General features: G+C 33.5%; 4 protein-coding genes and 1 long non-coding RNA gene across 6 annotated transcripts; 2 read left to right on the top strand and 3 right to left on the bottom strand.

The window, feature by feature from the left end:
- The first annotated feature begins 1,872 nt into the window (after nucleotides 1–1,872).
- Nucleotides 1,873–8,850, top strand: LOC139495639 (uncharacterized). Its single transcript, XM_071283933.1, has 2 exons — nucleotides 1,873–1,930; nucleotides 6,466–8,850. Exon 2 carries the CDS (start codon nucleotides 6,970–6,972, stop codon nucleotides 8,308–8,310), a length of 1,341 nt encoding a protein of 446 aa, XP_071140034.1. The 5' UTR covers nucleotides 1,873–1,930; nucleotides 6,466–6,969; the 3' UTR covers nucleotides 8,311–8,850.
- Nucleotides 8,851–14,579: 5,729 nt separating this feature from the next.
- Nucleotides 14,580–17,004, top strand: LOC139495642 (uncharacterized). Its single transcript, XR_011657421.1, has 2 exons — nucleotides 14,580–14,882; nucleotides 15,609–17,004. It is a non-coding gene; the product is annotated as an uncharacterized lncRNA (long non-coding RNA).
- Nucleotides 14,777–16,645, bottom strand: LOC139495641 (uncharacterized). Its single transcript, XM_071283934.1, has 2 exons — nucleotides 15,609–16,645; nucleotides 14,777–14,882 (listed from the first exon to the last, which is right to left on the bottom strand). The coding sequence occupies exon 1, from the start codon at nucleotides 16,643–16,645 to the stop codon at nucleotides 15,722–15,724; it is 924 nt and encodes a 307-aa protein (XP_071140035.1). The 3' UTR covers nucleotides 14,777–14,882; nucleotides 15,609–15,721.
- Nucleotides 17,005–31,185: 14,181 nt separating the features above from the next.
- On the bottom strand, nucleotides 31,186–48,503 carry LOC139495662 (zinc finger protein 271-like). Its single transcript, XM_071283967.1, has 2 exons — nucleotides 48,406–48,503; nucleotides 31,186–34,319 (listed from the first exon to the last, which is right to left on the bottom strand). Exon 2 carries the CDS (start codon nucleotides 34,214–34,216, stop codon nucleotides 32,621–32,623), a length of 1,596 nt encoding a protein of 531 aa, XP_071140068.1. The 5' UTR covers nucleotides 34,217–34,319; nucleotides 48,406–48,503; the 3' UTR covers nucleotides 31,186–32,620.
- Nucleotides 48,504–51,908: 3,405 nt separating this feature from the next.
- On the bottom strand, nucleotides 51,909–59,809 carry LOC139495660 (toll-like receptor 6). Of its 2 annotated transcripts, none has more exons than XM_071283964.1 (2): nucleotides 59,569–59,809; nucleotides 51,909–55,648 (listed from the first exon to the last, which is right to left on the bottom strand). In XM_071283964.1, exon 2 carries the CDS (start codon nucleotides 55,646–55,648, stop codon nucleotides 51,986–51,988), a length of 3,663 nt encoding a protein of 1,220 aa, XP_071140065.1. In that variant the 5' UTR covers nucleotides 59,569–59,809; the 3' UTR covers nucleotides 51,909–51,985. The 2 variants fall into 2 exon arrangements, with proteins under 2 accessions (XP_071140065.1, XP_071140064.1); XM_071283963.1 differs by lacking the exon at nucleotides 59,569–59,809 and adding an exon at nucleotides 56,465–57,514 and having other exon boundaries at nucleotides 51,909–56,313.
- Between the last annotated feature and the right edge of the window lie 12,280 nt (nucleotides 59,810–72,089).

Here is a 72,089-nt window from a genome sequence, read left to right on the forward strand (position 1 = left end):
CGTCACTCTGCTAAACCCGGAAAATACACCTCAATGGTAGAATTTCGTTGAAAAACATAATAAAGTGGGGTACAAAACAAAGATAAGGAAACAGGAAAATATATTTTGTAAACGCAAATAAAAATGATACAATATTTGCTTTTTTCAAAGTTTTAAGATCAGTTCAGTGTTACTTCTGCAATGTCTCTCATGAGTGTTGACCTCCCCAAATAGTGCTCACTATGTTTTATTGATTTTTGTTTATCGTCAATATAAACATTTATCATATACATCATAAAAATAATGGTAGAACTGTATCCCTTGATAAAACTTATTTGTTCATATATTTATTCATTTAATCTTTAATTTAGTAAAAATTGTCTTAGTCGTGTGACTTTCGTTATCAACTGATGCCGGTATAAACAACTGCTTCCGGTTTATATCAATTGCTTCCGGTTAACATCAACAGCTTCCAGTTATTATCGCATGTTTCTTGTTAACCATATCGCAAAACATTTCAAAATCATTCTGCAAATTCTAGAAAATCAATCTCAGTTGCAAATTTTAGGGGAAAATATAACCAAGAAGAACAAAAAAGAAATTTGGAAACAGGGAAACATCTTATGAAGAAATGAAAAACAAATAATACAATAAATGAATTTTATTTTATAAAATTCAAATAAAGTTCTTGTCGATATGTCTTCTGCCCAAGTATATGATAGAAAGAACATAACATGTATTTTTTCATATCATACAGACTCAGCCTATGGTCAAAATCATCCCTCGAGTCTGTCACCTCTCGGGCTGATATCATGAAAAATGCCATGTTATAATCTATATTTATACATATAATTTTTACGGTATGATAATTGCATTTAATTTTCGTTAAATTCTACATTTTTTCCGAAATTTGTGTTTAACGGGTTGATATAAGAAGTTTATTACATGCTTCGTTTATCATAACATGCCTTTTTGTAACGTTTTCGCATGGAATTCCGGCAATACTCGGCAAAATTCAGAAAAATCCACCGCAATGGTACGTTTTCAGTGAAAAACATTACATTTTAAGTAGGGTAGAAAAAAATTATTACGATACGATACAGTAATTATATTATGTAAATGAAAAGAAACACATAAAAAAATGTATAATAAAATCATTTTTTAAAAGTTGTCAGCATAATTTAGAAAGTCTTTTAACAAATGTTTTTATAAAAAATGTCCAAACAGTGTTCATTATGTTTTGTTGATTTTTTTTTACTGTCAATAAAAAATATACCATGCTGTTGTTTTTTCCTTCTGTTGAGGCAAATGTAAGAAAGATTTCATATCGGATGACTACATTTGGCGTCCGACGTCCGTAAACTTTTCACTTTTTGAACTTCTAAGCGAGAACCACTTAAAAGGATCAATATATTAAAGTGTTATTTTTCTCGATTGTTGAAGCATATGATAAAAAGATCATAACATGTCATTTTTCATATCAGATGTATTATCAGCCCTCGGTCAATATCAGCCTTCGAGCCTTCGGCTCTTGGGCTGATAATACATCTGATATAAAAAAAATTCCATGTAATAATCTGATAACATCATACTATCGTTTTTCTCCTGTGTTGAAGTAGCGTCAGTCGACCGTAAACTTTTCACTTCTACTTGAAAACCACTTCAAAGGATCAATATATATTAAAATATTATTTTTGTCTCCATATTATAAAAAGATAATAGCATGTAATTTTTCATAACGAATGTATTATCAGCCTCGGGCAATATCAGCTCTTGGGTTGTTACAAGGGTGATACAATTTCAATTGATTTTTTTAAAACATTTTGATATGACCCACTTTATTCATTTGGTAATTTAATCATTGTGTATTTACAATTCTGCCACATGAATTGTGTAATTACCTTTAAGTCAGTGTGTAAAGGGAGCACACATACAAAATACTTTGTTGCCGGTAAGTTATTTTTTCAGTTTGTTATAATTTTGTTTGAGTTACTTGTACTTTTATTTACACTATTTTGACAATCAAGGTGATTGGTATCATAGACAAAAGTCAAATAGATTCTCAAATGGATCAAAATAGTTTTGCGTAGCTGGATTTCAAATTGTATCTCAATTGTTTTGACCTTGATACTTTGATTTTTTTAAAGTATCGCAAATAAGAGTTTCATGAATCTATCAACATGAAGACTTTCTATTCACATTTCTCATATTACTCTGCATTACAATTATTAAGGATACAACATTGTATAACGTGAGCTTCGTCTGTTATAAATCGCCCTTATGCAAGTCTATATTGCTTGTTTCTGAATCCTAATTGTAATTAAAGATTATCGTTGATCATCTCAACGAGATTGATTTTCTCGCTTGAGCTGGTACAGCGAAAGTGAGAAAAGCAATCGAGTTGAGATGACCAATGATAATCTATTTATCGCCATTTTACCTATGACGACGTTGTCAATTTCATGTCAATTTCGTTAGCAACGCCACGTGGCCTCCTTAGTTTCTAGTGATAATTTTTCCAACTCAAGCGAGAAGCATGATATGAAAATTATCACAAAAAAAAGATCAAAAGAAAAATGCACAAAATGGCGATAAATGTGTTTATAAATCGTACTTGTATAATTCATAGTATAATATTGTTTACACCAACTCAATATTCAAACAGTTACAGACTTTGTTTAGATATTGTTTTTAACCACAAATAAGTTAACAGATGTTATGCTTTCAAAAATATATACCAGCAAGATCCGAGTGAAATTGTCAATAACAAGAATGTTCGCTTTAAGATTAAGTTTCAAACTCTTCTGTCACATGTACCTCTTAAGAGCTCGAGGGTATAAAAAATTCAGCCAAAATTTAAAAAAAACATTTCATTACAAGTTTTATGTTTTACATTATTGGTTGTTACTTTATGATATGGTATAGAAATCAACCCCAAAAATGCATTCGTTTTGGCCCCAGATGACTATAAAAATGTTAATGTTCCAGACCATATGAGTATTTTTTTGTAAAGTTGCTAAATATTCTAAAACAATTGTCCTCCAACATAATGTTTCCTTCGGATATTTTCAATTTCAGTGAGCATAATTCAATTAATGTATAACACAGTTAAAATATAAAGTTTTTATTTCAATTATAATTAAACTTTTTTATATAATTTGAGAGTTAAGTCATTTTGATCTGTTATATGCATTTGTATGTAATAAACTTGACCAACTTCTAAATATTAGTGAGACCGTACGCGTACGGGCCGACCGTATGAGTATCTTTAAAAAGTAAAGATACGGTCCAGACCGTACGCATATGGTCCAAATACTTATACGGTCTTGAACATTTATATCATTGAAAAGCTCCAAATTATCTCCCTTTGGTAAAAAAAAAGTTTCATTTTGCAATAAAATTGAAATATCTTTTATAACTCATCGGTGACCTATATTTCTTATTAATTATTTTTTTTCAAATAAGCTGTACTTAAACTAAGCTATTGTAAAATTTAAGCGATTTCTGTAATTTAGTTGTTTTTTATTTCGATATTACCTTTTTATCTCCCATTCGTTCACCAGGAAAAATGTACCTTAACAAAAATGCATGCTTCTTTCGAAGGCAGATTGTCAGCTTAAATGAACGGTGACCCAATATTTTTATTTTATTTTTCTATTAATTAAGTATAGGATAAAGTGTATTTATAGAAGAAAAAATGAAATCCTATATTTAAAAAAATATATATATACTCGCGAGCCCCCTTAAAACATGTTTCCGCCCGTACCATTCACTCTACTAATCGTAACACAGACATTTTATTTTCCAAATGTTCATACTTGCTATAATTTATCCTTCTCTCTTGGCCAAATACTCTCCTGTCTTTCAATTCTTGGAGGAGTTTTGGGACGATTTTCGGATTGCAGTCTTGTTATATTAATACTATTTAATATTTTTCCTCATTGATGACACTTAAAGTACATAAAAAGAACAGGTTGACTAGTGCTTTCAGTCTAACACAAATGTATGTTTGTATTTACTTCAATGACATTTTGGTCTCTGGCAGAGAGTCATCTCATTTGCAATCAAACCACATCTTCTATTTTTGTAATTGACCTTTGTAAATGGGATTGATCTGGTCATCCACCTGTAATACTTTTAAAATGACAGCATTTCATAGCATATGAATGCCCGAGAAAAAGGTAGACGAAGAGAAAAAATATAAACACAAGCATTATACAGTTATATTTTTCATTTATTTGTATATGTTAGCGGCAATTAGTGATATTAGGCATTCAGCTTAAATCCTAGGCAATAAGGCATTAAGTTTTTGCCTGAAATATTCAGGCATTAAGCTTATTACCTGAAATCTGATGATGATTATTCATCCTATTGCCGAACATGATTTTAGGCAATAACTGAAATCTGGAATTTATGTATATTTAGTGATTTTTTTTCTTGAAATAAAGTAGTTTCTTAATTATATTTCTAATATTAATATAAATTTATCTGACAAGTCTTCAAATTTTAGTAATTTTTTTATTCAAAACAGAATTAACTCATACTTTTTTGTGTAAGTATACAAACAATAACAAAAAAATTAAAAAAAAGTGTTTGTATCCAATAAAAAATGGAGAGACTCTTTATAATATTTATAATATTTATTTGAAAATGTTTACACTTCACTGGTCAAGCTGGTTTGAGCTGGTAAAAAAGTAGACAAAAATTCAGATATATTATTATGATTTTTTGCGCACACCATTTTATTGGATAAGTAAATATTCTTTGTTAAAATTTGTGTCAAATACCCCCAGACCATCTGGTCTTTTTCACTTCTTTAACTGGATTATTCGCATTAAGTGACACCATGTCTATAGAGGAAAACATTTCTTGAATCTTTGAGGTCTAAATTCGATTAGGGAAAACAAGGAGCATATACCCTAGAGTAAATTACCATGATCTTTTAGCAAAGATTTAACTTTTGGAATCATCAGAACAGAAAGTGACAAAAGATTATTACAATTTAAGAAGGTATGAAATTTTTAACTTTGGTGGTTTTGAGAGGTTGATAACTAAAGTCAGCGAAAATGACAAAGGAAATTTCAAAATTTATGTATTCCTAGAGGAACTCTATGGTATTTTTGAAAAGGCACATAAAGAAACAGGTCATGGCGGCAGAGATCGCATGATAAAATTTCAGTGGAGATCACTTCTAACCTCTCATTAGAACTGTCAGAATAATCTGTCATAGAACTGTTCTAACCTGTCCTAGAGCAGTTCTAGAACTGTTAGAATCAGTTCTAGGTAGAACTGACTAAATCAGATATGGTCAGTTTTGGTTGATGCTGTCACATATGGTCAGTATTCGTTGATGCTGTCACATATGGTCAGTTTTGGTTGATGCTGACAAATAATTTTGTTATATGAGTCAGTCTGAGATATCAAAACTACTAAAATTAGTTTACGATTCAAAATTTTGAATAAAAAGAGAACATGCTGGCACTATAAACTGATGCAAGCATAATTGTGTGGTCATTGTTTTTCAATATTGCTTTTATTTATATTAAACAATCCATCCTGATATAAAAATATAAGTGATTTACTTTGCGGCTATTAAGATTTACATCATGTACATAATAAAGTGCAAATATGGTCAGTTTGTGTTCGTGAGACAGCAACCCAATAGTCATTATCCGGAAGTTAAGGATTTTTCAAATGTTCATGTAAATCTAAATGTTTATGTAACCGGTGCAAATGCAAGAAAAACGGGAGACAGTGCAATAGTCGGTGTCACAGTTCAACAACTTGTGATAACAAATGATTTTAACAAAATTTCTATCAATTTTCATATTTTAATATAAAAACATATTTTATCTGTGATTTTATTTCCAGTAGATGACATTTTAAACTTTAGTTCTCGTAATGCTATTATGTAACAAATGTATAATTTATTATTTAATTGAATAAATATTTTTTTTTTTACTCGCATTTAATTTTTAGGCAATAAGCTTAATGCCCGGACACATTTTTCAGGATTTAAGCTTAAATCCTAGGATTTAAGACTAATGCCTAACATCATTTAGGCATTAGACTTAATGCCTATGCGTTAGCTTATTGCCTGGGATTTAAGCTTAATGCATAATTTCACTTATTGCCGCTAACATATATATTGTGCAAAGGACGTCGGCAATTGTTATATTTGAGAAACAACACTATAATAAAATAAAATAGGAAATTCATGTGCATTTGAACTATTTTTGTGACGGATTTTAGATTACAATGGACTCAATGGCCATTTTCCGTTAGAGATATCAAACTCTATTTCGTTATATGTGACAACAACATATTTGCTTGGAGGCTTTGAGTTTAGAATTTTCGCAGGAGTTCGGTATTTTTTTTATTTTACTTTTTTTTATATTAAAATTATTTACGTCAATTTTTTTATGACTCAAAAAAAGTATTCATTTCTATTTTAGAAAATGTTTTATTATTTCAACTTTCTTTCAGGAATGGACGACGTGAAGGTAGTTGTAGCAGTGAATATTGGAGAAATATATTCAGCATACACGTTTTCCACTTTATCGGATTTTAAAGATGACCCAATGAAAATTATGTGTTACTCCGATTGGAAATCGCTATATGTTGGATTAAATCAACAAATCCCAACATCCATTCTTTTGAATTCAGAAAAAGAATTTAAGGGTTTTGGTTTTGAGGCAGAAGATAAGTTTATATCTTCCTGTGAAAATAAGGAAGAGTCAAGTCTGTATTTCTTTCAAACTTTTTTCTGTCAATCAAATTGGAATAAGGGTAAAAACGGTAAAATTTTCGTTAAATCTTCGAACCGTGTTGATGCCGTTCCGTTAACACTTATTTTAGGTCAATCAATATCTTACCTAAAATCACATTTTTTAAAAGTGTTGCATAAAACAGTGTTCTGGGGTGATTCAGGATGATGAAGTTTTATGGGTAGTTCTTCATCCAGATGAAACTAAGTTTGATGTTAGATTTATGTTGTTTGAGGCATTTCTAAATACTGGTATAAGTAAAGAAAGGCTCGTACTTGTTCACGAGAGCCACGCAATCAAGACTTTTACTCGGCACATTGCAGAAATGCAGGACGTGTCGAAAGAAGGGGTGATCATACTGAATTGTTCTTTAATACAAATATATCCCAATACTTCTTTTCAAAAGTATCCAATAGTTCCAACAAATGTTATTTGTTGTTCCTCAATTATCGACGATGTAGACTCCATCTTAAACAAGCGACTAGGGTGTTCTCTGTTCAGTGATACGACTGATATTCATACAAGATGCCTTATTATGAGACAATTGGACATTATTTTAAGAGCTAATAATTCAAAACAATTTTATAGATTTAGACTCCCTGTAGATTGTTTCAGAAATATAAACAAACATATCACAAACTCATGGAAGAAGGGTTTCCGGGTAACTCAAGATAAACTGGAGATCGACAAGACTATAATCCATGAAGTATTTCAAAAATTATTGAAGCCTTTGATTGATCATTGGAGAAAGGAAATTGACTTTTTGAATAGAGAAACCAAACAAAGAGTCATTCTTGTTGGGGAATTCTCAAGATTTGTTATGACGAAAACTGTTATTAAGGAAAGCTTTCCACAATACGAATTCATAGTACCGTCAAATTCAGAAATGGCAGCCACAATAGGAGGGACAATAGCTGGACATGAAATAGGATCTGGAAAATGTGATTATTGTATACTATATGTTCCCAAAATGCCAATTGATGGGACTTCGCATAGTAAATCTGAACTACTGAGTAAACCACCAGGCTTAAACAATTTATTCAGTGAGAAACCTGCTGTCAAACCAAACATAGATTCCACTGCTGTTACGGAAAATATTTCAAATGTATCATTCTTACCAGATCCAATTCGCCCTTCAAAAATTGCAGCAAAGCTTCAAGATCTCTATGACAGAGAGTATACCGAAAGTTTGTCGGCCATTGTAGAAAATGGGTGTGACGATGCTAAATCTGAAGAATGTTTGCAACAAATCCTTTACGAGGCTTATGATGAATGCAGAAAACAAGTCCATATTCAAATGAATACAATCACACAGGTATTTCATCCCACCGTCGGGATAGATGGTATTAACACGTCATTGCCGTTGGATGTTGTTAAACCATTGATAGAGTATAGAAGAAAGAATGCTTTGAAGTATCTGCCAAGATTAGTCAAATCATTCGTAGAAACATTACCAAATAAGATCAACATTTCTAACACTCAGTTGTCATTCTGCACTTCCTTTATCGAGAAAAGTATGGAGTGCTGCTGGCTCATGTGTGTTACGGAGCCACCGATGTTTTGAAATTCGAATGGAACAAGAGTGAACAAATAGATTTGGATGAGTTAGAGGTTGAAGGAGCTCGAGGCAAAGGAAAGTATGTTGACAGCATGCGATGGCCTCCGCTGTATCTTTATGAAAATGGACCTCTAATGAACAAGGGCGTTGTGAATGCCAAATGACAAAACCTTTTTTTTTTGTATTTGTATAAATGAAGTTCATATTCAGCATTTTCAAGAAAATAATGATTCAAAGTCTGTCTAAAACATTATAGTAATGTATTTATACTTAGAAGAGAATTTCAATAAAACCACTAGTGAATAGGTTTTGGCTGGTAGTTCCCTTAGTCAGGATAAAGAATAAAATTTAAATATATGGAAAAAGATATCAGTGAACAATGTGTAGGCTGGCTGTAAACAGGATAACAATGGCTAATGCAACCATGAAAAGTTGTACCGCGTCTGCGTTTAATTATTTTATGAAAAAATTACTTTTGATATCAAAAGTTTGAAAATAGCATGAAGATTAAAAAGAAAAAGCTGGCAGCTTTTTATTGTCATTTTTAATGTATGTTCCTTCTAAGGGAAACAACTCATATAAATGAATCGCTAATTTGTCATGTGTGCTGTTATTTGTTTGTCTTTTTCGTTTTTAGGTATAAACTACAAAAAGCAACATTTAATTTTTTTTAATTTTTTTTTAACCATTTCAATAATTATGTTGGTACACAAAAAAAAATTATATAGAAGACTACTTATCATATACTAAATGTCACATTTTAAGTGTTCAGAAACATTTACTTTGATTTTAGTGTATAATTACTCATCAATGGAGGTGCTCCTGAATTGGAGGAAGATTCTAAAAACAGAACTTTACAGAAACAATGAAAACTGTCGTTTCTCTCCCCAATCTCAGGTATCCCCATTGACATTGTTTACCGCGAAAGTTGACCTACAAATTATCTGATTATAGCCTCAGATTAAAGCATTGCATGTTGGTGTGTGAATGATCTACACTACAGCAAACATCATTAACATTTAACAAATACGGATTTTAAATTAGTATACAAATACTGTGACTGGTTTTTATAATGAATAAAGGATATCTCTGTGTGGCATTCCAACAATGACGTCACTAGGTTAGATATATTTAGAATATTTCGTTATACTGATTTTTCCGGACTGTAAAAGAAACGTATATAGTTATACTTATTGCGGACCTGTTTTTGTATTGTTATGAGTTACAATTTATGAAAAAAATAAGCAAAGACCCATCGAAACAACATCTGATAAACAAATTTAATAATACTTTTAGATATTTGGATGATATTTTGGCCCTCAATAATGACGACTTCAGTATTTATATTAATGAAATTTATCCTGTTGAACTTACTTTAAATAAAGCTAATACTAACAATGACCACTGCCCTTTTCTCGATCTTGATATCCGCCTATATCACTAATGGAAAGCTGAATACTAAAATTTATGATAAAAGGGATGATTTTTCATTTCCTATCGTTAATTATCCGTTTTTAGATGGTGACGTTCCCTTGTCACCATCTTACGGTGTTTATATATCTCAACTTGTACGATTCGCTCGTGTATGTAACAATGTTTTAGATTTTAACGAGAGAAATTTATGTATTACTGAAAAATTATTACACCAGGGTTTTCGATATCACAAACTAGTCAAAACATTTACTAAATTTTATCATCGGTATAAAGACATCATTCGTAAATATAGCTTAACATGCAGACTTCTAATACGTTCAGGTATTTCACATCCAATTTTTTATGGAAATATTCTTTATAAAGCACAAAGGTGTCAGTATTCACCTCAGAAACTTACAAAACCTTTGAATAGACTTATTAAGAAGGGATATAATTACGATACTGTTGTCAAGTCATTAAAGATTGCATATTTTGGCGTTAATATTGAGTCACTGATAAGGTCTTTGCATCGGAACTAAACACATTTATGCTAAAAACAGTTGTTGGCATGACACGGGTTATGTTCTTCTCATATATGTTATGATGGTATGATACTAAACCCCTAACGGGAAGGATTGTGCCTGATGTTCATATGATGAAATCATAATCTTTCAGTCAGTTTAATTGAAGTCTGGAACTGACATGTCAGTTAACTGCTAGTAGTCTGTTGTTATTTATGTATTATTGTCATTTTGTTTATTTTCTTTGGTTACATCTTCTGACATCAGACTCGGACTTCTCTTGAACTGAATTTTAATGTGCGTATTGTTATGCGTTTACTTTTCTACATTGGTTAGAGGTATAGGGGGAGGGTTGAGATCTCACAAACATGTTTAACCCCGCCGCATTTTTGCGCCTGTCCCAAGTCAGGAGCCTCTGGCCTTTGTTAGTGTTGTATTATTTTAATTTTAGTTTCTTGTGTACAATTTGGAAATTAGTATGGCGTTCATTATCACTGGACTAGTATATATTTGTTTAGGGGTCAGCTGAAGGACGCCTCTGGGTGCGGGAATTTCTCGCTACATTGAAGACCTGTTTGTGACCCTCTGCTGTTGTTTTTTAGTTGGTCGGGTTGTTGTCTCTTTGACACATTCCCCATTTCCATTCTCAATTTTATAGTGTAAGAGAAAGCTCAATATACGATAATTTCACGAGAAACAGAAGAGAAATGTGTAAAAAATGTATTTAAAGTCAATCTGTTCTCCTTGTCATCAATTTCAGTATGACATTTTGAGGGGGTTTCCAAACTATCAAAACAAAATGATTGACGTGAGGGAATGATACTCTGGCCAACCCCATTAGGGAATTGACGGCTTGAAGCCGTCTTTCCCCAAAAAAATAAAAGTAAATACTGAACCCCGAGGAATATTCAAATCGAAAGGCAAAATCAAATAATAAAACACATCAAACGAATGGACAACTGTCACATTCCCGACCTGGCATTTTCAAATGTAGAAAATGGCGGATCAAATTTAAAGTTCATAGTCTCCTTGTCTATTTTGTATAAATTGTTATACACCATGCATAACAGAAATATGTACCATTCAGAATGGATACGTTGTGTTGAAAATACTCTAAATGAATGTGGTTGTTCTGAATATTGGTTAACTCAAAATGTGTCTAAATCTGTCAACCTAGCTAAGATTGTAAAGCAAAGGTTATGTGACCAATTTAAGCAGAAATGGTGTGCTACTGTGTATGAATCACCTAAATGTCTCAATTATAGAATTTTTAAAAGAAAGCATTGTTTTGAAAAATATTTAATAGAACTTCCTACAGATTTAAGGAAATCTTTATGTAATTTTAGATGTGTTAATAATAAACTGCCAGTTGAAAAGGGCAGGTTTTGGGGAATAGCAAGAGATGATAGAATTTGTGATATTTGTGACTGTAACTCATTAGGTGATGAATTTCATTATTTATTCCAATGTTCTTATTTCAAAAACGAGAGGAAAATGTTATTGCCAAAAGAATTCACTACAAATCCAAATGTTGATAAATTTCATGCTTTGTTTAACTCAGACAATTATAATGTAATATTCAAAGCTGCAAAATTTTGTAAAATCATACTTTCTTTAGTAAAATGATTGAAGTTACTGTTTATATAATATGTTCGTCTTCCATATATTTGGAAATGTATATCATGTATATATGTTAACTTGTTCATTTAATCAACCTATTTTGTTATATTGTGTTAAATTGTATTCAATTGTATTTGTTCACATACCCTGGTTAAGGGTCTTGAGAAATAAAAACTTGAAACTTGAAACTTGAAACTTGAATCAATGTTAAATTTAATTAAATCATTTATTTCCAGTTTAATCTTTAATTGTTTACTCTGGTGTTATCCTTTTATTTCTTATAATGCTGCCTAAATAGATTCATTGAGGATCAAATGAGTCTGTGTCGCCTACCTAGGTTTACGAGTATCTTCAACAATGGACTCTCTCATACATCGTGGACAAGAATAAAAGATATAACAAACAAAACACTTGCTGATAATTTTTCTTTTTACAGTTTTTCTCAATTTTCTTTAGTTTATGCCCAAAACACAAAAAAAAAACGAATATATGAAATTATATTTCTATCAAGGCAAGCACTTCTCTTTGGAGAAAAGCATCAAGTTCGGCAAAAGTTTAATCATTCGTAGATCTTGTCTTGCTGATCATTTTTGTTATTTGAAATGTCTAACAAAACAGAAAATGTAAAAATCATTATCAAAGGGCAATAACTCCACTGAAAGGAGTCGTCTGATGATGTCGACCATTGGATCCTGTTTTGTTGATCATTCTTCGTAAACAGAAAATCCCTATAAAAAAAAAATTCAGATATAGAGCCAATTATTTTGTAAATCGCTCAAATTCGTTTTTCAAGGACAATAACTCAAAAATAAGTTGTCTTACCGTTTCGAAGCAAAACAAAATATATAGGTCTCATCATCCTGAACATGCTTCTCCATGTCAATTTTCTCTATTAATAACGTTTTCAAGATAACAAACTAAACTTGCTTTTTATCCCTATGTTCTATTACTATCCGTGTCGTTCATATTGGTTGGCAGGAGGGGTCATCGTTATCGTTTTATGAACTATATACCCAAATGATGATTGTGGCCAAGTTTTGTTAAGTTTTAACCAGTAGTTTCAGAGGAAAAGATTTTTGTAAATGTTAACGGTGACGGACGACGTACGACGGACAATGGATGCCATGTGATATGAAAGCTTCATTGGCCATTTCGGCTAGTTGTGAAGCTAGTAAGAAGAAAAAGACCAAAACATAAACAACTGTACATAAAACCCTATGTATAGAAAACTAAAGACTGAACAATATGAACCCAACCAAAATCTCATGGCCAAGGACATTACAAGATGTTAAAAGTAAATTAGAAACAACGTTTCAAAAACATTGTAAATTACGACAGAGAAAACACAGAGATTTGTGTCTTCTAATTTGTTAAGTACTATATATACCATGGTTTTTACGAGTTAACATATTTAAACAAACGAATCCGAAGGATGAGTTTGTTTAAATATGTTAATGAGTAAGACACATGGTATATAAAATTTGTAATATAAATAAAATGATTGACAGCTTCAAGACCTTCAACTAATATTGGAAATTGATCACGTTACAGTTTTATCCAATGAAATGGAAGCTCGCTCAAGTCACTTTTGCGCTTCGTGTATGATCGTCTGTATATTTCGTGTAATAGAACCCCTGAATTTGCAGAAAGTAAAGAAAATGTCGGATTTTAGTTTTGCGCCCCGTGTATGATTGTAGGCGCAGGTAATTTCATAATGTCATCAGACTGAGGTAAACAAAAATGTCGAATTCCAGCGACAAGGATTAAATAATTATTCTAATGACGGTAAGAGTTGTTTTTTTTTCTCAATGTATCATACAAATTAATCATATTTTACAGAATTTTCATCTAATTGAAAAATGCTTTTCTTCCGTTATTTTATTAGATTATTTATTAAAACACAATTTTAATGATAAAACAATATTTTAACAGTGTCGGATCCAGGGGGGTAGATAGTGTACGTCCCCTAATCATGTTTTTTCACAGATATTTGTAGCCGATATTTATTCCTTTTTGTATAGATACCCCCCTTTTTAAATCGAAATTTAATTGAATTTTCGCAAAGGAAATGATAGTTTTACATTTTATTTTTTTCAAAACGAAAGAAGAAACATTTGGTAATTGTTTCCAAAATTAAGGGAATTCGTAACAATCCTATATAGTTTGAAAAAGGGTTTCTTGAAATGTGGTACACATAATTTATTGCTTTTTCTTAAAAAAAAATGAAGATCTTGACCTTTTAGTATGTTTTACAGTTTCCTAAATATTTTAGAGGCGGATACATATATAAAAAAAAAGGTGGAGCTTCAGCCATGGAATAACATGAAAATGAATATGTTATACCATGGCTGAAGCTCCGCCTTTTTTCCTTTGGATTCTAGTCGAGTTGCATATTTAATTAGCAAAGTATGGTACAACATAAATTTGCATATAATATACCATGGTTTTCCCTCACCACACTTTTTAAGCAAATTATTTCATAAAAACATCAAAGGAAAAAATCCAATTTATGTTACAACCCGATATAGACCCTCATATCGTTGTCTGTGAAAAATGTTTGTGTGAATCGATTTTGACCGAAAATGAAAGTAGATAGGAAAGAACGTGCATAAAACCTTGAAATTCAGTTTGTTTGGTCCTTTTAAATGTTACAAATAGAAGATAAAATGTATGACGTAATGTGAGCTTTAAACATTACAGTGATCAAACAATAAATCAAACTTCCAAGTACAAAGCAATTTAATAATAAATAATAAATAATGAAAATAAACAGGGGTGATCACATAATTTATCAGTTGGTTGGTTCGTCAGAGAAAGCTTCCTCATGCATATATAACTAGACAACACCTATACTAGCAATAATAAAATATGCATGCAAAGTTAAAAAGAATCATACAATAGTGCAAATATAAATTAAAAAACAATATGACAATAAACGCATCAAATATAAAAAAAAAATAACCACCCATTCCTCTTAAGTAGAACTTAACTCAACCTCCACCTCTTCGATTTATTCGATTTAAGGTAGCACAATACAAAGATTTTTTACTTCCAATCACTAACCTTTAAAATGCTGTAACTTTCTTATGAATGCATAGAAAATAATAAAAGAGGTATATATAGATAGATAAAAGATTTATCTTTTAAATGAATGCAATATTTTTATTATGCAATCATTATGTAATCAATTATTATGTAATTAGTGGCAAAATCTGGGTAAGTTCACTTGAATGAATTTAGCTCTATCATCTCTTTAACTATACAGTAAATTTTAACGGAATCTCAATCAACACATCATGGGCTTCAAAAGGGTGTCTCAGATTGTCTCTATTGTATTCCATTCTCTCATAAATCTCTAATTAATGTAAACATCCTTACCACATAAAAGAAGATAATGTTTAATTAGGTGTACAATTTGTTCTATACATTCTATCTGAAATCTGAGACACCCTTTTGTAAATAATGGCCATAGGAACAACATATAATAAAATCAACCCTCTAGGGATACCTATGCAGAAGCTAATTTCATTTGAAAGTGGAAATTTGGTGAACAGTATTTTAGAAACAGTTAACATTATAATTGCTTACATAATTGTTGCATAATATTAACATTGCATTTATTTGAAAGAGTAATCTGTAAGCTATCCAAAACTACCACTTTTATAAATTTTCAAGCATTATTAAGAAAGTTACAGCATTTTAAAACTTGGGAGTAGGAGTTATAAAATCTCTGTATTGTGCTACCTTAAGAGTAAACTTATCTTATATGTATATAAATTAAATTGCACGCGAGATCAATTTTCGATTCCCTGAGTAAAACAGTACTGAATGAGACATGTACAGATTAAATAAGCTAAATATGTTTACGATGTGGTGTTACAAGTATGAGAATTGTCCTTGGTAATGTCAGTTTCGTGGTTAAATTGCAAAACTAATGTTCCATTTGGATGAAATGTACATGATGTACTTTTCGCGTCTTTGCTATTTGTAAATGTAAATTCTTGTTTCATACTTGAAATTCTTCCATGATTTTGTGATGTTGATTTTGTTCCTTCTATTGTAAGAGTTTTATCTTTCACTTTTATAGATATTTCGTTAGCATCAAAGTCCTGTGTATCAACAAACAGATAGCTTTTCTTTTCTATAGGACGATCTGGTTCCCTTTTTACTCTCTGGTATGAAGTGTCGTGATTATAGGGATGAAATCTACTGTCAACATGGTCAGTCTTTGTCCGTATCAATGTTGGAGCAGTTGTGTTGGCTTTCGATTCTTCACAGTGAAATGGTTCCGACAAATCAGGGGGTGGAGGTGTTTGAACCCCTGATATATGTGGATGGTGCTGATTTTCTTGAAAATATGTCGGTGGTTGAGGAATATTCGGTGGCACATTCACAGCGTAACCTTGCTGCTGAGGTATCGCTTCCCTGGGATACGCGGATACAACCCGAGGTCGAAAGACAGAGGTGTAACCATTCATATTGTATTGCGGTGGTGGCGGTGGTGGAGGACAGGCAAAAATGTTTATAGTGGGGGGCATCGGTGTATACCAACCGTATTGACTAGCAAACGATCGTGGGTCGTGACTTCCTTGATTCCATGGTGTTCCGAATGTATTTCCTCTTGAAAAGGGGTGTGTCCCACATGTTTTGAAGTGGCTCGGTTCCGAATCAGTTTGTTGTGATTCACTTTGTTCACTATCGTCGTCTCTAGGTTCCAAACTCGTATCCACTTGTAAACTGACGGGGATAATGTGTTCCACCTCCGAATCATCTTCGTATAGCGACATTTTAATATACTGATCTAATCTCCGGTATTACCTGTAAATATTTCCTTCACTTCCAAGAATAACCACAATTACTAATATATTTGTTCTAATTTTAATGCCATCAGGAAGAGTCCGGATTTTTTATGTCTCACTCATTTCATTCAAACCATGATTTACGAATATTTTCACTCAACATCAATTCATATTTGATTCCGATTCACCGTTATCCATTGCAAAATAAAGCCGGTATCAGAAGAGAAAATCGATTGGTATCTCAATTTTCTTACATTTAATCACAAATTTAAACCAATAATATGTATGTCCATATTATATTTGTACGAAAATCCATGGTATTTTACAAATGTGAACGCGTGTTTTGTTTGTATATATAAATACTACTGTTTGTTTACAATGGGTGAATACACATGTATAGTATTTATTGATTTTGTACTTTAACCTTAACTACCGAGTGTAAAATGTAAATGTCAATATATGATATGATAAATTTGTGACGTAGTAGGAAGATATTGTTATTATAAAGAGGCTCCAAGTGGGTTATTGATCTGATGTCATTCAAACACGTTTAAAACATGTTAAACTTTATACATTCAACAATCGTTTAAAAGGTATAAATAAGCTTTTTAAAAATGCCGATAAATTACTTTAGAATAGCTTCTATGTATCAAAAATATCTTCTTTTCAATAAATATTTCTTTCACACTTGAAAAGAGTAATATTTGTATTGTCCTGTAATAAAACGATCATTTGTTGTTGCTGTTGTTTTTAGGGGTTTTTTGTGGGTTTTTTAGGGGGGTGGAGGCCGGGAGAATCGATGAAGATGAACACTCTGACTTGGTAAGAAATAAAAAAAAAATACATTAAACTGGATCATGAAAAAAAGAATCTCTTTCCAAAGGAATCACGGAAACAGTTGTATAAAAAATAGAAATAAAGTATTCAAAAAAATGTCTGCTATTAACTGTTTGATAATGATATTAAAGTTATAATCATTGCGTACTGGTCATGATGTTAATACATACAAATACATTAAACTTTGTTTTAATGTTTATCAACTATATATTATAATGCTGGCTTTAGCAGTTTAGTGCATACATGTATAGCATGTATAGGTTGACTTATTATTGTTAAAACATTTTGTTAAACTAGTGTGAATGATAATGAATCATATTTATTGAATAGTAACTTAAATGGATGCAATACGTCTTTTCTTTTAGATTTACATCAGATTTCTTTATTTTTATATACTTGTCTCATTTTAAAAAGACAGAGCATTTCTAATATAAATGTAAGATTATTGTTATTTGTTTATTCTAGATTGCGCAATGACAGACAATGACGAAATCATATATATGTTTGTATTATTTGTCATATTACCTGTAATATCTATATTTATAACAAACGTTTCGACATCGTTTTGATCTATACGCAATACATTTAAACGTACTACATACGATTATTTACGTGGGTATAAATACTTAGGCTTGATTAGGGGGTTACTCATTACAGAAACAGATGCCGAGACGAACAGAGACAAGGTAGGAACACTTTTCTTATAATTTAAAAAAAAAAAGTACATCAACAAGAATGTATAGTGTAAATAACTTGAAAACCCTATCTAATGTCTTATTATATTTTATCTTAAAAGTGAAGTATTGAAAAAAAGTGAGATTTTAGGCTGCAGACGCAAATTAATAAGATTATTTTCACAGGTTAAGGCTAAGGCTGTTTTTTTATTTCATATAGACAATTTATTATAAGCAAGAGTAAGGTAACATTTTAATGGACACATTTGTTCATCTGTGAGACAACTTGGGAATATGTTAAAACGACCGAAATTGTTAAATTGTGCACAGTATGTGTGATAATGTATAACTGAAACAAACAAAAAATATAATATTCCTGGGTATCGTTTTTTTTTAAACTTGATTTTTGATATAAAAAAAATCTAAATTATTATATGATTGGCCAATACCATTTCAAGTCGGAAAAAAAATCACAAGGGATAGGTATACATAAAATTATTCATAATGATTAGTTCGTATATGATCATTTTCAGATTCTCTGTCTACAGAACATGCTGAACATAAGCTACAGAAACAAATGATGAAAGTGGGATGTTTCCATGTGGTTATTTTGAAGTGTTAGAATGAAAGATAAAAGTTTCAGTCAACTGCAAAATTTATACATGTTATATTAAAGAGCATACACCGGTATTGATCATGGCCAAACTACTCTAGTTTTAAAATAAAATATGCTACTAGGACAAGAAATTGCCATGGAAATATTATATTGTCAATATAAAACTTCCATGGAATTGCATTGTGCTTTTTTTAACTAACCCTGTACTGTATGTCGGTAAACTAAATGTGCCGTATGAGAACAATTTAGCCAAAACGGTGTGTTTTGGATTCATGTCGAATATTCATGTTACTTCACGGTAAACTGTAAACGTATATTTCTGAAGATTTGTGATGTAGATGGACCATACCCGTAGCCAGAGGGGGTCGAAACAAATAAGCACTGTTAATGTCAATGTTCTGTTCGAATTGTGACTGTTAAAGTCGATTTCGTGAGTCCAAATAACCCCCCTTGGAAATTCCTGGCTACGGGCCTGTGGACAGACCAGTCTTTAAGAAAACACTACAAAAAAATCGGTGGTTGGTTTTTTGTTTGTTTTGTTTTGTTTTTTCGTTTGAATTAAATCATGTTAGGACTTGTTTGACAGTTGTTCTGTGTTTTGTGGAATTGAGCATTAAATGTAAGTTTCATAACATTTGGCTAAAGTGAGAGAACGGAAAGTAATTTTAGATCGTAAGTACGAACAGAAATACAGACGCACTGACGGATAAGGGTAACACTTTATACCCCTCCACTGCGGCGGAAATAGAATTAAGGTACAAACTATGGGCAAAATTCGAAGATAAATCCTAAATTAAATCATGTGGTTTGAAAATGCAAAAATGGTCGAATTTACATTGTAAAACGCTCGGGTTGTTGATAAAAAAATAGACACAAATTTATTGATCATATGATTAGATGTATTACTTGCCAGAAACATATTATTTGGTTGTTTTGATGCTTGGTTGCTGTCTGGCTAATGTAATCATTACACATACTTTTATCTGTATTGAATAATGCGTCATAACTTATAATTCTTCCGACTCAATTTTACGGATTTTAGTTAGGGAAAAGTCAGTATTCAGAAGTTGCTGCATGTGATATGTCTCCGGCGTGTATAATGTGTATATGAATTTATTTGAAATCCGTTTTACGAATTATTTTTGAAATAGTACATTGATCGGAATTAATATTATTTATAATCAGAGATGTATGAAGCTATATTGAATGCAACACGATGGGAATATCAGGGATATTCACTGTTATCAGGGGCGGATGCAGGAATTTTCAAAAGGGGGGTGCTAACCCAGGGCACCCAGGGCAAAAGGGGGGGGGGGGTGCAAAACATATGTCCCGATACAAATGCATTGATCGGCAAAAATAAAGGGGGGTGCGCACCCCCGGAACCCCCCCCCCCCCCCCCCTGGATCCGCCACTGGTTATTTTTTAAAATATTGCTCTAACCTGTTATTGATGATTGCTCCCAGGAGGCAAATACCAAATACTGAAGATCTTATCTATTTAAATTAAATGCAATATAATGTTGACATATAGTTATGTAACTTATAGTATAATGCAATTGTTGAATTTTTAATGACAACACTCGTTCATGTAAACTATGCAAAACTTTCAACGTAATTAAACTGAAGATGCAATGCAATACCAATATCCATGGACACGGGAATGAGATATGCCATTACTTATACAACTGTTTACAAATAATCACTGCCTTGTACAGTGGCGGATACAGGAAGAGGGGGTCCAACTCCCATTTTTTTGGGACAATCAATGCATTTGAATGGGGACATTTAGTTGGACCCCCCCCCCCCCCTTTTTCCTTTTGTCCTGTGTTAGGAACCGCCCTTTTTAAAATGGCTGGATCCGCCCCTGCTTATAAGTGTTTGGTGTTAAACTATTCAAGCTATGCATATTCTATAGGAGAAACAGAACAGGTGCCACATATGAAGCATGATCTACGTACCCTTCAGAAGCACATGAGATTTTTGTAGAGATCGTGTTGCTCAGTCTTTAGTTTTCTATATTGTGTTTTCTTGTCTTTTTCTTTTGTCATGGAATGGTCAGGATATTTTAAGTTTGAAATTCCCTTTAGTATTTTGCACCTCTCTTGTAACAATGCTTGTAAAACTGTACACCAAAATTCATTGACCATTGAACAGTAAGCAATTTCCTTTTAACTGACCTCTCATCACAAACTTTTAGCAATTGATAATACCATCGTCATAGGAATTGGTAGACACAAGTCTCCCCATGCATTTTTTGAGAAAAGATAAAGATGAAATAAAAGTTAGATGAATTATATCAGAATGACAAACTATTCCTTATGGAAAATAGAGTTTAATTATCATGCTGGGTTACCAAGAAACATATAAAATGCTGTAAGCTTAACATGGCCTATTAGAAATAAAAATGCGACTTTATCATCTCAAAACTACGACAAGTTACTGTTTTTTCCAGCTAGGCCTAACATCTTTTCCAAATTTTCCTTTTGGACTTTGTAGTGACCACATTATGGTTAAGTGTACTCTGTTAATATCTTTCCATGCAGGCCCGTAGCCAGGAATTTCCAAGGGGGGGGGGGGGGGGTATTTGGAATCACGAACTCGACTTTAACAGTCACAATTCGAACAAAACGTTGACTTTAACAGTGCTTATTTGTTTTCAAGGAGGGGATGGTCGATCTTCCCGGGCTACGGGTATGCCATGATTGCAAATACAAAATGTACACCATGCTGCTGTGGATTTACCTCACTTGTGTAAGATCTTCAAAAGTTCGAGTTTAAAAAGTGACCCAGCAATGTTTGCAAAGGACTGACACAATTTTGATATTTTACAATACAATAAAATTGAGAATGGAAATGGGGAATGTGTCAAAGAGACAACAACCCGACCATAGAAAAAACAACAGCAGAAGGTCACCAACAGGTCTTCAATGTAGCGAGAAATTACCGCACCCAGAGGCGTCCTTCAGCTGGCCCCTAAACAAATATATACTAGTTCAGTGATAATGAACAGAAGTAATAGTGAGGTCCAGCCAATTTTCTTCAAGGACCACCAGGGAAAAAAGGATTTTATGCAATTCTGATTATTGACATTGGTACCTTTTGACAACATATACTTGTTCAGGCAAAGTTGTTTCTGGGTTTCATAACAATATTCTTTCAGTGGTTTCTATGCTATCACCTTGTTTCTGGAAGCACCTTCATCTTGTCTTGTCTCCGTATGAACCTCCGTTAAATAGGAGCACCACCATGAGTTATGGCGTATAAAGGAGGACATTTGGAGCCTGTATCGGTACACATTAATGTGAGCATTTGCCTACCCAATTCCCCAGCCAGGCTGTGACGGGTCTTATTACCAGAAAGTTAACCTTCCCCAAACATAATACAATGCAATCAAATCATCTGTATATTAAATTAAAACCTAATAAATAACTACTAAATTTTGTAAACATTTTTTTTATTTCCTAACATAATTGTACAACAACAACTAAAAAAGCTTCATATTTTCAGCAAAATTTAACAATATTTAAATAGCACCAACATCTTAATACGACAACACTTATACAAAAATCACTATACTAAACATCACAACATTAATCACAAAATCTTAACTTGTAACCAATAATAAAATAAATCTTTTCATTTTTTGGCTACAATGTTTAAACTATTTGTAGATTTCTCAAAATACTATTTGTTCAGAGCATATTTTGATTTAAAAAAAAATAATCACAATTTCAATACCCTGTGGATTCACTTATTTTTTAGAGTACCAATTTTCATGGATTTAGGTGGAAATGCACCTTTATCAATACTTGATTTTGTGGTTTTGACAAATTCTGTTTCCTAGTATTATAGGAAATTTGCATGATGTTGTGCACTCAAATTTATACTTAACTTAAAAACTTTTATTATTAAGTAAGCATAACAAATGTATGTTGTAAAATTTTTAAAAAAATCAAATATTCTAGAAATAATGGCCACATGATATTTTCATATGATAAATCATGTGCCTATTTAAATTTTAATTTGCCTTTATTGACCTTATCACAAAGCTTGACTAAGATACATGATTTCCAAACATTTCAAATGGAAAACATTATCTCTCTTTTTATGACATTTATCACAAACAAAATATCAACGCCTTTTTTCATAATATCATAGCATACACTAACAACAGATGTTTACTCGATTTAAATGTTTTGAAATTGTTTTATTTTATAGTAAAATATAATAAACTTATTAAACTCTCTGATAATCATTTTACTTATTGTTAAAAATAAGGCCAACTAAAATTAATTAGTAGATTTTCATCCAAATTTTTGAAAATAATGGGGCGGGTGGGAGGATTTTATTTTTTAAATTTTATTTCATATGAAACCCTTTTGTGACATGTGTGATGAGTTCTTCATATATGCAAGTGTAATAATAAGCTTATATCATGTATACACAAGTATGAGGAATCTTACATTATATTTCAAATCCTTAAATAATGCGGCTTTAAAAACTTAACAACAAAACGTGTGAGAAATACTCTTTTCAGTTAGACTTCATGTACCTACACAAATGTATTTTGGTTTCTAAAAAATGGATTGTATTACCATAAAATGAAGCAAATGCATTGGTATGCAACACAATTATTATAAGAACAGAATAAAATGAAAACTCAGAGAGTGTTGAACATAATAGGGTTGGTACTTTATGTCAACATAAAAAGACAGCCATGTCCCAGGGTAAAATCAAGGGCTTGTATAAATAAAATGCGTATGTTAGTCGACTTTTTAAATTCAATAAACGGTCATAAATCTAACAAGTTCGTGCTTGTGTTTCAATATCTATAATTCAGTCATGTTTTCTGTATCAATGGTTTCCACGAATCTTGTGCTTTGGGTATCATTTACAGTTTTAATTTCCAGAGACAAAGTCATTGCATAAATAAAAAAGTCCGCAGTTTTCTAAAATCACAGAAATTTGTGACATACCGCGATTTGCAGTCTTGGAAACAGCGTTTTTCTCGTAACACCAATATTTCATGTCATTCTCGTTATCAATCTTTACTCTCGGAAGATGATGTTGTCATCATAGAGCAGCGAAAAGGTCGACTTAATCATTTTGGTTAGATTTATTCGAGGTACAAAACCGAAATTTGAAACAGGAAGCATTGAATGAAACGAAATTTTAACGGTTACCGGTAATGGGAATGAACAAAATCCGGAAATCGTAAATTTAATAAAATAAAAAAATTCGGGGCGGGGCGATTTCAGAGGGGCGGGCGGGGATGAAAATCTATCAATTAATTTTAATTGGCCTAACTTTATAATAATAGTTTTTAATTTCTTTATATCTCCAGAATTATCTCCCTTGAATTATCTCCCTTGCTAGATTTAACCAAATTAAATGTACACATGATTATGATGGAAGCCCTTTTATTTTTTCACTCCTTTCCTATGACAAAATATTAAATAAATATTAAGCACATTTTAAGTGGTACTGAAAAATTATACTTTTAACTTCTCTTTCTAAATAAGCTTGCCCTTTAGTTGCCTTTATAATAAAATGAAACTTTCTCAATGAAGACAATCTTTACTTTTAAGACAATTATTTTTAATACAATTTTTTGATATACATCCTTGGCACTTTAATCTTATGCCATATGTAATGTAAGTGTCAGTTTAACAACATTGGCTCTTTAAATCAAGATAATTTTCTTTGACTTATAAACATTTTTTTTCTAAATAAACTTGACTGCTTGATATCATAAATTCAAAATCTTTAGCACTCTATTTCCTCTATAAATGGGAGATAACTCTCTTCTCTCTCTATCAATGGGGGATAACTCTCTACTTTCTCTATCAATGGGAGATAACTATCTACTATCTCTGTTAATGGGAGATAACTCTACTTTCTCTAATAATGGGAGATAACTCTCTACTTTCTCTGTTAATGGGAGATAACTCTTTACTTTCTCTATTAATGGGAGATAACTCATGAGATGTTAACAATCAAATACAAGACATACAACAAACATACATATTTTGTAAATAAAATATTAATAACAATAGCACTTATTGTAATGGAATAAATAACAAAAAAGTTCTAAAATATCTCTAAAATAATAGTATAAGCAAAAAATCACTACCAAGTTACAGTTTATATTGCAATTATAAAAAATATTCCATTGGGACAAAAGCATAGTAAAAACTTAGCCAATGATCAATATATCAGACACATACAAAATCTTCAAAATATTGTATATAGATATAGGAAAATGTGGTATGAGTGCCAATGAGACAACTCTCCATCCAAATAACAATTTATAAAAGTAAGCCATTATAGGTCAAGGTATGGTCTTTATAGTTTTGAAATAAATATAAAGATAAAGACTGTTGGGTCGTAGGGTAGGGAATTGTTTACACAAGATTACAGTATTTTTTGGGGACAAGTAAGTCAGGTTCAATTTTATTTCACACCAAATCATTCAGATGTAAAGACCACGTGGTAAAGATTTCCCAATTCAGCCATTTTTCAGCCAGAACTGCATGAAATTTGGTACCTGCTTAATGGGAAAACTTTTAAGATTGATAAAACATTGTAAAACTAAAGAATAGACAATTTGCAATTTCAACTACATGAAATACCCTTATAAATTGCTGGGGGGGGGAAACTAACCTCAAATGACACTGATTTGAGCTATGTCGGATATAGAAATCGACCTTATACAGTTGCATGAACATTCAAATACAATTGTACAAAGTAAAAGATGAATTATGGTCAGTTTTGAAGGGTTCTTATAACAAATCAATTTTCAAACCGTTACTGACTTTTGGTAAAGTGGTTTTCGACCTGAAAAAGGTGAACAAATGTCTTGAAGTTGATGTTTATTTTCATAAGGGAGATTTCTACGCAGCCGCAGCTCATTTATATCAGTCATATGAATATGATATTTGTAATTTCATATTTTTTGGGGAAAATGCACAAATCTGACGATCAAGTATTGATTTTTGTCTATTGGTCATGTCCCAATGGAATAATTGCACTACATATGTACAGCACAACACTTAGACAATGGAATAAAAGTACAAAAATACTGTCTGATATGGTAAAAACAAAAGTTGTAAAAAATAACATTATGGTGAGATTCTAAATGTGTATATTGCAAAAATAATGCTTTGATAAATACAGGTCTATCTTTTTGATAGTAAAAATATCAAATAAGTTTAAGTAATGGTTGTTCACTTCAATCAATGAGGTTTTTTCAACAATGTATAAAACATCAACATTATTCGTCTTTTCATAGTAAAAAAATACAAATTTGAAATGTGGTTGAGTAAAGGTGGTCTAATATATGACGTTTTTTTTCTTCAACCATTTATTACATGTGTATCATAGAGAATTGAAAACAAGTCTATAAGTTTGTGGTTGAAGAAAAAATTGTTAGATGATCTTTTGTAGAAAATATAAAAAGTGAAGTCTTTCATGTCTTTCTTTCTTCAACAATGTAAAACATATCGATATCATAGAAAATTGTAGACCAGTCTGTATGCTTGTGGTTGAAGAAAAAAATTATGTTTGATGGTCTTTCATAGAAAATATAATATATGATGTCTTTTTTCTTCAATAATGTATAATACAGCAATATCATAGAGAATTGAAGACAGGGAAATTATGTTGAAATGATATTAAGCAGGAAATATACAGATGAATGGGGAGAAATGAAAGTTTAAGTGTGTGACAAATGATAAATTCTAGAAATAGAATCAGAACTTAGGAAAATAGAAAATTTCATAAAAATCTAATGAACCAATAATTGCAAGTCAAACCAAAATCACAGAAACTTGCAGAATTTAGATTGTAAAATATCATTTGTTAAAAAGAATAATTCCAGAAGAGTGTTATAATGAGGACCTGATATTTCCCAGTAAATGAACAAAAAATTAAATCCCAACATAAATAAGTCTGAAAGTTTTAATGGTTAAAACCCAAGCACACATTTCTACCCTTAACCCTTTCCTCCATTGAAATTTTTTGTTTGCATACTTGATTCGCATATGATTTTTCAATAAAATGCTGAAAATATTTAAGTATCAATGAATTTTGAAAAAAAACTATTTCATCAAATAAATTTAAGTCGGATATTCCTATGATATTCCTTTTCATTTTGGATACAAATTTTATTAAGTCTACTGCAGATACTTTGTAGTCAAAGCGTTTCAAATGAGGTACTACACAGGCATCATTATGGAGTAAAGGGGGTGGCGTCAAAAGGTGTCATTATGGAGGAAAGGGTTAATAAATAATACAAGTATTTTATGCTTTGTTCATGACAAAAAGTGTTAGCACCAAAGACAAAGAATGGAAATAATTTCATAACAAAAATTCATTTTATTAAAAGTTCCTAGTTACAATATTCCTTCCAAATAAACCTGCCCCTAGCTGGTGACAAAAAGAAGAAACGCAATAAAATTAATGCACCCAATATGCATGTTTTTCATGTTGATTCAATACAATTGTTCTAGGTTCTAGATACTGTACGGTTAAAAAAAAAACTTTAACTTTTGGCAGTCAAAATTAAATATACATTTGATACAAACAAAAATGCTGACGAATACATGTACAAAAATGTATATTTTACAAGACAGAATGCTGATAATTATGCCATTTACATGAATACACATTTTACAACAGCTACAATCAGCATGGACATATATTGGAATGAAACTGCTAAATAAATCTACAAGGAATTGAAGCTCAAATGCTGAAATGTCACAACTCATGTTTAGGCTTAAGAAATAAATACATTGTCTCTGTTAACTTGATCTTTTGATCCTTGACTAAATATTTTATTATGAACCAGGTGCTCCGCAGGGCGCAGCTTTATACGACCGCAGAGGTCGAACCCTGAACAGTTGGGGCAAGTATGGACAAAACATTCAAGCGTGATACAGCTCTGAATTTGGATTGTGATCAAATTTTTGACATTACATGGGTTTTTTTTACACAAAAAAATTGTCAAGATTTTACAAATCAATTAAAGATTTCTTCTTCAAACTTTTTAAATCTAAAATTAAATAGTTGACACAGCATAGGTTTCTGACACAGAATGAATGTGGTCTAATGAACTTATAAGGTTTTTTTTGCCTTTGAGCAATTCACTATGCTGTTGAATATTAATCCTCTCAAAACAATGTTTGAAGAAATTTTCTTTTTATTTATGAAATCTGAAATGAGAAAAATTTAAACCCCCCCCCTTTTTTTCACATCCCCGTTTCCCTTTTTCCAAAACTGATATCAATTCAAATTTCTAATGGAGTTTGCAACAATAACTACTCTTTTAAATACATCATAAAATATTAAAATGTAAAATAAAGTGCTTGTTATCACTGAATGGTGAAGATTGGTTGGTAGTAAAAGTGAATATACATTGTTTATTGTATAAAACAATAAAAAAAACTTCATCAGCAACATTTTATATTGGCAAATTTCCAATGAAGTTATTTACATAAAGTTATTGGCAAATAAAAATAGAAAATGACATCATAGTCATGTCTGGCAAATGTCCAACATACATTATCTAAAAACATTTTAGATAAGATAAGGAAAAAAAGTTTCATCAGCAACATTTTATATTGGCAAATTTCCAATGAAGTTATTTACATAAAGTTATTGGCAAATAAAAATAGAAAATGACATCATAGTCATGTCTGGCAAATTTCCAACATATATTATCAACTACTATTCTATACAAAGAAAGATAACTCCAATTGAAAATTAATTGCTATTGCACAATATTGTGCAATTAGATATTTCTTGCTATTGTGCAATACTGTGCAATTGAAAATTTCTTGCTATTGCACAATACTTGATATGGAATCCTGATTTGGACCAACTTGAAAACTGGGCCCATAATCAAAAATCAAAGTACATATTTAGATAAAGCATATCAAATAAGCCCAAGAATTTAATTTTTGTTAAAATCAAACTTAGTTTAATTTTGGACCCTTTGGACCTTAATGTAGACCCAGGGGTTTATCTGGGTATTTTGGGAAAAAGGACCCTGGCCAGTTTTGGGAATTTTTTAGCGCAGTTTTCAATGAAATTGGGAAAAACAACCAATATACCAGATGTTAGTTTTAGTGTGTTTAGTTCATTAAATTTGTTTTTAAATATAACAACATGGCATTAAAGTTTATTTGAGTATCAAAATAATGAGTTCTAACTTTTTAAAGGATTGTTATTTTTTTTTATTTTGACATTTGTGAACTAAAATATTTTGAGTTCTGTATAAAATATATCCTGTTTCTATTTTCTTTTATATATATCTTTTACTTTTCAATTTTAGTGTTGCTATGATAGCTGTCACATGTTTGGTTCTTTTCATTTTTTATTAACTGTATTTGATTGACAAACCCGGAATTATATACTTGTCCGTTTCCGGATTTGATCTGGTTTTAGTATTTTCCCACACTTCCTGTTTATTTATGGCAGCCATTGTTTGTCAAATGTTGTTTGTCATTCAATATGTTTCAACTTGGATTTACACATTACTTGTTGACGATTTTTGACATAAAGCTAGCTGTTGAATAAAATATATATCTCTGTCATGAATAATAAAGATGAAAATAAATTTTGTGATCATTTGGGAATTTTACTCCCAAAATTGGGAAAAATGTAGGGTTTTTGCCGTTGGGAATGGGTCCGAAAACCGGACCCTGTGGAATGCTAGAAAAATCCATGAGACCAATTTGAAAACTGGACCAAAAATTAAGAATCTACATACACAGTTAGATTTGGCATATCAAAGAACCCATTTATTCAATTTTTGATGAAATCAAACAAAGTTTAATTTTGGACCCCCATTTGGACCAACTTGAAAACTAGGCCAATAATTAAAAATCTAAGTACATTTTTAAATTCAGCATATCAAAGAACCCCAAGGATTCAATTTTTGTTAAAATAAAACGAAGTTTAATTTTGGACCCTTTGGACCTTAATGTAGACCAATTTGAAAACGGGACCAAAAATTAAGAATCTACATACATAGTTAGATTCGGCATATCAAAGAACCCCAATTATTCAATTTTTGATGAAATCACACAAAGTTCAATTTTGGACCCTTTGGGCCCCTTATTCCTAAACTGTTAGGACCAAAACTCCCAAAATCAAACCCAACCTTCCTTTTATGGTCATAAACCTTGTGTTTAAATTTCATAGATTTCTATTTACTTATACTAAAGTTATGGTGCAAAAACCAAAAATAATGCTTATTTGGGCCCCTTTTTGGCCCCTAATTCATAAACTGTTGTGACCTCAACTCCAAAAATCAATCCCAACCTTCCTTTTGTGGTCATAAACCTTGTGTTAAAATTTCATTCATTTCTATTTACTTATACTAAAGTTATTGTGCGAAAACCAAGAATAATGCTTATTTGGGCCCTTATTTCCTAAACTGTTGGAACCAAAACTCCCAAAATCAATCCCAACCTTCCTTTTGTGGTCATAAACCTTGTGTCAAAATTTCATAGATTTCTATTCACTTAAACTAAAGTTATAGTGCGAAAACCAAGAAAATGCTTATTTGGGCCCTTTTTGGCCCCTAATTCCTAAAATGTTGGGACCAAAACTCCCAAAATCAATCCCAACCTTCCTTTAGTGGTCATAAACCTTGTGTTAAAATTTCATTGATTTCTATTCACTTTTACTAAAGTTAGAGTGCGAAAACTAAAAGTATTCGGACGACGACGACGACGACGCCAACGTGATAGCAATATACGACCAAAAAATTAAAATTTTTGAGGTCGTATAAAAATGAAAATAAAAATTTTGGTCTCATTATGTTATTCTGTCACTTGAATTACAAATGACTAAGGAATTATTGCTGTCCAAATTTACTTAATATAACTAATGTGTGATCTTTAAATCACAAAAACAGGAAAACCTAAATATTATGTTTGGTTTTTTTTTCAGTTATTTAAATTGATTTCAAGATTAACCAAAAGAGGCATGAAAATTCAAAAAGACACATGCACAGACTTCAAAAGTTTGAAAAAACAAACAAAAATTCATCAAATAAGATGATACCAATTTTCCAATACTTAGAGCATAATGCATTTTTTCTTAGCCTAAACATTAACATATATACTGGCCAATTGTTAATTATCAAAGACATAGATGATAGAGCACTATAATTTCTATTGATTCATATTTCGCCATTTATTCTGAGACAGCAATCCAGCAACAAAGTGAACTAAGATGTAATAAACTAGTTAAACTGAGATATGTTTACCGTAATTAATCTCCAAAGAAATGAGACAAGCAACTGCATACTTCACAATTAAAAATTTCTCTTCTTCTTTTTTTCATTTTTTTTGGTGGGGGGGAGGGGTTCAGTTTTCTCTATTCTTTATATTTTTTGCCAAGTACTCTCTATTTAATCTGTAACACCCCCCCCCCCCCCCCCCCCCCCCCCATTTCCCCCTCATCAACATACTCATAAATTATATTTGTATCCAGTAACATATTTTCTTTTGGCATCTATATGCAGCAAATGGCAATCAATAAAACATGAAATACAACAGTCAGTCTACAATGGAAGCCATGTTGCAAAAAAGCTGTTGTATATTCAACAAGCACAACATATCCAATTTAAAAATTAAGTACATTTTTGTAACAATAAAATACTGAAATGACTGGCGACATTTTGACAACATGACATATTACAATAATCATCATCCAAAAATATTACCGATACATCTAACACATTAAGCCATGTCAACATGGTCAAGATCTATTGGTAAGAATAAAAATTTTCAAAATGAGGTTGATGAATTTTTTATATGATATACATGTATCAGATCATATAAAACAAATATATTAAAAAAACAAGCTTGAATTACAGGAATAAAAGATTATGTTTGGGTTGATAGAAAAAAAATAGTTAATCAACTTTGACCATAAGGAAATAAAATAAATCTATTTTTAACAATAAATGTTCTATTTTTAGGTTTTTCTACATGTAAATTATTTTAGTTATCCATAGAAATTGACATTTACCATAAATAAATCAGATCGTTAATATCAAGAATTGAAATGAATATATGAATGGTTTATGTATGTAAATGATAAACGTACATTATTAATAAAAAAAAAATTCTACACAGCTACCCTTTTGCACAAAACATTGCCATTTTAATGCTGTAAAAATACACTAATATCACAACTACGACATATGGTCCCTAAACTACAAACAACATTAATAATACATAATTCACAATTTAAAGCTGAGAATACGTAGGCACAACTAAGGTAGTAGTACCCCATAAGTATCAAATATCCATTGTAATACAATATTTCCTTCTGTTTAAAGGGAAACAACTCTTATGTAAAATCAAAAATTGTCTCCCCTTACTAAATCTCTTAAAAGTACTTTAAATTCACAAAGCAATTGAAATAATTAGATTTAAATTGAAAAACTGTGAGTAATATCTTAAATATGAATATTCTGAAAAATTTGATTATCCAAATCGTACATTTTAAAATTTTCGACAAATTTTGTAAATTTTAGCAATAGTAGTTATGATTTTTGTAAAGGTTTCAAAAATACATATTCAATTTAAATAATTAACTTTCAATTATGCAACACTTAAATGTTAAAACTCAAAGAAATACCATTTAAATATCTGCTAAAAATATAATCTCTTTTATCATGGTTACAACTAAGCACAGATGAAATTCAAATTGGTTTTCAATGATGGTCAAATGGCACTTGAAGAATTTAATACAATATTATTAAATCTGAAAAAATAAATTCGCTAATTTTAATTTCAACATTTTAAAATTAAAACTACTTCAGATGACTGGTCAAATGACAATTAAATTCAATCCTGTCTCGACAGGACTTTCGGCAGATGACACATTTAAATGGGTCAGTATCATGTGAATGAAACCCATTGTGAAGCAGGTAAAGTGTACAATCTTCATAAATAATATGACAATGATTACAACGATACTGCTTCTGTGACGTGTTGACCTCATCTCTTCCTTCATCCTCGGTCATCTCCCCGGACATATTTGAACTGGTTTCAACTGATATGTAACTGGTACTGGGTTGAGTTGATGTGACAGGATCCATGGTGACACTTGAACTGTATCTTCTTTGTGGATACCTCTGCTTTCTTGAGTTTGATGATCCACGTAGCTTTGAATGTAGATTTGTACGATTTATCATGCCAGGTTCATCGCTGCCAACATTATCAGAGTGCTCACTGGTTACGCTGGAGTTTTCAGATGTTTTATGGTTAATTTCATTAATGTAAGCATCTGAATCCATGTTGGTTTTTTTAGTATCCTCATTATGGTTCGTTCCATCAGGGGTAGACATAGATCTGGAAGTATGAGAGTCGGAACTATATTTTCTGTTCCGACAAGTAGTTGTACTAACAACATCAGTGTCACTGTTTTCATTGGCTACACGGTCAGCAACAGACATGCCCATATTTGGGGTGAATGGTTTATGGTAAAACTCAGCAAAAGATCTGGCTTGTAAATTTAATGCTTGTGACTGTAAAATGCTGACCGGTGTTGGTATGTTGCTGTTTGTGGTTAAACTAACTGGTAAACAGACAGATCCTGCTGTCACAAATGTTGGTATCTGTGGTGGAAATGGAAATAGAGGAGACGAGACTTGATCTGCATGACTGCTTCTCGGTGAAAATGTATCAATGTGTGGTGATAAGGCATCTGGTGATTCCCCAGTACCCTGGGATCCCTCTGCCATTTTGGACTCTGCCATTTCTGAATGGGTTGCTAGGTGACGTTTGGCATCTTCATAATTTGCAAATTTAATTGGACATAGCGGACATTGGTGTAACATTTCCATCATGTGCCTGCGTTCGTGCATGCGAAAACTTCCACTTTGTGCAAATGTCTGACCACAAATTTTACAAATGTAAGGTTTTTCTCCTGTATGAACACGTTCGTGAGTTCTAAGTGTTCCTATCTGTGTAAATGATTTGCCACAAATTCCACAACGGTAGGGTCGCTCTCCACTATGTATTCTTTTATGTGTTGTCAAGCTACTGGCGTTGGCGAAAGCTTTACCACAAAGTTTGCACTGAAACCCAACTATCTGTTCTTGTTTTACCTTAATTGGTGGAGAAATTAAAACTGGTTTAGATTTTGAGGACTCAGTTCTTTGAGGTGGGGGAGGTGTATCGACTTTAATTCCAAGTTGACGAATATGAATACGTTCATGTTTCTTCCAGTTGCTACAGTCACTAAATCTTTTTGGACAAAATGAGCAGGCAAATGGCTTTTCACCGGTATGTAGTCTCATATGAGCCTTAATGTAGCTCGACTGGGCAAACTTTTTACCACAGAACTTGCAGCATGGCTTGTTGTCTTCGGAACTATAGTGAACCATGGCTGAATCAAATGACATTTCGCTGACTCCATTACCTATGCAGCTTTACCTTAAACCTTGCTAACTACATCTTGATATTGGTTGTTGGTATACACTTTACTGTTCTTTATAGCAGAGATACCTGAAATATAAAAATATAAATATTATTTCATTATATAACATTCCTTCCCAGTAATAGTACTGTTTAGGACAAATAAAAAAGTATGTGTGGTTCCAGTTACATCTGAAAAAATGTCAGGGTAGGTACATGTAGGAAGGGATTTTTTTTTTATTTTACATTTTTTATTTACCTTGAGTCTATGGGAGCAACATTCTGACTTTAACAGTGTTGTAGGGAAAATGACAAAAAAATCTTTAGGGTAGGCTAATATAAAGACTAAAAAGTAGGGTAGATAGGGTAACTAGAACCACACATATATTTTTATTTGGCCTTATTTTTACTTAAAGCAAGCATTTATCATTTCAAGTCTTTGACGAAGTGCTGGCAAAATTGACAATGTGATTGAAAAAAGTTTATGAAGGAAAATTGCTACTGAATTAATGAATGCAAGTTTTTTTTTATTATTGTAAACCTAACATGGTCAGATTTTTTGCATTGATCAATTAATTCTCAATTTACAGTACCTTCATATGTACAATGATGTACTAGAAGGTGGCATGATTGTATTAGCATTCTGGAATTTAGGTTGATCTTTTGTGTACCCTACCTAAGTCAATGTATCTTAGCAGTGTGATTGGACAACTGAACATACTTTCCCAAAATGAGGGAAGAATCAGTTGTAGAACAGGGATGATTCCACTATATAGTTTAGGGCCGCTTAGCGGCCCTTAAATCGACCAGCGGCCCCAAAAAAATGTACATGAAAATGAATTCCCAATTCAGGAAAATAAAATAAAAATCAATATTTCCGAAAAAGTTTCTGTCACTGATTAAGGCAACTATATTTTTGCATAGTTTGTTGTCAAAACGTTTTAAAATCCAGATAAGAATGCTGTTTACGATCACATTTATTAACAACGATTTAATTATTTCAACATGTGGCAAACAATTTTAGCAGCCGAATTCAATTGATTAATATGTAATGGGAGTATTCGATCTTGTAAAAGCAGATCGCCCAGCAAGTTGATAAAAATGGGTGTCAAAGCAGAGCTCGGCAGAGAGCAAATTCAAATTTTGATATAACATGTTTTGTAAAAGGAATTATTTCCTCAAAAGTTTGAGCGTTTTTTTTTTTGAAAATAATGTTGATGATAGACCATTCGTGAAATACGATGTCATCATTATGGAACTATTTCAAAAGTTTTGAAGATGATCCAAATAATTTTTAAAAAAAACGGTTCAATGCTTTCAATATCTTATCTTTGAACTTTTGTAATTGCTTTTCTGAATTCGACAATTGACCAGTTCAATTTGATATCCATTTGAATCAAGGTAAATTTATAGAGATGACCTGCTGTTGAAAAAATACCCGATGAATGATTTTTTTCAGTGGTTTATGTTAGCTGAAATATATGTTTTTGTAATAGGCCTAGGTAACTATAGCTAAGATGGTAGACTAGTGCATCATGTTCAATGATATTCATGTAATAACAGTAGCCCATCCAGAATTATTCAAAATGTTACAACTTACATGAACATCAGTGTACAGGTTAAACTTAATAGTATAAATTTTTCGTTTTTACAGGAATATAATGTTATTTCGTCTTAGATTTTATGCTTGAAAAATTCCCAATTAGAATAAAAATTCCCAATTTGATGTTCAAGGGACCCATTTGAAAACACCTGGAATCATCCCTGTAGAAAAATATGAAATAATATTATATACAGGTGAAAATGAATTTTTGAGAATTTTGTATGCACTGCATGATAAAAGACCTAAAAGCATTAGTAGCCTAAGGACAGTTACTAAGGTTTATATAGATAGCAAAAAAAGTTATGATTCATATTTAAATTAGTTTCTAAAAATTATAATGAACGTACTTCAGTTAACTCTGTATATATTTTTTTGGCAGTGTTAAAAACATGAGAAAGCAGTGAAAATATTAAAAGGCTTTCATTACCTCATGGCCAAGGGAATACTATGATGCAACCAAAAACATAGAATAATATAATGTTGCATGAGCAATCAGTTATTTTGTATGTTGTGTAAAATCATAGACCATGCAGACAGCAGTATACAACATATAGCAGATACCAGGCTAAGTAAGAGTCCTTGGTTTAGACTGAGTATTTGGCATTCAAATTTTTTGCCATGATCAACCATATTTGTTATTTTATATAGAATAGATTAGACTGTTGGTTTTTCTGTTTGATGATGGTTTTACACTATTCGTTATTGGGGCCCTTTATGACTTGTTATTCGGTCAGCCAAGGCTCTGTGTTGAATGTGGTGCTTTAACCTGTAATGGTTTCTCTCTTAGTAATAAAGGTTGTCTCATTTGCACTAGTACCACATCTTCTTATATCTGCATATAAAACTTACCAAAAAGATAGGTAGGAAATATTGTTTAGCGTCATGCTCGATGTTACCAATTTTAATGTAATGTTGTGCAAAGGTACAGGTGTAGGTCTTAAAATGACTAAAAATTAGATGAACAATAAGGTTTTGATCTAGTAATTGTAACATGACAGACAGAGTTCATCAAGATCCAAATAACAGAGAGTTCAAGATTACAAACAAGAGATATAGATTGTTCAAGATTGCAAACAAGAGATCTAAATAGTTCAAGATTGCAAACAAGAGGTAGTTAAAGATTGCAAACAAGAGATATAGATAGTTCAAGATTGCAAATAGAGGTAGTTCAAGATTACAAACAGTCAAAAATGTAAACATGGAGATTAGAAACTGCTTTAATTTCCAGAGTTTACTCCCTCTTTTCTAGTTGAATATATTATTTCCTATGGTTTTGTGGACTTTGCCTCCACTTGATTACTCTTTTGTTCATTTTCCTTTTCCTCGGGAAGCTTGAGTTTTTGATTTTACAGTTCATGTCATTGTATTTCAAACATTGTTCATACCACTAAATACTGAGCTCCCTAATGTTAAATGCAATGAGGAAAAGTGGCAGAAGATATATTTCAAAGAGACAATCAGAATTCATAAAGAAAACTGTTGTAGTTACAACCAATAATAAAAAATGAAAAGACCAACTTTCAACTCATTATCTACTAATAAATTATACCCTCAAAAACACAAACTAAAATTCAAATGGGGATGTAAAGATGTCTGGATTGAGTGGTGATGCAGACATCACTGGTTTCAGTCCCTCCCTGGTGATGCAGACATCACTGGTGTTATTCCCTCCCTGGTGATGCAAAAATCACTGTGGTTTGGTCCCTCACTGATGATGCAGACATCACTGGTTTTATTCCTCCCTGATGATGCAGACATCACTGTTTTAGTCCCTCCCTGGTGATGCAGACATCACTGTTTTAGTCCCTCCCTGGGGAAGCAGACATCACTGGTTTTGGTCCTTCCCTGGTGATGCAGACATCACTGTAGTTTGGTCCCTCCCTGGTGATGAAGACATCACTGTTTTTTGTCCCTCCCTGGTGATGCAGACATCACAGGTGTTAGTCCCTCCCTGGTGATACAGACATCACTGGTTTTGATCCCTCCTTGTGATGCAGACATCACTGGTTTAAGTCCCCCCTGGTGATGCAGACATCACTGTGGTTTGGTCCCTCTCTGGTGATGCAGACACAATAGTTTTAGTCCCTCCCTGGTGATGCAGACATCACTGGTTTTAGTCCCTCCCTGGTGATGCAGACATCACTAGTTTTGGTCCCTCCCTGGTGATGCAGGCATCATTGTTTTAGTCCCTCCCTGGTGATGCAGACATTACTGTTTTAGTCCCTCCTTAGTGATGCAGACATCACTGGTTTTAGTCCCTCCCTGGCGATGCAGACATCACTGGATTTGGTCCCTCCCTGATGATGCAGACATTACAGGTGTTAGTCCCTCCCTGGTGATGCAGACATCACTAGTATTGGTCCCTCCCTTGTGATGATGCAGACATCACTGGTTTTAGTCCCTCCCTGGTGATGAAGATATCACTGGTTTTAGTCCCTCCCTGGTGATGCAGACATCACTGTGGTTTTTTCCCTCCCTGGTGATGCAGACATCACTGGTTTTAGTCCCTCCCTGATGATGCAGACATTACTGGTTTTAGTCACTCCCTGGTGATGCAGACATCACTGGTTTCAGTCCCTCCCTAATGATGCAGACATCACTGTTGTTTGTCCCTCCCTGGTGATGCAGACTTCACGGTTTTTGTCCCTCCCTGATGATGCAGTCATCACTGTTTTTTGTCCCTCCCTGGTGATGCAGACATCATGGTTTAAGTCCCTCCCTGATGATGCAGACATCACTGTTTTTGTCCCTCCCTGGTGATGCAAACATCACTAGTTTTAGTCCCTCCCTGGTGATGCAGACATAACTGTTTTTGTCCCTCCCTGGTGATGCAGACGTCACTGGTTTTAGTCCCTCCCTGGTGATGCAGACATCACGGTTTTTTGTCCCTCCCTGGTGATGCAGACATCACTGGTTTTAGTCCCTTCCTGGTGATGCAGACATCACTGTGGTTTCTTCCCTCCCTGGTGATGCAGACATCACTGGTTTTGGTCCCTCCCTTGTGATGCAGACATCACTGGTTTTAGTTCCTCCCTGGTGATGCAGATATCACTGGTTTTTAAAAAGTCCCTCCCTGATGATGCAGACATCACTGTGGTTTGTTCCCTCCCTGGTGATGCAGACATCACTGGTTTTAGTCCCTCCCCGGTGATGCAGACATCACTGGTTTTAGTCCCTTGCTGGTGATGCAGACATCACTGGTTTTAGTCCCTCCCTGGTGATGCAGACATCACTGTTTTTTGTCCCTCCCTGGTGATGCAGACATCAGTGGTTTTAGTCCCTCCCTGATGATGCAGACATTACTGGTTTTAGTCACTCCCTGGTGATGCAGACATCACTGGTTTCAGTCCCTCCCTAATGATGCAGACATCACTGTTGTTTGTCCCTCCCTGGTGATGCAGACTTCACGGTTTTTGTCCCTCCCTGATGATGCAGTCATCACTGTTTTTTGTCCCTCCCTGGTGATGCAGACATCATGGTTTAAGTCCCTCCCTGATGATGCAGACATCACTGTTTTTGTCCCTCCCTGGTGATGCAAACATCACTAGTTTTAGTCCCTCCCTGGTGATGCAGACATAACTGTTTTTGTCCCTCCCTGGTGATGCAGACGTCACTGGTTTTTGTCCCTCCCTGGTGATGCAGACATCACGGTTTTTTGTCCCTCCCTGGTGATGCAGACATCACTGGTTTTAGTCCCTTCCTGGTGATGCAGACATCACTGTGGTTTCTTCCCTCCCTGGTGATGCAGACATCACTGGTTTTGGTCCCTCCCTTGTGATGCAGACATCACTGGTTTTAGTTCCTCCCTGGTGATGCAGATATCACTGGTTTTTAAAAAGTCCCTCCCTGATGATGCAGACATCACTGTGGTTTGTTCCCTCCCTGGTGATGCAGACATCACTGGTTTTAGTCCCTCCCCGGTGATGCAGACATCACTGGTTTTAGTCCCTTGCTGGTGATGCAGACATCACTGGTTTTAGTCCCTCCCTGGTGATGCAGACATCACTGTTTTTTGTCCCTCCCTGGTGATGCAGACATCAGTGGTTTTAGTCCCTCCCTGGTGATGCAGACATCACTGTTTTAATCCCTCCCTGGTGATGCAGACGTCACTGGTTTTAGTCCTTCCCTGGTGATGCAGACATCACTGGTTTTAGTCCCTCCCTGGTGATGCAGACATCACAATTTTTTGACCCTCACTGGTGATGCAGACATCACTGGTTTTGGTCCCTCCCTTGTGATGCAGACATATTTCAAAAAGACAATCAGAATTCATAAAGAAAACTCTTGTAGTTACAACCAATAATAAAAAGTGAAAAGACCAACTTTCAATTCATTATCTACTAATAAATTATACCCTCAAAAGCACAAACTAAAATTCAAATGGGGAGAAATGTGAGAATGTAAAGATGTCTGGATTAAGTGGTGATGCAGACATCACTGGTTTCAGTCCCTCCCTGGTGATGCAGACATCACTGGTATTGGTCCCTCCCTTGTGATGATGTAGACATCACTGGTTTTAGTACCTCCCTGTTGATGCAGATATCACTGGTTTTAGTCCCTCCCTGGTGATGCAGACATCACTGTGGTTTGTTCCCTCCCTGGTGATGCAGACATCACTGGTTTTAGTCCCTCCCTGATGATGCAGACATCACTGGTTTTAGTTCCTCCCTGGTGATGCAGACATCACTGGTTTTAGTACTTTCCTGGTGATGCAGACATCACTGTTTTTTTGTCCCTCCCTGGTGATGCAGACATCACTGGTTTTAGTCCCTCCCTGATAATGCATCCATCAGTTTTTTGTCCCTCCCTGGTGATGCAGACATCACTGTTTTTTGTCCCTCCCTGGTGATGCAGACATCACTGGTTTTAGTCCCTCCATGGTGATTCAGACATCACTGTTTTTGTCCCTCCCTGGTGATGCAGAAGTCACTGGTTTTACTCCCCCCTTGTGATGCAGACATCACTGGTTTTAGTCCCTCCCTGGTGATGCAGACATCACTGGTTTTAGTCCCTCCCTGGTGATGCAGACATCACTGTTTTTTCTCCCTCTCTGGTGATGCAGACATCACTGGTTTTGGTCCCTCCCTTGTGATGCAGACATCACTGGTTTTAGTCCCTCCCTGGTGATGCAGATATCACTGGTTTTAGTCCCTCCCTGATGATGCAGACATCACTGGTTTTAGTTCCTTGCTGGTGATGCAGACATCACTTGTTTTAGTCCCTCCCTGATGATGAAGACATCACTGGTTTTAGTTCCTTGCTGGTGATGCAGACATCACTGGTTTTAGTCCCTCCCTGGTGATGCAGACATCACTGTTTTAATCCCTCCCTGGTGATGCAGACGTCACTGGTTTTAGTCCCTCCCTGGTGATGCAGACATCACTGTTTTCTGTCCCTCCCTGGTGATGCAGACATCACTGGTTTTAGTCCCTCCCTAGTGATGCAGACATCACAATTTTTTGTTCCTCCCTGGTGATGCAGACATCACTGGTTTTGGTCCCTCCCTTGTGATGCAGACATCACTGGTTTTAGTCCCTCCCTGGTGATGCAGATATCACTGGTTTTAGTCCCTCCCTGGTGATGCAGACATCACTGTGGTTTCTTCCCTCCCTGGGGATGCAGACATCACTGGTTTTAGTCCCTCCCTGATGATGCAGACATCACTGGTTTTAGTCCCTCCCTGGTGATGCAGACATCACTGGTTTTAGTCCCTCCCTGGTGATGCAGACATCAGTTTTTGTCCCTCCCTAGTGATGCAGACATCAATTGTGTAAGTCCCTCCCCTGTGATACAGAAATCACTGGTTTAAGTCCCTCCCTGGTGATGCAGATATTACCAGTTTTAGTCCTTTCCTAATGATGCAGACACAACTGGTTTTAGTCCCTCCCTGGTGATGCAGACATCACTGGTGTTGGTCTCTCCCTGGTGATGCAGACATCACTGGATTTAGAGTCTCTCTGGTGTCGCACAGTTTGGTCCTTCCCTGGTGATGCAGACATTGTTTTTGGTCCTTTCCTGATGATGCAGACATTTCCGGTTTTAGTCCTTCCCTGGTGATGCAGGCATCACTGGTTTTTGTCCCTCCCTGGTGATGCAAACATCATTTGTTTTTGTCCCTCCCTGGTGATGCACACACCACTTTTTTTGGTCCCTCCCTGGTGATGCAGACATCACTGTTTTAATCCCTCCCTGGTGATGCAGACGTCACTGGTTTTAGTCCCTCCCTGGTGATGCAGACATCACTGTTTTCTGTCCCTCCCTGGTGATGCAGACATCACTGGTTTTAGTCCCTCCCTAGTGATGCAGACATCACAATTTTTTGTTCCTCCCTGGTGATGCAGACATCATTGGTTTTGGTCCCTCCCTTGTGATGCAGACATCACTGGTTTTAGTCCCTCCCTGGTGATGCAGATATCACTGGTTTTAGTCCCTCCCTGGTGATGCAGACATCACTGTGGTTTCTTCCCTCCCTGGGGATGCAGACATCACTGGTTTTAGTCCCTCCCTGATGATGCAGACATCACTGGTTATAGTCCCTCCCTGGTGATGCAGACATCACTGGTTTTAGTCCCTCCCTGGTGATGCAGACATCAGTTTTTGTCCCTCCCTGGTGATGCAGACATCACTTGTTTAAGTCCCTCCCCTGTGATACAGAAATCACTGGTTTAATTCCCTCCCTGGTGATGCAGATATTACCAGTTTTAGTCCTTTCCTAATGATGCAGACACAACTGGTTTTAGTCCCTCCCTGGTGATGCAGACATCACTGGTGTTGGTCTCTCCCTGGTGATGCAGACATCACTGGATTTAGTCCCTCTCTGGTGTCGCACAGTTTGGTCCCTCCCTGGTGATGCAGACATTGTTTTTGGTCCTTTCCTGATGATGCAGACATTTCCGGTTTTAGTCCTTCCCTGGTGATGCAGGCATCACTGGTTTTTGTCCCTCCCTGGTGATGCAAACATCATTTGTTTTTGTCCCTCCCTGGTGATGCACACACCACTTTTTTTGGTCACTCCCTGGTGATGCAGACATCACTGGTTTTAGTCCCTACCTGATGATGCAGACATCACTGGTTTTAGTCCCTTGCTGGTGATGCAGACATTACTGGTTTTAGTCTCCCTGGTGATCTGGTGATGCAGACGTCACTGGTTTTAGTCCCTCCCTGGTGATGCAGACATCACTGTTTTTTGTCCCTCCCTGGCGATGCAGACATCACTGGTTTTAGTCCCTCCCTAGTGATGCAGACATCACAATTTTTTGTTACTCCCTGGTGATGCAGACATCACTGGTTTTGGTCCCTCCCTGGTGATGCAGACATCACTGGTTTTAGTCCCTCCCTAGTGATGCAGACATCACAATTTTTTGTTCCTCCCTGGTGATGCAGACATCACTGGTTTTGGTCCCTCCCTTGTGATGCAGACATCACTGGTTTTAGTCCCTCCCTGATGATGCAGACATCACTGGTTTTAGTCCCTCCCTGGTGATGCAGACATCACTGGTTTTTGTCCCTCCCTGGTGATGCAGACATCAGTTTTTTGTCCCTCCCTGGTGATGCAGACATCACTGGTTTAAGTCCCTCCCCTGTGATACAGAAATCACTGGTTTAAGTCCCTCCCTGGTGATGCAGATATTACCAGTTTTAGTCCTTTCCTAATGATGCAGACACAACTGGTTTTAGTCCCTCCCTGGTGATGCAGACATCACTGGTTTTGGTCTCTCCCTGGTGATGCAGACATCACTGGATTTAGTCCCTCTCTGGTGTCGCACAGTTTGGTCCCTCCCTGGTGATGCAGACATCATTGTTTTGGTCCCTTCCTGATGATGCAGACATTTCCGGTTTTAGTCCTTCCCTGGTGATGCAGGCATCACTGGTTTTGGTCCCTCCCTGGTGATGCAAACATCATTTGTTTTTGTTCTTCCCTGGTGATGCACACACCACTTTTTTTGGTCACTCCCTGGTGATGTAGCATCACTCGTTTTTTAGTCTCTCCCTTGTGATGCAGACATCACTGTTTTTGTTCTTTCCTGATGACTTCATTGATAGGGGACTTAATTGTGAACAGTTAGGGGGAAAGCAATTTTGTTTAAATGACAAAACTACTACAAATGAACTGCAAATCATGGTCCTTGGCCTTGTGAAAGAAAAATTCAAATACTGACAGACTGATTTTATTGGGGAAATAATTATGATGGTCAATAATAAGGTTTATTAATAGTTAATGGACTAGTGACCCTTCTGATTGCATTAGAAGATTAATTAAATGTTATCACATCTTTATCTGTTGTACATTGTAAATGTTTATTAGCTGAGGGTAATAAACTTGTGAGAAACATGAAGACGGGTAAACATGGTAAAATTACTTGCGATTATATTTTTACACTTTCCAAATTTAAGTGATGAAATTGATTTGAAATACTTTCGTCATTTTGAAATTAATGGAAACGATTTCGTAAATGATGAAAATGGCCAGCGCTAGCAAAATCACTATATATATATTGTGTTGTAAAATGATGCCCTTTATGGGTTCTTGATTAGATTAATAAAATTCTTATCTTAGGCTTAAATTAATATATTGTTTGTTTGCAGTTTACCGACCGACCCTTGAAAATCCTCCCGACTGTGAAAATTTTATTGCTTTAAATTTGAAGAATTTTTTTTTAATACTTCTATTGACGCGATCCGGAACTTTGGGTCCTTTCCGGAAATGATTTAAAGTCTGGGTCAATTACGCATTTCAAGTTCGTTTTTTCTTAGCTTCCCGTCAAGCGTTCATGTGACCATTTAATGATAAAGCACATGGAAATTGTTTACAGGTATCCATGAAGTCACGGAGGAGTACTTTACGCTGTCGTCTCGTGTCAATTTTAAGACAAATAACAAACAAAAAAGTTTATTAGTAAACTGTTTATACAGATTCAGGCACATGTAATGATGTGTGATGATATCATTGACGATGATGCAGCGGATATTCATAACTGACACGATAACCATTCTGTCTCAAACAAATCGGGTACAGAATCTGTGGAGCCTGGCTTTATGGAACCAATTTCAGTGGTTAAATAATTCGACAGCAGCTTGAAGTATGGCATATTTTCTACAAATTGTTGTGAATCGATGAAACCACTCCTCCGTGACTTAAATCTTCATGGATATCTGTAAACACGTCTGTACGGAGGAAGGGCTCATTTGAAATGTTAATGGATATAGATCATGCCAAATCAATAAGAAGCAACCCTAACTACACAAAGATGTAGAGAAAATGAATGGTTAGCTTGAAAAATAAATATACTCTCTCTATATTAAATCTATCTTCGATTGCAATGAGTATGCTCCTTTAGGATAAGGGGGGCTGCCCCACTCATTGCAATTATTCTCTTTCTTACAATATTAAATATACCCAAACTGTGTGGCCTGTGTGAATTCAAGTAAAACATGTCCTTAGGAGCTATGCTGCCAATTTTGTTTATGCATTAAAATCATTTCAGTACAGACCATTTACTTTTAATGGGGTGCTATGGATTTCACCCAAAACTTTGGATTTCTTTGGTTTTCATTAAAGCCTGGCAAAAATATAACCTTATCACATACCCGGGTTGGGGGGGAGGGGGGGGGGGTTTACTGACTATCCTTTCGAGTATAACTGTGCCGACAGCACTTGCCAAATCATACCCTGTTCTAACCAGAAAACACTGAAAAACATACCCTGTTCTAAACAAAAATATTTAAAAACATACCCTGTTCTATACACGCTCAGAAAATGTATACCCTGTTCTAGACCTTATAAAATAGATGCAGTTCTAGACCCGGGTTCTAGACTATCTTTAAACAGTTCAATAAGCGATCCTGTTCTAAACAAATACTTTGTTTAAAAAAAAGACCCTGTTCTCACCAGAAGGGCATGAAAAAGCGCCCTGTTCTAACCAGCAGGACATGAAAAAGGGACCCTGTTCTAACCAGCAGGGTATGAAAAAGTGACCTGTTTTGCGGCACACTCATACCACTAAAAATATAGGAAGTAACTCCCCCGGGATCACATATACATTGTAATTAAATATTGTTAGAAATATGAAAACAGTCGAATGTCTTAATATTTTTTTTTCAAGTTGCCTTTTTTTCAATTGAGGCCTAAATTAAAATATTGTTTGTTTGCCCTTTTCCGACCCTATGTTTTGAAACAGGTTAGGTAGGTAGGTAAAATATTTTATTTTTTTCCCCAAAAAAATAACTTTGCTCGGTATATTATTTGTCATGGGTAGGCAGGTAGGTAAAATATTTTATTTTATAGATACAAAATCTGCATAATGTCATTTTTTTGTCCGTTTGTTTTTGCAAATAAGTTTTCCGCTGGGACTATTAGTTTTGAAAAAAAAATATAAGAGATAACTTTGTCCGGGCAGACATAAATTACTAGTAGAAAAAGTCCCTAGAGTGTTACAAATTTCGTGTGTGCCTTTTTTTCCAATAAAAATGCTATAAGACTTAAAACTCAATTGTCACGTATTTTGCATCACATTTATAAATGATCTGTATGGAAAACTTGGCGATTTTACTGCCAGATATTCTCCACTTTTGGTTCATGTCAGATATAAATAATTTAGCGGCATCGTTAACATAATCATTCTGATATGCGGATCACAAAAGGCCATCCCTACATAGAATACAAAGTCCGTTTACAAATTAGTTTGTACACACGTAAATACTTTTGTATCAAACGAACTTTTTTGTAAATGAACCCTGCTCTTTAAGTTTAAAGGTACAGAGTAACGTACTTCATATCATTATTTCAGAAAGCGTTCAACATCGATTTCAAATAAATGCTTTGAAACTTCAAATGCAAGTGTTCATGTCAAACGCTCAGGTGATACCAAACGGACTGGACCTTATACGTAAAGATAAAACCCGAGGATTCCGGTAAAAAAGTTTTGAGCGGGAAATACAAATATAAGATTTTTGGTAGGAACGAAAAAATAAAATAAAATAAAATCTTGCTGGTAAATACAAATAAAAGATTTTCAGGCGGGACGAATTGATAGGGTCGGTCGGTAAAGGGCAAACAAACAATATTTTAATTTAAGCCTGAGGAAGATTCAATGGTTATTTTTTTTTTTATTAAAAATACACTCTTTAATATCTACATTTTTCTGATGAAAATACTCTACTCATGAAAACATTCTAGTCAAGAAGCATACATGTCTGAATATATTTCTTTAAAACAGTTCTAGTCATAATGACATTCCTTGTTTATAAGTGTTCCAGTATTTAATAATTATACCATATTTTATGTCATGAATTGGATAATGACACTATGTTAAAGTTTCAGTTTTGGTTAAAAAGTTTTTTATCTGAAAATGCCTGTTCATTTGATGTTGGTTTTCAGCATGTCCAGTGTTTGTTGTTTTAAAATGTTTGTTTTTTCTTCACAAGAAACTTGGTTTAGTGTAACTGCTTGTTTAAACTGTATTTTGGCTGATAAAATAAAATATTTTTCCTACCTACCGACCCTTTAGTCTGAAGGTACAGTCGGAAAACTGCAAACAAACATATTTTTAAGGTTGGCCTTATCTATCTTATGAAAAATATAGTACCTGCAATAAAAAGGACCCATTGAGACCATCAGGCTAAAAATATATTGAGTTTACTGCAAATAGATTAACCAAAAAATACAAATTTGATAAGTATGTGTGGCTATAACCCAGTGCCGATAAGTCTTGTACATCTATACTGTACATAGTAAATCAGAATCTTAACCGAGGGTGGTAAAGGGTTATTTTTTGTGCAACATTTTCTGCCTTTTTGTTTCAAGTGTTTTCGTGTTTTTACATTTAATTTCTTGTGCTTAGTGTTTCCCCTTATTTACTTTTCGTGTTACGTGTCGGCACTCTTAATTTCTTGTGCTTATCCCACATTTCATTAGAAATAGAAAACAGTGACTAATTATGTGTTCCCAGGATATAAATTGCTATCAAATGACTATGAATGATATTTTTTTTCAAATCAGATGCTACTTGTGGACGTTCAGAGGTGACAGCGGGGTCGTCATGTCCATTAATAGTGATTACCTAATCTCCAGTCCAAGAACGGCTGAGTAATTACATTAAGTACAAAATGTATTAATTCCTTAATGTCTCTTGCTTCGTTTTTTCCAAATTTTTATTTTCCATGAAAATTTTTTGAGATTTTTATTACACGTGTTTCCTTGTTCAAAATATCTTTACCACCCTCTTGACCATGGTCCATGTTGCCTTTTGTCATGTTTGTTGGGAGAGAACACATTTATGGTATCTAGCTACATCTAGACTATAATGCCAACTGTACAGACATGAACAGTAGGACTCAAACTTTGTATCCCACCACCAGAAGGACATTTCCTTGTTATATTTAAGGGGAATAAAGTGCTTTCAAGGGGATAAGTTCAGCCAGACAGCTCTGACAGACGGACCGTTGTTGAAAACATCGACACTAGTGCAATCTGTTTGACATGACTGCTGTTAGTAATTGAGGAGTCTTGTCGGGAAAACCAGTCTTTACGTTAAGAAATAGCTTAAATATGTGCATCTAGCTTTAAAGTATTACTTTTGTGTCTGTAATGTGCCAAGTTCATTTAAAACTGTCAAGTCTCTTTGTTTTTGCTAACACAGATGGCGCTTTTCATACCTCTTTCAGTACTTCACACAGAAGAGTTTTAAATAGCCACCTAGAGGCACACCACAGGTTAACCCTTTCAAATTGCAAACTGAGACATTGTGTGGGGTTTAGTCTAGTGGATATGTAAAGCAAAATTCTATTCGGACGAAATATCATCTGGGTGGGAAATGTTACAGAAGTTGTTGTTATTTTTTTATCCGGAGGAAAATATTTCCCTGTGATATATTATCCATTTCGGTGAAATTCTTTCTGGGGAGTTAAAATATTGATTAGTTAATAAAAATGATAATATTTGTAAATACTATGTACTAATAATGGTGTATTTGTATAAAACCTAAATTAGTAAAAAAAAAATGAAAAAAAAATGTATTATTTTTGTTATTGTCGAAGTCCGTGAACGGTGACCTATTGTTGTTAATGTCTTAACCCGAATAATTCAGTCGTTATATTCCGCTACCTCGCAAGTAGGAGAGATCGATTACGGGGAGGGACTGAATTATTCGGGTTATTAATGTCTGTGACGTTTTGGTCTCTTGTGGACAGTTGTCTCATTGGCAATCATATACACATCTTCTTTTTTATATAATGGGAAATATTTTTACAGATTATAATTGAAAATAATATCCTGAACTATGTAAGTAAATACGGTATCATTCTTTTAAAAGACAAATATCATGAATACATATTAATACTCTAGTTCAGGGAAAGTAACAAATATGCTTCATTTTTATATCAAATGTTCGACCATTCTTTATACATGTAATAAAACATGGTAAATTTTATTAAGAAATTTTATAATTTGAAGAATCCTGTGTGATAAAAAAAAACAACCCCCAAATGTGAGTAAATTAAGATATTCAGAGAAGTAGGAACACACTGTATCAGATTTCACATCTCTAGTGTGACCGCAGCGGGTTGTAGAGCCACAGGGACTCGGTTACAGAACATGTAGCTAATGTAAATTTTGTTTATCAATGCTTTAGTTTCGTATTTACTGTCTATTCAGTTGAATTGCATTATTAAGGAAGCAACCTATAACTTTAAAAGGAGCTCGAGGGGCTTATGATTTTGTCTGAGTCAGATTTTTTTCGTGCAAAGCGGGAACATATCTTTTTTAGTTTTTCAACGCGATCAATCAATTTTTTTTCATCATGTAACACTCTAAGGTATGGCGGAATCTTGATTCAGAATATTTTTTTGTCATAAGCTTGACCATACTTTTTTTTTTTTTATCAAATTGGGGATCAGAATTTATTTATATTTAAAAAAAAAAAGTAAATAACCCCCTTTTAAGTTAAAGGGTTGTTCCATAAATGTGGCATAAATAAGTCTATGTTTTATAGCCATGTGCAGTTTACATAACTAAAAAAAGTATACGGATGATTTTTCAGTATTAAAAGGGAAACGGAGAGTAAACTGCATATTGCTAGAAAGAACAAAAAATATATTTATGATTTTTCAGTAAAGGGATATGGAAAGTTAACTGCACATTGCTAAAAATCAAAGAATAATTATTTATGGCAACGTTAAAAATGTTAATACTGTAATACAAATAACATATTTAACCCTGCTGCATTCTGTGTGTGCCTGTCAAAATCCAGTAGCCTGTAATTCAGTGGTTACCGTTTGTTGCTGTATATCAAATTTGTGTTTTTCGTTTATTGTTTCGGTGATAAATCCGACTGGTAGTTTTCTCGTTTGAATTGTTATACATTTACAATTTCGGAGTCTTTTATAGCTTGCTATGCGGTATGAATTTTGTTCATTATTGAAGGCCGTACGACAAACACAGTTGCCAACGTCTAAGTCCATTGGTCTCTGGTAGATGGTTGTCTCACTAGTGATCATTCTATATATCCTTACTTAATAAAATTTTACACTTTACTAGAAATTGAGGAAGCTCATATCAATGATTTTAGATGTCAACAACGCTACGTATGTGCATGACACATATTCTGTTGCTAGGTATGTGCATAACACATATTCTGGATATTATCAACACTATGCATGCTTCCCATCAATAAAGTTAAGAAATTCAGCATATAATAATTTTACTGACATAGTTTCGGATAAATGCACCTGAAAGAACATAAATATTGCACTCAATTAGACAACCCGTATCAAAATTGTTGGTAAGAAATTTTACTCCAAATGAAAATACATAATCTTTATAAATTTCTGGTGACCGACGCTCTTGTCTAGATTATCATCTCCCAGATCATTTTCAAATAACCGACTTTTCACTCGGGATCATATAATTTTTCGCCAGGTTACCTACTATGTGCAGTTAGAAATCCAAGTATTTCGTCAAGTAAGAACAACCAAAAAAGTAAAATTAAACATACACTCGGTGCAATTTGTGAAGGGAGGTGACATCTGTTTTCCGATAATAGTGTCGTGTTTAGAAACCAGAAAACGGACAACTTTTTTCCCTAAATTGTACCATTTGTACGCTTGATTTTACTTCTTTAAGCACATTAACCAAAACGAAAGACAAGGATACGAGATACACTAACACAATGATTGTGTGAATGACGGGATGTACAAGTACCGTGCCACGTCCAAAGGATATCAATTAAAAAAAAGACTAAAAAATAAAAGTAATATTTAAATTTGCTAATGTGCTTTGTCTATATGCCTTTTGATATTTCTTTGGTACATCCCATTATTGTGCTATTGTAAAATAATGTGTATGCTTGTTATTATTTTTGCTAATGTGCTTGGTCTATAAGTTTTTGTATGTTTCTTTGATAGATATATGATGTGGCTGTGTACTTATACATTCCGTCATTGGGTTATTGTACTTTGGTAAATTTGTATATGCTTGGTCTATTTGCCATTTCGTACTTGTTTGTTACGTATCTGTTTGTTTTATAGTGATTAAGATTATAACACAATGTTGACACATCGTTGACACTATACTAGAAATGGAAATGATGCGACTATTTCGTGAGAGGTTTAGCTAGCTTAAACACCAGGTTTTAACCACCCTTTCAACATGAGAAAAATGCCTGTAGTACTACCAAGTCAGGAATGGGACAGTTGTTATCAATTCGTTTGATGTGTTTGAGCTTTTGATTTTTCCATTTGATTATATTAGCCTGGACTTTCCTATTTGAATTTTCCTCGGAGTTCAGAAGTTTTGTGATTTTACTTTTTGATTGGCCATTTGGATACATGGCACAGTGTTTCTGGAATACCCCTCGTCAAGTTTGATGGACGTTTTTTGTGTACAGAGCTATATAACTTTGACAAAATCGGATAAATCGAACCAACAAAAAACAACCACGGTCAACTTGCTTTAGGGAGCTCAATTTAAATTTGAAAAATATCTAATAGATATTAAAACGTTCAATTAACGAAGTTGTCTATGTGAAGACGGCCAAAGTTTCCACTAACATAGCACAATTTATCGTTTCTTAAGATAAAAATGATAGTTAACATACTTTAATCATTCATAAACACAATAGCTAACATACAAGTACATACAATTAAAAATCACGATGATTTATATAAATTTGTGAGACGGCATTGATACACTTCCATACTCGTCCAAAATATTACTTGACGCACTATAGATAATGACGTCATTTTCTGAAACGTCATCTTCACCTCGCACAGAACGGAATCCTGTCTCTGGATTGGGTAGTTCATAAATTAGTCTGTCCCAGACCGATTTTGATCGGGCTGTTATATATTGTCCCTGAGACAGCATTACTCTCATTTCTTGTTCTAACATATTTAATTCTATATCACCGAACACAATTATTATAAGTTTGAACTTTGGATTTTTTCTTGCATAGTTCCAGGCTCTATGGAAGTTTTCTACGCACCAAGAGTTAGACATAACAGTATTGTTTATGATGAATATGCAACTCTTGCTTTCTTGAAGTTGTGTATTTTCAGTGTTGGCGACACTTGATGATAGTTTACTTCTGTCTGTTGCTACAATGTTATAAGGATTTCTTCTTTTTTCGAGGAAAATTAATAAAGATTTATTTATCCAATCAGAACACTTTGCGTCATTTGTGTCATAGATGAGATATGCATCGTAGGGTCTGTTAAGTTCGTATTTATGTCGTAAGCAACCAACGCCTAGCTTTACATATAACACAGCTATCAAGTCTCTCCTATAGTATATTGCTGCTGACAAAACAATGACAAGACAAATCAATGCAATAATCACAGCTGTTATGATGCCACGTCTCTTTGCATGGCTTTCTTCTACTTTACAAACAAACTCTGACAAGTGAACTGATAACAATGGTTTGGAATCGCGATAACAATCGATATCATACCGATGTCGGACCACTTTTCCGGAAGTTTTCAGCCATATTCTGAAATTTCTATTTTTACAATCGCATTGCCACGGATTGTTCTGTAATTGTAAGTAGCGAAGACTGTGCATGCCATCAATTTGGGACAAAAATGTTTGACTTACGTGGTGTATCTTGTTGCCGTTTAAATTTAGTATCTTAAGAGAAAGCCCATTAAACCACAACGGAGAAACAGTTTGTATGTTATTGTCTGATAAATAAAGATTTTTAAGATTGAACAAGTTGTTGAAAATCGCAGTTGGAAGTGTCGATATCTTATTTTCACTCAAATCTAAAATTTCCAATTTATCAAAACCAGAAAAGAAAATGTCTTCTATGAACCCGATCTGACTCTTGTTTACATATAATTCTGTTGTAAGGAAATCAGGACTATAGTGTTCTGGCAATTTCAAAATAGGTATTCTATTGCCATCCAAATAAATGACTTTGGCGTCACGTGACAATATTTCAGGCATGTAGCCAATCAAACCGTTGCAATCTATGTAATCAATCTCACTTGTTTTGGAGTTATCCGAAAAACATTCACACATTCGATCGCAGTCATTAACTACTTTACACCTGAACTGGTTTTTCAGTACCTTTCTAACCGGAAGTTCTATATTTTTTGGTTGAACAACGCACGTGCCAACCTCGTAATCAAAAGTTGACACTTTATGTTCGCCGACTGTGACATAACTGTCCGACAACCAACTCATGTTACAATTACATTGTAGAGGATTGTTTTGTAACAAAAATTCTGTCTTATACGCAATGTTAAAAGGTTGAATTGTTCTAAGCATGTTATTTCTTAAATTCACTTGACGTAAATTCAAAAATCCTAGAAAAGAATCCTGGGAAATATCCTGGATGTAACCATGTTCCAAGTTCAGTTCCCGTAACAAGTGATCCGATTGGTTATTGAACTCATGTGACATTAAAGAATTGATTTGTTGAATTGTGTTGAATGACAAATCAAGATGAGTTATAGTTTTCGTCCAATGAAAGGTGAAGAATTTTTCTATGTTACTGATATAATTCTTTTTAAGGTTCAAAATAGTTAAATTCTCTGTTCCACAGAAAACGTCAGCAGATAAATTTCCGGATATGATATTGAAAGATAGATTCAAATCTGATAATGACGTCATATTTATAAAGGATGCATTATCGAACGAGTCAAGCTGATTAAAACTGAGATCAATTCTTTCCAAACTTTGTAAATCCTTGGTTCGATTTCCTTTCATTGTAGCAATTATATTGCTTCTAAGATTTAGACTTTTGAGGTTCGTTTTATTGAAACATTTCGGAAATTTACTTAAAATGTTTTCTTCTAAATTCACACGTATCAAGGTTTCTGGCATTGTAACGTTGTCTATGATATTGTCGATCATGTTATGCGATAAATCGATAATCTCTAATGACGTCAGCGGCAGAAGTGATGTTCTATTTATATCCCGGATGTTATTATGATCGAGATATAATGCTTTTAGCGATTGCATCCCTTTAAATGTATCGGAAAACGTTTTTGAAATGCTATTGTTAGATAGATCCAAAGTTTGCAAACTGCTGAGAAGCTGAAACGTACCATTTACAATATACCTAATAACATTTGAACTTATATTTAATGATTCTAGGTTCCGAGTGTAGTTAAAAATATCGAGAATATCTACAGTGTCATTGAAGTTATTTCCATTCAGTTTAAGAACTTTTAATTTGGTCATGTTGTTGAAGACTTCCGCGGATATCTGATGCAACTCGTTGTTAGACAAATCCATGACATTTAAGTTTGTTGCATTGAGAAGAAATCTATCACTTATATTCTTTATACCGTTTCCTGAAGCGTTGAAAACTTGTAAGTCTGATCGTTGTGATAACCTTCCTTTTATTTCATGTATCATGTTCATTGACGTATCGAAAACGGTCATTGTTTCACAATTAGACATGTCATCCATATCGAGATGTGTCAATCGATTAGACGATATATTGATATACCTGACTTGATACATAAACTTACAAAACGAATTTTGAATTGCAGGAAGATGATTTTTAGATAAATCCAAATATTTAAGATTACTGGCACCAAAGAATGCAGTCACGGAAATAAAGTTAATCCAGTTGTTACGAAGGATAAGTGTTTGAACGTTAGGAATGCTATCAAACAGCTGATTTGGAATGCTTTCGATATGGTTGTCACTCAAGTCAATATACTTTAGTTGATTCAGTGACGACGAACAATGTAGAATTCGTTTATGAAATGTCTTGCTGCTCATACTTATATTTTTCAGTTTTAATACTTCTATCATATGCAAATCACAGAGAAATTTGACAGCAATAGAGCCAATAGGATTATGGCTAATGTCCAGGTACTTTAGGGAAAATAATCCAGCAAACGTGTCTTCTTGTACCTCCTTTATGGAATTACTAGACAAATCCAAAAGTGTTAGCTGTGATAATTTCGCAAACATACCTTCAGGCAATGTTGTTAGGTGGCAGTAATGCAAATTATCATGTTGTTTAGATTTCCCAGGATTCGCAGCATCACTTCCGTTTACACAAATACAAGCATGGCGATTATTTGCATAATATGTCTGTTCCATACAATTAACTGACAAGTACTTTAACTGTAAAGGATTGTATTTCCATTTATCCACTACCGATTTGTACTTCCGTTTTACCATGCATGTGACTTGTTGGTGATGTGATGTATAGATACAGTCACCATACTCAGATCTGTTGAAGCTATAAGTTATGTCCCCTCCGTCCAGCAATCTGACATCAAATGTGATGACGTCATCAGAAGCTGCATTGGAACTGTATATTGTTGTGAGAAACAATGTAGATAAAATCAGCAACAACATCTGTAAAAAATAGAGATATATAACTATATATATGCATTTATAATGCATTTGAAAGTCAAATTGATATTATATACTCATGACTAATTGACTAATATAAGTTCGATAACTGTAATATAAGTTCGATAACTAAGAACCTTAGCCATGCCAGAAAATGACAAGGCATCGGAGAATTTGTTGTAGAACGAATTTTTTCTTTTCAAAATAGAGGTATAGACGTATGAAGCATTCAACCCCCATCTCAACTACCATGACAAACATTCCTCTATATATATACTATGTCGTACTTGTTGAATTGTGTATTAAATGTTATATGAAATTGAACATCCTTGCCGTAACCCAGCACCAATTTTAATTCTTTGAACACACAACAATGTTACATATATGTCGTTTATATAAGATATCAAAATATTCGACGAAAATGTTTTGATTTCGTTGACTAACCATTTCTCTATTGTATACGTGACTTTTTTACCATGATTTCCAATACTGTATATACAGATATACGATAACGAGTTCTGGTTTTCGTGAACTTTAATTCTGAAGCTTTTCTTTCTTTCTTTCTTTTGAAATTAATTTTTGTTATATGATTTCATTTGATATGATTGTTCACTGTTTTAAACTGTTTTTCATGTCTATAGCTTGATCCAAATCATCTAAACTTTAAACTATTTTAGATCCCAATGAAGATATTTTGTCTAGCATTGTATGATACATATAGCCTTCCATGGAATTGCGAAAATAAGGTTCACATTAGTCAATTATCGACATGATATATACCTATATATATTTTCAATATTAAGTTGACATATTTAGGACAATTTTCATGTATTACATATGTTTCTTGTGTATACTATGTTTGCATTTTAACCCATCCTGGTTTTGAAGTTTTGCAATATGTTTATATGAGGGTTCGTGTTTAGATTTTTATTCTTCGATTTTCAACGTTGCAAACTTTCCTTTTGAATAATTACTCTCCCAGACTTCTTGGAACGTTATGACATTTTCACATGTTGGGGAATTTAATCAAAGTAAAGATTTGTATAGTGACACTATACAAATCCATGATCAAGGTGATATTTATGCGATTTCCATCCCTTAACTATACTAACCATGGTATTACATAACCTCATGAATATATATGTAATTTTATTGATATGGCCTGTTAATCATGCATGTAAATTTTAAAGACAAATAATATCATTTTGTTAGAAAAAAGTCATGTAGTATAAACTGTAATGGTTGTTCCCACGTTTGTCACTTTCTACGCGTTAATATTAATATGCAAATGTATGTTGTAAACATTCTTAATGCGGAAGGAAGTACATTAATTGAAATTGGTTTAATCACTATGCATCTTCCCAGCATGCAATTCTTGGGTTTTGCAGTTTTTGTTCTATTGCGGCAATATTGTCACTCGATGATGAATTATCAAAAATCTTTAGTTCGAGAAGTCACATAACAAAAAGACATAATTGATTTATTTACAATCGACCGAATATATAAAAAGATAAATTACAATGTAAATTCAATGTGTATTTCCAGAAATCGGCCATTGTTTAATAAATATTTACTAATTTTATTATATAATCAATCATTTCTTCCTGTCATTTAACAGTACAACAATAACGTAAAAATTGTATTTTATAAACGTTGTCTAATCAGTTGATTTTAGAGGGAACAAACATTGATTTTAAGGACAAATCATTTCTGAAGGTCAGGGTTAGGATTCCAGAAAATGAAAGATTATAGAATACTGAATGGGGCCAAAAAAATAAGGAATAGAGGGAAAATGGTTTAAAAAAATTGACTGACTATGGTATTTCGCAACAAAAATCAAGAATAGTGAAAAATTAATACAATACATAATTGTAACTTTTTCTCTTCTGTCCTAAATTTTCATTAACTGCGTTCTAAATATATATATACAGGCAGACGACAGATGATGTTTTCCGAACACACCACATAAAAGCTCTATCACAAGCAAGTTTTATACGCTGATGCAATATTATGATGTATAATGATATATGTGTATAATAACCTAGACGATAAATTTTACATCTAGTCTACTTGAAATATGTTAGTAGAGAATAAACATCAAAGGTATAGGTTATCAAATAGTCTGAAGTCAATTTTACTTGTATAATGACAACTTATATAGGAAGTTACTTACAAATGATATTGGTTGTAAAAAGTGTGTACTAGCGATGACTTGTTTATCATGCATCTGTACGTCTATTTTTTTCAATTTAAATATATATGTCAAGTTTTAACTTAAATCAAAAGTCCGGAATAAACTTATATAAAAGTAAGAATAGGCAGTATGGTTGGCAATGAGACAACTTTTCACCAGAGAGACAAAAAGTTAACAACTTTATGTCACCGGCCTTCAACAATGAGCAAAATTCATACCGTATAACACTGAAGCTCTTTAAAAAAAAACACACCAAAAGTAAACTCACGTCCTCATTAATGCCACATTTGTCATGCCTGATCCTTATTATAGCTTGTTTTACGGAGTCTTGTTCATTGTTGAAAGTCATACAGTGTTCCGGCTACAAAATGTTTTCTTAAATCGGCTTCCTATACCTTTGGTGGATAGTTCATTCCACGTTTCATTTATCTTTTAAAAGATAAGTTTTTCACTTTTTGTTTTGTTTTTTGACTATAATAGTTATCTCACTGGCATTCATACCAAATCTCTTTATTTTGAACAGTACTTTACATCCTTGACCTTTTGTCGTTCAATCGCTTAATTTGAACATGCATGAACTATTGGCCACTGGGCGTTATGTAACTAGCAATCAATCAACTTTATCGTTTAAGAATAGGTTTCTCATTTTTATATCTTTTCATTTTAAGAATAATGAATAGATAGCAAAGAGAAACAAACTTGAAGCAAATAACAGGTCAGTACACTAGGCAACATGATCACTTTTTTATTGGGCGAATCCAGGTATTTTTTAATGGGGTATCCAACATAGGGTAAAGGAGGGGGTTCCAACTATATGTCCCTGCATTCAAATGCATTGACCGTAAAAAAGGTGGGTTCACGCAGTGCAGAGACAAAAAAAAATTTACCCTTATATCTATTAGTGAAAAATGATCAGCACGTGGTATTTTACGTTCAAGTTTCTTTCGTTTGAAACCATTTTGTAATCATAATGCAACAAAAAAAAACGGATTTCAGTTAATAACGACAACCGATGGACTGTCAGCCTTAACCTTGAACTTACACACTAAAAATATTAAAAGATTTAAGCATCTTTGAGAGCGCTTAATATCTGCCCCCCCCCCCCCCTCCCCCTTTTTTCCCTTTATAACTGTGACAGGACAATGCCACAGCGTGGTTGAACATTAGAATACACACACTGGTATAATCATATAGTTTGAAATGGTGTGACTGAATTGTATATATTCTAATCTAGTCTGCTCCATGTTTTTAAACAGCAATAAATAAAAATAAGGGATTTGTTTATACCGTGTGACACGGGTGCTCCGTTGCGGAGGAATTTACTTAGAGAAGAAGACTGTTATGCAGAAAGCACCAAAACCAATAACAGATTGGAAAATGGAAACAAATTCCCGACCTTTAAAAAATACAAGCAGTTCTTGAAAGATATAACCAGAATGCAATACCAACGAGCAAATAAACGATGTTTCCCCAAACTTATCAATCAAATGTCTTCGTATGTGTTTACATGTAATGTATTGAGAATAAAATCACACAAATAAAAATCATACCTTACACAAGTTTTTTTCTTCAAATTTTTAAGTTCCTTTTAGTTGTAAGCCTCTTTGTGTTTTTTTAAATGTTGCTTTTTAAACTGATTGCATTGAGTCCATGTGCATCGAACGTAAGAATAATATATGTCTGTTTAATTTGAATATAATTTATATGAATAAATGTGTCAAAAACTTACCTTTCGAGATTCAAATCCGCTAAATGATTCTAAACAGGTCCAACATTACTCCAAGAAAATGTTTAATGGAATATTTTTGCTGTTCCTCTTTTGAAAATATACTTGTCGGAAGGAATATGTAAACACTGCCAAAGGCTTGGACATTTGTCAAATTTGTAGAGGAACTCTGAGGAGAAATTTGTCAATGGCAGACGGTCTTTATTACCCGCGGCTAGAGTTTTATATAATACACGTAAACTATATATATGATTGACAACGGTAATATGTATATGTATAAGATCTACAAGTACATGATAAGTGTATTTAAGCTGTATAAGTCTAAATTAAGACAAGATAATTTGAAATTGGTAAACAATTAAAATAATAAAATTGATAGATTTATTACAATGGAAATTATGGTCGTAAAATTTTGACATGTGTAAACTTACATAATCTGGGTAACTTGCTTGTCTCAAGTATCGAACCTATATAATATATGCAATGTTGCGAATTCTTTCTTCAGCAAATGGGCCATAACATTAATTTGCAAAAAAAAAAATAATTAAAAATAATCACTTCTTTTTTCATAGCTATTTCAGCATGAATGTAAGACAGAAAGTCAATTAGAAAACAAGAAGTAACAATTCCGTTAAATGTGATTTTATTCCTTTAAATTTAATTTTTCTTTCTTTTAGTTTCGTTTAAGGATGTTTTTTTTATATTTTTTTGAACTATCATAGAATGATAACTATGTATAAAACAAAATGTTCTTGCCAAAACTGAAATTAGTTTGAAAATCGTCAAAAAGAATCCGTCACTATAACTGAAGCGGATTGCCGTCCCCAGAATGGCTTCATGTTATCAAGAAATGTATCCTTTGTTTGATTAAAAACATATAATCGGCTTTAACGGCGATTATAAAATTAAAAAATCAATCTTAAACTGTAAAATAAATGTATGAGAGTCTGGAATTCATTATGTAATATTTCTCTATTCTTGATAGTCATTTCTGTCTGTCTAACTATATACGAAAGGCAGTGGCGGGTAAAAATATACATAAAAAGGGGGTACTGACGACTTAGGAGGGGGTCCGATCTAGTCATGCTTCAGTGATTTCCTATATCATCAACTAATTTTTTTCCAAGAAGGGGGCCCCGGGTCCGGGCAACGGCTGTCCCATCTAAATACGCCTCTGATAAACGTTTGGAAAATTTTTCTTTATTTGTTAAGAATTCAAGAAATTTGTTGACGTTGACTGCTCATTCAGGTAAAACTTGGTAAAACTTGGTTCTCAACTTGAAGATTGATGTTATGAATGAACTTCAGTGCAAATCGCTTTTGAATGGTTTTACACTAGTCATTTTATGGGCCCTTTATAGCTTGCTGTTCGGTTTGAGCCGAAGCTCCGTGTTGAAGGCAGTAATTTGATCTATAATGGTTTACTTTTACAAATTGTGACTTGGATATATAAGAACTGTCACTGGCACTCATACCACATCTTCTTATCTAATTATCCCGTTTCTCTATCGAAGGTCGGTGGTATTCTCCGGGCACTACGGCTTCCTCCACTAATAAAAACTGGCCGCCAGGAAATAGCCTAAAAGTGGCGCTTAAACACCCTGTATAACCCCGATACAGATGAAACCGGACGTTGACGCGTTCGAATCGAACACACCATGTAACACTGAGTTCAGACAGTAAGGAATTCATACTTTAAAAGACAATCCAATGTCTATTCTTCGGATATTTTGCTCCAATATATTCTTTGCCATAATACTCATTAGTTACTAAAAGCTTTTTCAAAAATGTGACATTTTTATATACAAACATCAAAAAACGCACGACGATATCAATGATAAAACGTGCTTGGTACTTTTAAACATTCGAAACTTAATGTTTCTCGTACCTCATAGTTTTTAAAACATACATTTTTGAAAACTTTATATTATAAAGATCTATAAATTAACAAACTTATAAAGATCGTTTGTTTATGTTGTGTCTAGAAACAAAAAAATACACGTTTTAAAGTGTCTTTATTTTCATGTTGTGTACGCTTCGTTGTCATTACACCTTTTTATACTGTACGCTTCGTTGACACAATATTGCGTTTGTCAATGAATTTTGCATGTACTAAATTATGCTTTGATATGATTATAACCAATATGCATGTTTGAAAATAATAATTTACCACAATAACATGCAGACCGCAACCCATAATGTCCGTTGTATTGTCGAAAAACTCTTGGAGGAAATTTTTACATGTATACGAAAGTGTGAATTGGTAGGAAAATACAATAACTCGACAGATGCAACTATGACTAAGCATACAGATACACACGTCCGATTTCTAATTTGATAGCATTTTTGAAAGTGTTTACCATACAACAGTCAATGTAGGTTAGGTGGTGGGTTGGGTGCCCGCTAACATGTTTAATCCCGCCATATTCTGTATGTGCCTGTGCGAAGCCAGGAGCGTGTAACTCAGTAGTTATATATATTTTTTTGTTCACTATCTTTTGCATAAATTGGGCCGTTAGTTTTGTCGTATGAATTGTACTACATTTCTCATTTCGGTGTGTTTTATAGCGGTGTGGGCTTTGTTCATTGTTAAACTGGCCGTACGGTGACCTATAGTTGTTTATTTTTGTTTCGTGTTGTCTCTTGAGAAGACCACATCATATTTTTGATACAGAAAGCAATCAAAAACAATCAATGGATTATAGGTTAAGCCCTTTGGCCTGAATCTAAGAGGCGGGTCCTAGGGGATCATAGATTACCATAGAGTTACATTAAGGCTAAAGAATAGGTGTATACAAGGATCATGTAACTGATAGCCCTCAATAGTAATACAGTTACTTTAATGTGAAGATATAAAGATGAAGAATAATTCTTAATATTAACTGGTTTGCTTTCTTCAATTATGTTTTTGTGTTTGTTTAATTTTTAAGGTATAAAGATTATACTTAAATTCCTCGAACATTACAGTAATTCTACTGTGGTGCAAAAATCTAAATGATTGGTCAGGTCATTCTGGTTATTATATTAAGCACCTTAAAGTATATACCCACCCAAATGCAATTCATTCAAAGTTTGATTTATTTCGCAGAAGACCACAGGGACCATATTTATATTCCCCAGTTACCCTTTGCGTCATTGGTAAATTATGGGTTGAGCAAATCATCAATCACCAACCTAACCTTAGACATTTGCTGTGTTTTTTCTTTACTGTTGGTACTTAACAATTTATGGACCCTTTTTATTTGTTTATGACACGCGTACGTAATGGCTGATTGTTGGTTGCTAAAACGTTCACTTGCAAATATGTCATGCATGTTTAGGATAAGCACAAAGTAGCAACACATACTACATGTAAGTCCTGGAAGGAGGCCCTCCACAATTACGTAAGGGACGTTTGGACTGCCACTGGATAAAATGATGTATATTTTATAAGGACACAAATGTTGCCTTTCAACAGCCTATTTATGGACCTCTCTTGAAGTTTTTGCAGGGCTTCGTACAGTGGAGTTAGCGTTGTACTCTCTTTACACGAGACATTTGATTTTATATTCCCACTCGGACTGGACGTGACTGTGTACTTTTGCATCCCACACAATTGAACGGGTGGCCAACTTCGGTCAGTTTTTACTACCGGTCGGAATAAGACCAAAATGATCATATCTAATAGTATATTTCCCAGTCACCCTTCACCAAATTCTTTCATAAAAAAAATGGCCACAATAATTTTTGCTGTACCTGTTAAATCAAAACATCACTTAACATTATTACAATTTATTCACACTTATGAGAACTCATAATACCGTACATCCTCTCGATACCGTTTATATTTGGCATTGCACAAGTTCATGCGTTTTATTACGTCTTTACCTAAAAGCGTAGGATATACTGATTAACACTTTAGGTATACATGATTTACTTCTTTGTTGTAATTCGCTTTGAAATAACTATCAGTTACTACAATTACTCCGTTGTCGATATTTTATGTATATGGTTTTTGTGCCTTGTACAGACATTTTGAGTTTAGCCAATTGCAACTGAACTTTTTTATCATGTTGTGCTGTTACACCAGTGTTCTAGGTTAAGGAGAGGGTTGGGGGCTCACATGTATAATCCCGCCGCACTTTTTTTTTGTCGGTCCAACGTCAGGATCCTGTTGTAAATTGGTTATATAGATCTGTCATTTTTTTCTTCTTCAATACATAATTCATAAGTTATAAATTAATAACCGTTAGTTTTATCGTTTTAATTTTTCATATTTTTTTTTATATCGGGACCTTTTTTAGCCGACTTATATAGGTTTTCCTCATTGTTTAATGTTGTATATTTGACTATAATAGTTGCTTTATACACCCACTTCATTAAACTTTGGTGGAAAGTTGTCTCACTGGCCATCACACCACATCAAGCTTTATATGTAAAAAAAATAAAGCAGTTGGAATGTCATCTATGGCATTCGGCAAATTAAGTTCAACGAGCTCCTACATGTATGTCTGCTTTAGTCTAGGCGAATTTGGACCAACATCGGCATTTGGAAGGGTCTCAAATTGTGAAAAGGAAGTCATTAAAGTTTTAATGACTGTACTATACTTTTGGAAACTTTATTTCCTCTGGAATATATTTATTAACTGTTCATTTCATCTGGAATAACATTGAAAGTCTCAATTTTCAATAGAAACATTCCAAGCAGATGTACGCTGGTTAAATATTTCAATTTTGGCTTTGTATGAAAGATATTTTAAGTTCAACCACTTTGACTAAGTTAACAGATAAACATTTACAATAAAATATAGAAAAAGGGTCGCCGACACCATCTCGAAAACCTTGACAAGAAAGTGATTTCTGACGGTTTTTGTCAACGAACTGTACAGTGATTATTATAAAACGCACAACGAACGCGACACATTTGGTGGAACGAACAATACAGTAAGAGAAAATTTATTTTGTATGATATTGCGTTTATTCTAAGTTCTAGGGCACATTTGAAGGCACGTAGTTATTCAATGTATAGTTATTTAGTATTGCTTAAGGTATAAATACGCAAAGGTGTATGCACGAAAAGATATTCAGCATTGTTTATATCATAAACCGTATGAAATTGCACCATGTCTGTGCGTTTTGCATCTAGTAGTTTTATCAAACGTGTAATACAATATCTAAAACTTACAACAACTGTATAATTGAATAAATAAACTAACATGCACATTGACATATTTATCTATACTCAAATAAGTTCTAGAGAGGCATTCGAAATTGTTGTCATCCCAAATGATATCCTAATTATCGCTTCGAACGCGTCAACGTCCGGATTCATTTGTATCGGGGTTATACGGGGTGTTAAAAGTGGCGTTAAAACATCAGCAATCAATCTTATATCTAGTTATCACTTCTGAGACAACTGCATATCGATTTTAATATTTTCTTAGTTTTTATTTCAAATTCACAAGGCGTTTCATTATCTAAGCAACGAGTCCATTTTGAAATGTTGATTGCAGCTACTAACAGGGAAACACATTCTTGGAAAATTGATTTATTGCTGTTGAACAAAGTTACTACCAGCGGCAAATATTACATATGTACACAGGACGACAATAAACGATAGATCGACGTTTCAGCAGAACCTGATCTTAAACGGGCAACTTTAATACAAAGAAAGTTTCATTAGCATGCTACCCTTCTCATATCTGTTTTTCTAGATACATCAAAAATAAAAAAAGCACTTAATAAATAAATATTGTGCGTCTAAAAAGTTTTCTCATACAGTAGGGTTAAACACAAGTCTTGTAGCAGATATTTCATGCACACTCACAATAATAAATCATACTATGATATGTCAATTGAATGTTGTGTACATTTATCATGAATCATATTTGTAAATTTTAACCACCAAAAACATTTGTTACCAAACTAGTTCAAACGGGCTAAATCAACTATTTGACAACATTATTAACGGAATTTGTTTTAGTAAATTACTTTTCTGCAAATCTATAATCGCCGTATTGGTTGTGAGACAGCACCATCGTATAATAAATTAAAAACTTTCATAACCCTCAGGGTGAAACAGGACAGTTTAGTTCCAACTGGTTTCTAATGATCAAGCCATGCTTGCACCGTGGTAGAATATAGACAGTTTAAAGTAGTAAACATATACATAAAGAATAAATAAGAAGAAAGCCAATGAGACATCTCTAGCTACATCCAAGTCACAATGTATAAAAAGTTAACAATTATTGGTAAAAAGTACCACCTTTTAAATCAGAGCTTTTGCTCACACCGATCAGCAAACTATAAAACGCCCAAAAATTACTAAGTACTGTAAAATAATTCAAACAGAGAAATCAGCGGTCTACTCTGGGAACAGTACTAGTATAATTAAAATCATATGTGGTAGTAATATATATATATTATATAGTATGTAGTATACGGTATATATAAAACATGGATACCCCACTCACACTATCATGTTCTGTTCAGTAAACCGTGGACTTCAACTTCATCAAACACTACCTTGACCTGAAACGGGCACTATCATTTTCTATGTTAAATGGACCGTGAAGTCAGGGTAAAACTCTAAATTGGCATTAACTTAATAAATTCATATCATAGGAAACATGTGTACTAAATTTCAACTTGATTGGACTTCAACTTCGTCAAAAACTACCATGACCAAAAACTTTAACCTGAAGCGATACGGAAGGACGAACGAACAGACACATAGAACCAAAAACATAATGCCTCTAAGTGAAGTATAACATGAGAATCCAGAAATACTTATTTATAAACCACACCAACAAACGAGTACCTCTGAACAACAGTTCATTTTAACAGGCACAAACCTTCACCCTAGCCTGAGATAGTAGTGTAACATTACTTTTAATAAAATTTGTAAGGGTTCCAAGGAACCCAGTGTCTCGCCTACTCTTTCTGTTTATCGCAAGCTCAACAAAAATGAAGAAACAAATCAATAAAATATTCCTGTTGATACTATCTTTTGATTCATGTATTTGGTTTTGATGTTATATTTGTTTTTCTCGTGGGATTTTGTCTGATGCTCAGTCCGTTTCTGTGTGTGTTACATGTTAGTGTTATGTCGTTGTTCTCCTCTTATATTTAATGCGTTTCCCTCGGTTTTAGTTTGTTACCCCGATTTTGTTTTTTGTCCATGGATTTATGAGTTTTGAACAGCGGTATACTACTGTTGCCTTTAATTAGCAAATTTGAAATCGATTTTAAGAAAATACTAGCCGATCGATTTTTGTCGATTTTTAATATGTTGTTAAGACATATATTATAATTCAAACTGACCAACAATTTCTTTTGTTGCAATTAGTTTGACGTTAAACTTTATTTTGTCTAGACTAAAATGGTTCATTTCAGTTTTCTCCTTGGTCGTCTTTATTTCATCGTCAGTTCCATCTTCTTTTTGTCTAAGTTCTTCATAACTTTGTATTTGTAATTCTGCCATTTTAATTGTCACATCAGTTTCAGTACTTAACGATATATCTGTAATTTTATGAATGAAAACGTATCTGTACGGAGCACTGTTGGTCTCACACAGATTATAAAGTGTCTTTTACAGTCCTGCGCTGAAGATGTGTAAAATCTAGCGCTAGAGATGTAAAGTCTAGCGCTAAAGATGTAAAGTCCATCGCTGAAGATTTAAAGTCTAGCGCTGGAGATGTAAAGTCCAGCGCTAGAGATCTAAAGTATAGCGCTGGAGATGTAAGTCAAGCGCTGAAGATGTAAAGTCTAGCGCTGGGGATGTAAAGTCTAGCGCTGGAGATGTGTAAAATCTAGCACTGGAGATATGCAAAGTCTAGCGCTGGAGATGTAAAGTCTAGTGCTGGTGATGTAAAGTCTAGCGCTGGAGATGTGTAAAATCTAGCGCTGGAGATATGCAAAGTCTAGCGCTGGAGATGTAAAGTCAAGCGCTGGAGATGTAAATTATTTTTTCACAAAAAGTCCATTTAAAAGTAAAATACAGAAAAATGGATTTTTTTTTTTACAAAATTTACTTCTGGATACTATCTTTTGATCATTAACCCTTTCGCCGATGAGTCCCGGTTTACCGGGATTCACGCTTCAGACAGCTGACGATGAGTCCCGTTTTACCGGGATCGGAATACCTCTTTTATATTTCCCGCTCAAAACAGTGCAAAAATGAGTTATCTTTCTTTGATGAATACCCGGATGAAAGTGTAAACATGCCGCTTCCGTTTGTTGAAAACCGTGTCAAAATCAGACGAAATTTACGGAATTTACGAGAATTTGAAATGAGGGAACATTTTTTTTGAAAGAATATGGAAGAATTGAAGCCAAACTAGTATACTTTTTTGACATAAAATGTCGTTTTATGTACAAAACACTTGGAATGGACATCGTTCAGTGCGAGGAATTTGTACAGCCTCATAAAATTTTTCAAAATTTTGCCGTTTTGGGTTAAAAAATTACGATTTGGGGTCTTAGAGCAGAATTTTGAGAATTTCACCTAGATAATGCCGAAAATTTGAAAATTTGAATATTTTATGAAGAATAAATTATCAAAACATGAACAAAACTGTGAACATGGTGTTAGTGAATGAAATAAATACACAAATAACTACAATCAAGTTTTTATTGACATTTATTAGGGTTACACTAATGTCCTGACAATGTCCTGACAATGTCCTGACAAAGTCCTGACAGAAATGTAAATGCCTAATACTTTTTTGTTATTGGAAGGATTTACTTGAAATTTGGAATCAAGCAAGATGAGAACTTATATTTAATAAATAAAATAAAAAAAATATAAAAAAAATAATTTAAGACTTAAAAAACTTGACCTGACCAACTTGACCTCAAAAATACTATTGTCCTGACAATGTCCTGACAGAAATGTAAATGCCTAATACTTTTTTGTTATTGGAAGGATTTATTTGAAATTTAAAATCAAGCAAGATTAGAACTTATATTTAATAAATAAAATTAAAAAAAATTAAAAAAAATAATTTAAGACTTAGAAAACTTGACCTGACCAACTTGACCTCGAAAATACTATTGTCCTGACCGATATGAAACGGCTAAAAAATAATTTATTATTGACAGGATAGACTTCAAATTCGATACCAAGGAAGATTAAAACATTTATTACAAAATTATAAGAAAAAAAAATTAAAAAAATAATTTTAAGAGTTAGAAAACTTGACCTGACCAACTACACATTTGCCGCGACTCATGTCCGGATCGATATAAAAATGATTCTATCTATTTTGTTATTGTAATGAATGAATTCAAATTGAGTAGTAAAGAAGTTTGCAACATTTCACAAAGAAATTAAAAGAAATAAAAAGAAAAAAAATGTTGAAAAGACCAAAAAACTTGACCTGACCAACATAGGCTATTCACCGAAAAAAGGCATGTATCTTTAAAAAATAGAATGACTATGTTAATTACTTAAATAAATGTCTTTAAGTTTGAAAACTATCATTATCTTATTAAATTTTTAAATGACTAAAAGAAAAAAAGTGAACAATTATTGCAAGGGTAAATAATATTGACCTGACCACTGTAGGACTTGATAAATTTTCTAACTTGTTAACCTCTTACCTTAAATTAGTGAAATTAAAATAAAATATCCGATTACAATAATATTAAAAACGACATTGAACACGAGAGATACAGTTGAAATGAAGGAAAGAAAAGTGTTAGGCCCAGTCCCAGTTGCTGAATGTGAGTATTGTTTATTCATGTTAACATTCTCTTATTGCTCTATTAGTTAATCTGATTAGGGGCTTGTGATGATTAGATTAATCACCTATTTGTTAATCCAATTAATTAAATTATGAACTTGAACTTGTGCTATCATTAAGACTGATTATAACACCGAAGTTATACCAGCGCAAAATTCGGAAATAGTGGAAAATATAGATATGCCAGAAACACCAGGAAAACAATCGTCCACAACGGAAACACCTAAATCGAAGAAAAAAATTAAATTGAAATGTAAGGAACAGGATACGAACACTTGTGAAACACCTAAAAAGGGAAAGAAATTGCGATTTTTAGAGGATGAGGATGAAATACAGCTAATATCGCCGTCTGTGTCACCGAAGAGTACCTGCCGACTTCCGATGAAAAAGCGAAAATTAGCAAAAACGCTAAGAGTTCAAACCATACACCTTGGGTAGCCAGTTTAAATTCAGAACACAAACTTATGTTGGAAAATAATTTATGGCTAGTTTCCGAAATTATAAATGTGAGCATGAATATAATAGCGAAACAATTCCCACTTATATCTTGATTACAACCAACAGGTTTAGCGCCTCTTTTCGATGAAGATAAACAGTGTTGGACAGAAAATTTCGGGACATTCATCAGTCAAGATACACCATGTGTATTGTATTGTAATTCAAATTTATATTGTGTATTCTGTATTTAAGTTTGTGTTGTATAGTGTATTGTGTTGTATAGTGTATTGTGTTGTATAGTGTATTGTGTTGTATAGTGTATTGTGTTGTATTGTGTTGTATTGTATATTGTGTTGTATTATGTATTGTAATATAATTATTCTTTGTATTGTACTTGTTAACGGTATTGTGTATTTTATTGAAATTATTATTGTGTATTGTTTATTTAATTGTATGGTAGGTATTTGTGACTTAATTGTTCTGTTGGAACTTAATTTGATTGAATCATTTTTCTGTAAGAGAAAATTGTGTGTTAATTTATTGTATTTCTTTGTGATTCCAATATAATATTAATGTATATGCTTGTATACACATCCTTTTCAAACAAAACGAAGCCCATTTCCTGCTTTTATATGACATGTATAATCACTCAATAACTAGATAACACAAAATTTATTGATTGTAAAGAAAACATTCCAAATTATGATTATAGTAATTAATGTAGGTGTGTTTTAATTTTATTGATTCTTGTCACCTTCCTTTTCCTTTATTTTAATACATTTTTTAGATTAGTTATTGCACCAAGAAGAAAAGAAAACTTTCAATTAACTTAGTTATTAAAATCAGTAGGTAGCTAGCTAATCACTATACATTTTTATAGTTTTTAATTGAGGTTAATAATTCAATAATTAGTTTCATTAGTCAATCTGAATTATTAATCAAATTAAGTAGATTTGTGTTACAAAGGGGTAAACAATACTCACAGTCACTCAGCAACTCATATTTCCCCTATCTTTTCATTTAACAAAATTTATTTGCTTTGGATGTTGTATTTTATGGATAGGAAATATATAAATTCAATTACAATATAAGGTAAGAACTAAAAATGTTGTTGTTTGTGTATTAAGTTTAAGGGGTTAAGTCAAGTATTTATTTCCTTTGAAATATTTTGTTTCCAATTTATTGCAGCAAGTATACAAATAAAAACGTTACAATTTGACTTGGTTTCAATTAAGAACTCAATCATACCTACAATGTTGCAAGTATTAGCACTTTTATATCGGTCATTTACTCACAACAAAGTCGATGTTCGTCAGGTCAAGTTTTTTTTACCCTTAAAATATTTCCCCCCTATTTTTTTTTCAAATGAGTATTTACTCAATGTTACTTTCTTGTCTTGTGTCAAATTTGAAGTCAATCCGACCGAATTTTAGAAATAAATTACCAGTTTTATATCGGTCAGGACATTTGTCACGGTTGGACGTGGTTGGTCAGGTCAAGTTTTCTAACTCTTAAAATATTTTTTTTCTTTTTTTTTCTTCTTATATTTTTGTAATAAATGATTTAATCTTCCTTGGTATCGAATTTGAAGTCTATCTTGTCAATAATAAATAATAAAAATTTTTAGCCGTTTCATATCGGTCAGGACTACAGTATTTTCGAGGTCAAGTTGGTCAGGTCAAGTTTTCTAAGTCATAAATTATTTTTTTTTATTTTTTTTTATTTTATTTATTAAATATAAGTTCTAATCTTGCTTGATTTTAAATTTCAAATAAATCCTTCCAATAACAAAAAAGTATTAGGCATTTACATTTCTGTCAGGACATTGTCAGGACAATAGTATTTTCGAGGTCAAGTTGGTCAGGTCAAGTTTTCTAAGTCTTAAATTATTTTTTTTATATTTTTTTTATTTTATTTATTAAATATAAGTTCTCATCTTGCTTGATTCCAAATTTCAAGTAAATCCTTCCAATAACAAAAAAGTATTAGGCATTTACATTTCTGTCAGGACTTTGTCAGGACATTGTCAGGACATTAGTGTAACCCCATTTATTATGAAGATCTCCCACTTGAGAAATAGTAGCAAGGGAAGCCATCGTCTCAGAGTAGCTTCTGTCTGGGCAGCAATCGGTGAAAGGGTTAACAAGCTTCTGTCCAAGTTTGGTAGACATCCAGGATCGTTTGAGAAAGTTATTCAAATTTCAAAAACTTTAACCACAGAGTGAATATTTGTGGACGCCGCCACCGCCGACGACGACGGAATGTAGGATCGCTTAGTCTCGCTTTTTCGACTAAAGTCGAAGGCTCGACAATAAAGGTTTGAATGCATTCAGAGGGTCAATTTGAACACAATATGATGCC

Source organism: Mytilus edulis, chromosome 11 (genome assembly GCF_963676685.1).
Source record: "Mytilus edulis chromosome 11, xbMytEdul2.2, whole genome shotgun sequence".
NCBI classification, from domain to species: Eukaryota; Metazoa; Mollusca; class Bivalvia; order Mytilida; family Mytilidae; genus Mytilus; species Mytilus edulis.

What these genes read in the sequence shown, in the direction of transcription:
- LOC139495639 (XM_071283933.1), top strand. Translation starts at nt 6,970, where the DNA reads ATGTTGTTTGAGGCATTTCTAAATACTGGTATAAGTAAAGAAAGGCTC.
- LOC139495641 (XM_071283934.1), bottom strand. Translation starts at nt 16,645, where the DNA reads ATGTCGCTATACGAAGATGATTCGGAGGTGGAACACATTATCCCCGTC.
- LOC139495662 (XM_071283967.1), bottom strand. Translation starts at nt 34,216, where the DNA reads ATGTCATTTGATTCAGCCATGGTTCACTATAGTTCCGAAGACAACAAG.
- LOC139495660 (XM_071283963.1), bottom strand. Translation starts at nt 55,696, where the DNA reads ATGCATTATAAATGCATATATATAGTTATATATCTCTATTTTTTACAG.